The sequence below is a fragment of the Pestalotiopsis fici genome (assembly GCF_000516985.1).
Source record: "Pestalotiopsis fici W106-1 unplaced genomic scaffold PFICI_Scf_2, whole genome shotgun sequence".
Classification (NCBI taxonomy): domain Eukaryota; kingdom Fungi; phylum Ascomycota; class Sordariomycetes; order Amphisphaeriales; family Sporocadaceae; genus Pestalotiopsis; species Pestalotiopsis fici.
In genome coordinates this window covers 1-67449 of record NW_006917092.1, presented here as the reverse complement: position 1 = coordinate 67449, position 67449 = coordinate 1, and the positions used below count along the sequence as shown (strand labels likewise).

The 67449-nt window shown below is 47.0% G+C and overlaps 23 protein-coding genes across 23 annotated transcripts in view; 9 read left to right on the top strand and 14 right to left on the bottom strand.

Annotated features, from left to right (window-relative positions):
- The window catches only part of PFICI_02135 (uncharacterized protein), a gene marked incomplete at both ends in the record, with an annotated part of 2672 nt that extends 516 nt beyond the window's left edge, over positions 1-2156 (bottom strand). Inside the window, 4 exons of the mRNA XM_007830716.1 lie at positions 18-1058; positions 1159-1387; positions 1444-1607; positions 1674-2156. Of these exons, the coding sequence (XP_007828907.1) occupies positions 18-1058; positions 1159-1387; positions 1444-1607; positions 1674-2156 (1917 nt within the window). The remainder of the gene's footprint in view (positions 1-17; positions 1059-1158; positions 1388-1443; positions 1608-1673) is intronic.
- A 4648-nt stretch (positions 2157-6804) lies between these two features.
- PFICI_02134 (Trafficking protein particle complex subunit BET3) lies at positions 6805-7577 on the bottom strand (the record flags this gene model as incomplete). The annotated part of the gene is made up of 4 exons (XM_007830715.1): positions 6805-7116; positions 7195-7417; positions 7471-7479; positions 7543-7577. 4 exons carry the CDS (start codon positions 7575-7577, stop codon positions 6805-6807), a joined length of 579 nt encoding a protein of 192 aa, XP_007828906.1.
- A 639-nt stretch (positions 7578-8216) lies between these two features.
- PFICI_02133 (uncharacterized protein) lies at positions 8217-9401 on the top strand (the record flags this gene model as incomplete). The annotated part of the gene is made up of 3 exons (XM_007830714.1): positions 8217-8354; positions 8417-9299; positions 9352-9401. The coding sequence occupies 3 exons, from the start codon at positions 8217-8219 to the stop codon at positions 9399-9401; spliced, it is 1071 nt and encodes a 356-aa protein (XP_007828905.1).
- Positions 9402-11396: 1995 nt separating this feature from the next.
- Positions 11397-12773, top strand: PFICI_02132 (uncharacterized protein; the record flags this gene model as incomplete). The annotated part of the gene is made up of 3 exons (XM_007830713.1): positions 11397-12111; positions 12172-12479; positions 12531-12773. The coding sequence occupies 3 exons, from the start codon at positions 11397-11399 to the stop codon at positions 12771-12773; spliced, it is 1266 nt and encodes a 421-aa protein (XP_007828904.1).
- Positions 12774-17142: 4369 nt separating this feature from the next.
- Positions 17143-17855, top strand: PFICI_02131 (uncharacterized protein; the record flags this gene model as incomplete). The annotated part of the gene is made up of 2 exons (XM_007830712.1): positions 17143-17248; positions 17302-17855. The coding sequence occupies 2 exons, from the start codon at positions 17143-17145 to the stop codon at positions 17853-17855; spliced, it is 660 nt and encodes a 219-aa protein (XP_007828903.1).
- A 1473-nt stretch (positions 17856-19328) lies between these two features.
- PFICI_02130 (uncharacterized protein) lies at positions 19329-20548 on the bottom strand (the record flags this gene model as incomplete). The annotated part of the gene is made up of 2 exons (XM_007830711.1): positions 19329-20137; positions 20218-20548. The coding sequence occupies 2 exons, from the start codon at positions 20546-20548 to the stop codon at positions 19329-19331; spliced, it is 1140 nt and encodes a 379-aa protein (XP_007828902.1).
- Positions 20549-23417: 2869 nt separating this feature from the next.
- PFICI_02129 (uncharacterized protein) lies at positions 23418-25139 on the top strand (the record flags this gene model as incomplete). The annotated part of the gene is made up of 4 exons (XM_007830710.1): positions 23418-24099; positions 24180-24541; positions 24595-24725; positions 24782-25139. 4 exons carry the CDS (start codon positions 23418-23420, stop codon positions 25137-25139), a joined length of 1533 nt encoding a protein of 510 aa, XP_007828901.1.
- Positions 25140-25384: 245 nt separating this feature from the next.
- On the bottom strand, positions 25385-27027 carry PFICI_02128 (uncharacterized protein; the record flags this gene model as incomplete). The annotated part of the gene is made up of 5 exons (XM_007830709.1): positions 25385-26206; positions 26258-26322; positions 26379-26487; positions 26537-26817; positions 26868-27027. The coding sequence occupies 5 exons, from the start codon at positions 27025-27027 to the stop codon at positions 25385-25387; spliced, it is 1437 nt and encodes a 478-aa protein (XP_007828900.1).
- Positions 27028-27879: 852 nt separating this feature from the next.
- On the bottom strand, positions 27880-29887 carry PFICI_02127 (uncharacterized protein; the record flags this gene model as incomplete). The annotated part of the gene is made up of 7 exons (XM_007830708.1): positions 27880-28014; positions 28073-28132; positions 28210-28642; positions 28745-28817; positions 28869-29253; positions 29327-29717; positions 29829-29887. 7 exons carry the CDS (start codon positions 29885-29887, stop codon positions 27880-27882), a joined length of 1536 nt encoding a protein of 511 aa, XP_007828899.1.
- A 1870-nt stretch (positions 29888-31757) lies between these two features.
- Positions 31758-33106, top strand: PFICI_02126 (uncharacterized protein; the record flags this gene model as incomplete). The annotated part of the gene is made up of 2 exons (XM_007830707.1): positions 31758-32838; positions 32892-33106. The coding sequence occupies 2 exons, from the start codon at positions 31758-31760 to the stop codon at positions 33104-33106; spliced, it is 1296 nt and encodes a 431-aa protein (XP_007828898.1).
- Positions 33107-33160: 54 nt separating this feature from the next.
- On the bottom strand, positions 33161-35926 carry PFICI_02125 (uncharacterized protein; the record flags this gene model as incomplete). The annotated part of the gene is made up of 3 exons (XM_007830706.1): positions 33161-34290; positions 34345-35531; positions 35586-35926. The coding sequence occupies 3 exons, from the start codon at positions 35924-35926 to the stop codon at positions 33161-33163; spliced, it is 2658 nt and encodes an 885-aa protein (XP_007828897.1).
- Positions 35927-36532: 606 nt separating this feature from the next.
- PFICI_02124 (uncharacterized protein) lies at positions 36533-37738 on the bottom strand (the record flags this gene model as incomplete). Its single annotated transcript, XM_007830705.1, has 4 exons — positions 36533-36978; positions 37029-37202; positions 37258-37533; positions 37594-37738. 4 exons carry the CDS (start codon positions 37736-37738, stop codon positions 36533-36535), a joined length of 1041 nt encoding a protein of 346 aa, XP_007828896.1.
- Positions 37739-38476: 738 nt separating this feature from the next.
- PFICI_02123 (uncharacterized protein) lies at positions 38477-39915 on the bottom strand (the record flags this gene model as incomplete). Its single annotated transcript, XM_007830704.1, has 5 exons — positions 38477-39022; positions 39075-39459; positions 39516-39580; positions 39632-39726; positions 39777-39915. 5 exons carry the CDS (start codon positions 39913-39915, stop codon positions 38477-38479), a joined length of 1230 nt encoding a protein of 409 aa, XP_007828895.1.
- Positions 39916-40757: 842 nt separating this feature from the next.
- PFICI_02122 (uncharacterized protein) lies at positions 40758-41222 on the bottom strand (the record flags this gene model as incomplete). The annotated part of the gene is made up of 1 exon (XM_007830703.1): positions 40758-41222. The coding sequence occupies one exon, from the start codon at positions 41220-41222 to the stop codon at positions 40758-40760; it is 465 nt and encodes a 154-aa protein (XP_007828894.1).
- A 416-nt stretch (positions 41223-41638) lies between these two features.
- PFICI_02121 (uncharacterized protein) lies at positions 41639-42666 on the bottom strand (the record flags this gene model as incomplete). Its single annotated transcript, XM_007830702.1, has 3 exons — positions 41639-42240; positions 42309-42362; positions 42426-42666. The coding sequence occupies 3 exons, from the start codon at positions 42664-42666 to the stop codon at positions 41639-41641; spliced, it is 897 nt and encodes a 298-aa protein (XP_007828893.1).
- A 481-nt stretch (positions 42667-43147) lies between these two features.
- Positions 43148-44773, top strand: PFICI_02120 (uncharacterized protein; the record flags this gene model as incomplete). The annotated part of the gene is made up of 3 exons (XM_007830701.1): positions 43148-43578; positions 43631-44141; positions 44195-44773. The coding sequence occupies 3 exons, from the start codon at positions 43148-43150 to the stop codon at positions 44771-44773; spliced, it is 1521 nt and encodes a 506-aa protein (XP_007828892.1).
- Positions 44774-44956: 183 nt separating this feature from the next.
- Positions 44957-46446, bottom strand: PFICI_02119 (uncharacterized protein; the record flags this gene model as incomplete). Its single annotated transcript, XM_007830700.1, has 2 exons — positions 44957-46324; positions 46378-46446. The coding sequence occupies 2 exons, from the start codon at positions 46444-46446 to the stop codon at positions 44957-44959; spliced, it is 1437 nt and encodes a 478-aa protein (XP_007828891.1).
- Positions 46447-48954: 2508 nt separating this feature from the next.
- PFICI_02118 (uncharacterized protein) lies at positions 48955-49551 on the top strand (the record flags this gene model as incomplete). Its single annotated transcript, XM_007830699.1, has 3 exons — positions 48955-48981; positions 49052-49150; positions 49207-49551. The coding sequence occupies 3 exons, from the start codon at positions 48955-48957 to the stop codon at positions 49549-49551; spliced, it is 471 nt and encodes a 156-aa protein (XP_007828890.1).
- A 266-nt stretch (positions 49552-49817) lies between these two features.
- On the bottom strand, positions 49818-50549 carry PFICI_02117 (uncharacterized protein; the record flags this gene model as incomplete). Its single annotated transcript, XM_007830698.1, has 1 exon — positions 49818-50549. The coding sequence occupies one exon, from the start codon at positions 50547-50549 to the stop codon at positions 49818-49820; it is 732 nt and encodes a 243-aa protein (XP_007828889.1).
- A 2412-nt stretch (positions 50550-52961) lies between these two features.
- PFICI_02116 (uncharacterized protein) lies at positions 52962-53590 on the bottom strand (the record flags this gene model as incomplete). The annotated part of the gene is made up of 2 exons (XM_007830697.1): positions 52962-53313; positions 53376-53590. 2 exons carry the CDS (start codon positions 53588-53590, stop codon positions 52962-52964), a joined length of 567 nt encoding a protein of 188 aa, XP_007828888.1.
- Positions 53591-54117: 527 nt separating this feature from the next.
- PFICI_02115 (uncharacterized protein) lies at positions 54118-55604 on the bottom strand (the record flags this gene model as incomplete). The annotated part of the gene is made up of 2 exons (XM_007830696.1): positions 54118-54783; positions 54888-55604. 2 exons carry the CDS (start codon positions 55602-55604, stop codon positions 54118-54120), a joined length of 1383 nt encoding a protein of 460 aa, XP_007828887.1.
- A 1678-nt stretch (positions 55605-57282) lies between these two features.
- PFICI_02114 (uncharacterized protein) lies at positions 57283-57882 on the top strand (the record flags this gene model as incomplete). The annotated part of the gene is made up of 2 exons (XM_007830695.1): positions 57283-57677; positions 57729-57882. The coding sequence occupies 2 exons, from the start codon at positions 57283-57285 to the stop codon at positions 57880-57882; spliced, it is 549 nt and encodes a 182-aa protein (XP_007828886.1).
- Positions 57883-59153: 1271 nt separating this feature from the next.
- On the top strand, positions 59154-59978 carry PFICI_02113 (uncharacterized protein; the record flags this gene model as incomplete). The annotated part of the gene is made up of 1 exon (XM_007830694.1): positions 59154-59978. The coding sequence occupies one exon, from the start codon at positions 59154-59156 to the stop codon at positions 59976-59978; it is 825 nt and encodes a 274-aa protein (XP_007828885.1).
- Between the last annotated feature and the right edge of the window lie 7471 nt (positions 59979-67449).

The window sequence follows — 67449 nt, the reverse complement described above, 5'->3', positions numbered from 1 at the left end:
GCTGGTACTAAACTTACCTTCTTGGTATTCTTTGTGTCCTTCTTCTTGGGGTTTGCCTTGGTAGATTGTTGTGGCGTAGGGGGAGCCGCGTTGCTGGTTGCCGGCGACGAAGGCTGAGTGCGGCCATTGGCAGGATTACCACCTGGACCAGGTGCGGACGGCGGCGGCATCTGAGCAGCTCGCTGCTGAGGGGTGCCCTGGACAGGTCCCTGAGGCCCTTGAATCATGGCGCCGTTCGGACCGCCCTGCCATTGCATCTGGTTGGGGCCCGCCTGACCTCCCTGAACTTGTCTGGCTGCCATCATTTGTGGGTTGACTTGGCCATTGAAGGGTTGGTTCGGGTGGGAGCTTGGTGGTGGCCGCATGCCTCCGCCCATGTGGGCAGCGTTGACCATGTTCGGGTCCATACCATTCATGTTTTTGAAGAAGGCAGCCTGGTTTCCAGCCATGCTCGGGTCCATGTTGCCGCCCTGCATGAAATTCATGGGGTTGGGAGAGCCTCTGGATTGCGCTCCCTCGGGTAGTGGCGATGGAATGCCGGCGTGATTCATCTGCGGTGTGCCTCGCTTCATCTGCTCACTTGGATTGGGAGAGGCGCCTGCGCGGGCTCCCTGGGGAGACGTGTCCGGGAAGGCTTGGCCGTTAGGTCCAGGAGGTCCTCCAGGTCCTCCGGGGCCGGCTGGCCCATCGCCTCGAGGCATGCTGCCCATGCTGTCCTGTTCCTGCCGAGCCATCATGAGCCGCTTCTTGTTTTGCTGTTCCAGGAGCATCAGTTGCATCTGATAATCTTGCAGGGCGTGATTGCTGCCGCCGCCCTGCCCGTTACCAGGTGCGCCAGGTCTTATGCCGCCTGCTGGGAACTCGTTGGCGTTGTAAAGGCTGCTAATATCAGCTGCGTTGGGACCAGGCTGCATCATGGGAGAGCCCTGGCCTTGAGGGCCGGGGTTTGTCATGGCCTTGTTAGGCATCTGTTGACCATGGTGTTGCTGCAAGTTCTGAGAGTACGTGGCGATGGGGTTCTTTTGAGCGCCAGGCGGCTGGTTGGCGAAATTCTGGAACTGTTTCAAAGTTAGTAACTTTGGAGTGTTCTACGGGAGTAGCAACTTGACGGCGGCTTGCGCTCGCATCATTTGTGCAGGATGATTTCCAAAAACCTACCCCTGGTTGACCCGGCATTCCTTGCTGTTGAGGCCGTCCATTAGGCATCATGCCCGGTTGTGGTTGGTTGAAAGGGGCCTGACCTTCCAACCTTGGCCTCTTGCTGGGTGACGGTGCATTATCGTTTGACCCGGGGGATGCCGGTCGGCGGTTGCCATCCATATCCGAGGGATCGCGTTGCATGGGGTTCTGTTTGGCTTGCTGCTGCATCATGGCCATAGCTTGGGGGCTTTTTCATGGTATGTCAGTCAACATATCGGTCATATATATTCCATGCGAACTTACTTGTTTTGGTTGTTCGCCATGGCAGTCCTGGCAAGGTTGTTCTTATTCGCCATCTGCATGCCGTTGGGCATGTTGCGCATCATGGCAGGGTTGAATTGCATCTGATCGGGGCGCATCTGTCGGAGCATTTCCTGCTGCTGACTTTGCTTCAGCCGGTTCTGTTGCTAGAGTCGAAGTCAGTATCAAGAAGCGAATACTCGGTTTTGATTTGTAGAATCAAGAAAACTGACCTGAGTGTGCTGAATATATGTATTCACTTGGGTGTTGCCGCCAGGCTTTAACCGATGACCATTTAGCATCTCCCAAAACAGCCCAAACCACTCGTAAAGAAAACAAGATTCTGACGAGATCGGAATGTTAGCTACGGGCAAGTCAGCAGGGCGCTTCTCCATGTCGTCCTTGCTGTCGGTATCCATGGGATCGTCGCCAGCGTTATTGCCCAGGCCGTTCTCGCGACGGCCAGGGCTGTCCTTCTGTAGTTGGACTTGGATCGGCTGTTCGCTGTTGAGCATAGCACGAGCAACGTCGTAGAGCCCCTCCTTGAGAAAATAATCATAGATATATGTGTTGAGCATATTCCTGTGTGTTTGTGTCTGGGACTGCGGCATTTGCTGCGCTGCGGTGGGCATAATGCCATTATTCATGGGCATGGGCATAGCGCCGGCTACCTGGCCAGCCATGGCGTTCATGTTGGCCATGTTGACGTTGTTCATGGTTATGGTGGCGAGCAGACAAGGTCTGCGTAGGTTCGGATGGGATCAGTCGTCGAGGTTGATGGAGCTAGTTGTGAGAGGTCGACGACCGTTGCCGCGCGGACGCGAGTTTTGAAGCTGATGATGGGGCGCAAAAAAGCCAGCTCGGAGACGATGGCCGGTTGGCTGCTCTCGCGGTCACAACGCGACGTGTTGTAAAAAAAAAAAATATCCCGGTGGGTGGGCTTGTCTCGGTGAGCCACAGCGGGCGCCGACACAAACAAAAGGGGACGTGTAATCAGTTTTTCTCGGATAGTCGCTTGTCGCTCGAGGGGAAGGACTGAAACCAGGCGCGTTGTTTCCGATGAGGCGACGCTGGCAAAAGAGCTTTTGAAATAGATTGATCTAATCGCCAATGATGAGACGGCGCGACGAGTCTAGATGACCTCAAGCACGGTTGTATGAGACGAGAAGGACTGGTACGCCAGAGGCCTCAAGCGCGAATTGAGTCAATGCAAAGTGGCTGGTGGGACGGGATGGTACAGTTGCAATCGAAGGGCAACTAAGGGGTAACAGATGAAATCCCCAGACGAGCATACGCGACGCCGTGCGAGAATTTCTTCGTGATTATGATGCACCTGCACCTGAAATGAAGACGTGGTAAAAGAAAAGGAAATACGAGCGACTAGGGGAATGCAGAAGCAACAGCAGCCGTCGCGATTGTAGAGGAGGGAGACGCTGAACGGGTAGGATGTCGGGGATCGCGGCGAAAAGCGACCTGAGCAGCGAAAACGCCAAAAGTCGACAACCCAGCTGCTGAATCAAATCGAGATCCCAGTCCACCCCAGTTCGGTCCAGACAGAGAGACCCGACGACTAGTCCAACCTGGATTGCGCAGGAAGGGAGCGGCGCGATTACGAGAGGAGGAGAGGAATAAGAAAAGTGAGGAACAGCGACGACGTCTGTTAAACGTATGCGCGATGCAGCAGCTTTGATGCTGTGCTGAGTTGACGAATACCTAGGTAAGCGGCAAGTAGGTAGGTAAAATGGTCCAGGTTGTTCCAGAATCGCGTTGGAGCCGGACGATTTAGGTAATTTCCGACTTTAACAGGCACGGTAACGGGGAGATACGGAGGTGATGACCACAAGGATGAGGATAATGTGGTGAATTTATCACTCATGAGCTGGTCGACTGCGAGCAAGGTCGGAATCCGAAAGTTGAAAGTCGATATTTCAACTCAAAAGATTGTCGCAGTTTCATCGACAAGAGTGACGATGGCGGGAGGGTCTGTGGGAAGAGAGGAAGAGGGATGATCGCGATGGAACGAAGCGCCGGCAGTCTTTGGGGGAGGAAGAGAGAGCTTGTGTCCATGGGTGGGCTCCAGGAGCCATAGATCTCAGACCGGCGGGATACCATGAGTCCACGCAGCTGGCAACCAACACCTTTCGGTTGCAGCCTACAAGGCACAGAACTAATGTATGGTTGGGGGCAAAACTGGCCTACAAGGTAGGTACGAAAACCTAGAAACACCGACCTCACAAGCACTTGAGCGCTGCAGAAACCAGCTAGTGCCCCAAAGTACAGAGGGGTCTTACCTCCCTGCCTACCTATAGTACATTACCCATAGTACCTAGAAACCTCAACTTGGGTGCCTGAATGTAGGGACGAGTAGTAGCTATTGCCACAGAGGTTGGAGAAAAGAACTGTTAAATAACATTGACCACTCTGTACTTGCATGTGGATTGAAATTCACCTATTTACATGTATCATGTTTTCGTTTATACTTAATTGTCGTCCGTGATATAGTCAGGTACGTTGTTTTCTTGTAATATTTGTGCATGGTTTTTTTTGCATACCAGATGATCTTTGATTTGCAATTCCAGTTCATTTCAAGGCTAGAAAGGACAAAATCAAATTCAATGCAAAATGTAACTAGGTAAACATTCAATGAAGCCAGATTCAGGCCTGCGGGAATGGGCATTGACAATAAAGGACAAAGCCGCAGCATGAGACCAGCAGCAAATCATCAGTTTGTGGAATCATTTGCTTCTTCTAGAGGTCGAGTCACAATATAAGACATTTCCCCATGCTAGACACATAAAATTCCGCATGCTTGCGTATTCTTAATGATAATATTCACGCTTGTGATATATTTCAAGCTGGAACAACTTGAGAAAACATAGAAAATTAAACACTTATCAAGCTCCGTAGACTGGCACGAAATGGTGCTAGCAGTAAACACATCCATGGGTTAATCGAAGGCGGGTATTATTTTTAGTCGAGACAGCATTTTGCTTACTTAAGGCTGGAGAAAACAGTCTACAGAATCGAGGATAAAACACTGCCCAAATTTGCGGGAGCCGCGATGATTTTGCAAAATACGAATTAAATAAATCAATTCATAAAGGGGCAATTTATCAGCATTTTAGCACGCAAAGCATGCATCAAATGAGCACCTAGTTCAAATGGTTGCAGAGGCGGGACTATATCAATGTCAATATGTACCGAGTCCTGGCCATTTTATAGTAGTATCTAATTCTTAGTGTAGGTAGAAGAGGAATATGAATAGGCAGATCGATGGAGGGTGCTTGGGGACGTCAACGGGCTGGTGGTCGGTAGCTTTTCCTGAGACAGATGGGGTCGCTGCGGCGCGATGCCATGCAGCCCAAGAAATCGTCCAGATGGGCGGGTTTTCTTGAGCACGCGCATATTTCAGAACGGATTTTCGGGGGAAGTTGAAAGCTGTGGCGGCTCCTTTTCTTCCTTGAGCTTCGAGACAGCTGTGCGGGACGGCGGCTCTGCGTATCTTTGAGCACGATTTCTCCAAAAATAAGGCTGGTAAGGCCGCTAAGGCATCAACTTCCGGCTTGGCACGGCACCAAATTGAATGGTCAAGCTGACTATGGCTGACCAACTGACATCCGGACAACACAGCGCTGTGTCAGCAGTAGATGGATTTTTACGCTTGAATTTGTATTACTTGGAGTGAGTAGAGACTCGTAAATGGCCACAATTTGCAAGAGGTATTTTGTGTAGGAATAGAAAAGAAAAGAAAATGGCGAGTGAAGTCTGGTGCTTGTGTGGCCGCGTCTTGGCCATGTACAAAGTCCAGACGAAGTAAATTGAGCCGCCAAGGACTCCGTACTGTGCTGCGTCGTAAGTTGTCTGACCACCAACTTCTTGTTCTTCAAGCCTCTGGTAATATGAGAATACTAGAATATTTCAATATTATAAACCACAGCCATGTGATCAACAGTTATTGTCAAGCCTGTGTATAAATTATATAAATAAAATGGGTACCAGTTCCTAGATGATGGTTCTAGAGTGACCCAAAGCCTCAATGACAATACCTTTATGCCTATCTGTAGTTGCAGGCATTGTTCCCTCGCGGACCTGGGCATCTATGTAGGTATACCCTCTTTGAAGAATGGACAGAAAACGATTACTTGTGATGCGATGCCATTTTGAATTGGAATTCAGTCAATGGCGTAGAAAACCCGAGTTCTATAGATACCTAGATAACTTTGAGATACGATATTCCACTTTTTTCATAGCTGGCAGCTAGCTACTGCAACCCTGTCTGCCTGTTGCAGAAAAGCGACCCAAATATGGAGAGAAGATCAGCAACGAACTCGCGAGCTATCCACATGTCGAGCATGTCGCGTCAACCCTGCTTGACTACTATTCTTCAAGGGTCAGTATGCAATCCCGGGTTTTTGCATGACAAGGCACCATCTGGTACTTGACTACAACAGGTGGCTTTGTTTACATCCTTCCCCCCTCCAAATTATAAATCTACTTCATGTAGGATAATGAACATCCACGCATGATGGCTTCATACTTTATGGTCATCAATCATTAATCTCTACTTTAGAGAGATGGGCTATATTGAGTAATTAACGTCGCAGCGTTGCCACAAATGGACCAAGGGCTCCGATTTCTCTAGGAAGCATTTAGATGGAATTTTCGAAATCTGTTAATCATTTCAGCCGGGTGGACAGATGCACATCCTCAGTCAGTACATGTAAAATGGAGCAAGTCATTGGAATCTAGATATCAAAAGATCAGTTCTATAAACCAACACGAACCCGACACCAGCGCCGAGGCAAGTGTGCACAACATCTGGATGCTGCCGAGTCATGTCCCAAGGTATCCCACGTCATTTACTTACCCAGCCAGTACATGTTCAACAAGTTGGCCTATTTTGACAGGTCCCTTTTGGCTCTGATTGTCTATTCGATGATTGGGAATGATGGGTAATGTCCATCTTTTACGCTCTGGCAAGAGCATAGGTACGCTTGCGACGGGCGAAGCCGTGCGAAGATGCGACCTCGGAAGATATAAAATCAGATTCGTTGGAAATATCATATCTCACAGGTCTCGCGGTCATGAGTGCATACAAACAACAGCTAGTCTTCAAGGTCCTGAGATGCATCCCCAGACGTGATTGTAGAAGCGATTCAGGGCATGCGAGCTACATATTCAAGCAGTCATGCGATCGCATCTCCCCTCTTGACCCCGGTGCAGTGCCGGCAAGCCAAATGTTGTTCAGGGAATTGAATAGATTTCAAGGCCCGTCGGCGTTCACTCCTGGCTCAGTGTAGAGCCGACGTTGCCCTCATTGCCGTAACTAAGTCGTATACATCATCTACCCATAATATCGTGTTCTTAATCATCCTCGGGCGGCAGTTCATCATCGATATACCTGATCAAGCTGATCCGCATCTCGGTAGTATCATTGCCCCTCAATATGTCACTGATAAAATGTGCTTCGACCTGCATCTGGACCATCTCCAAAGCTCCACGAAGTACGCCACAAAAAATGTTTGAGTACCAGAGCTCATCTTGGGCTCTGCCGTCATCTGGTAACTCTACAAAGTCGGCCAGCGGGTTCTCCTCAAAGACTAGTGAGAATTGCTTGTTGTCGTTTGTCCAGTTCGTGATGGTGGGCGTAATGTTGAGAAAGATCTTGAAGCCAACCTAGGCGCCGTCAGTGTTAGCAGGACAGGTCCCTCCATTCGCAGTACAGCAGAAATATGGGCGCGGAAACATGCGCACCTTTGCTATCATCTCGGCGGTCTCGCGGAAATTCGAACATCGGCGCATCGTGTTTGACTTTGCAAGATAATCTTCAATCAAGCGCAGGCCAATATTGTAGCCCATTCGATCGAGTTGCTTGTTGACCTCGACGTAGTCGGATTCGAAGTCTTTGCATAACTGAGCGACAATGGTGCCGTACGTGAGGGTCACTAACTCGGCGTTGACCTTGTCGATTCGGCCTCTACGTATGTGGTCAGAACAAGCGATTCGTGGCAGTCCGTGAGTAATTCTTACTTCCAGATCCTGGTTGTTGTCATTGTGTCAGCTCTCCAGTCTCAAGTTCAGTCGGCCGATTGCTAGACGTACTCCTCGCCCACACGGGCAGCCTTGCTTGCTGACATGCTCGATAATCGAGCCCACGGACAGGACTGTTGATCAGACCATTAAGAAGAAGGTGATTTTTGCGTATCTTTGATGGCACTTCAACCAATCATGTATTATGTGCGTGCTGCCTGGTCGCGGGTTTGAAGGATTGTTGTGGAAAATGTAATTGAACCGAATGCTCCTTATGCGCAAGCTGGGCCTCCTTTGAGCGCTACACATGGATCTATGGAGCGCATGCCGATAGGGACGGCAGAATCATAGAGCTGAGAGGTAGACATTTGGCAAGGCGGTGAACTTCTGGTGGGGCTCTACAGTCTACGTGACATCCATGTATCTAGGGTCCACTCTGTCCGCAAGGTCCACGGGTCGGTGCTTTCAAGCTTCTAGCTCCGACGTCACTCCTTCGGCCCGGAACATTGCTAGCACCGACCCATTTTCTTGAGCTAGTCCCGAGGTCGTGAAATGGATCCAATTGGATGCAGTAGATGGCCTTGGTGATAGCTTCAGCATTGGCAACCCATTGGCTTGACACGCAGTTACCTAGTCATTGACTTCAACCTCCACCGGCCCTGACAATTCTAGCCGCCTCACCTTATCTAACCACCTCAGAGAGAATAATCGTACACACGACGCGACTTCTTCAACTAAAAAGTATCATGGCCGAGAAGCGCCCCCGCCGCCCGTCTGACGATACAGGCGCGGCTGGACAGATGATTGTCAAGAGACAGAATGTGGGAGTTAGTACTGCATTGGCTCGTCGCGACGCTTCTTCAAGTGGTGCTTTGATTCAATCTGTAGGTTTTTTTTCTTTGCACGGAGGGTGTCTACGTTCAAACTGACAGACTTGTGTAATTAGGCTCCCCGAACGAGTAGCCTCGACGCTCCGGTGATGGAACTCACTGGCCATGCTGGCGAAGTCTTTTCCGCACGATTTGATCCCACCGGCAACCTCGTTGCAACAGGGTCCATGGACCGCAGTATACTTTTGTGGCGGTCCCATCACGACTGTGAGAACTACGGTGTTTTGAATGGTCATCGTGGCGCGGTATTAGACCTTCAATGGTCCCGAGACTCCTCTATTCTCTTCTCCGCATCCGCCGATATGCACCTCGCAAGTTGGGATTTGACATCGGGCCAACGGATACGGCGGTACATCGGCCATGAGGAGATTATCAATGCAATGGACATCACAAAGCGAGGCGAAGAAATACTCTTTAGTGGTAGCGACGACGGCACCATTGGAATATGGGATCCACGGACGAAGAATGCCTCCGACTACATTGAGACAGAGTTCCCCATCACCGCTGTGGCAGTGTCTGAAGCTGGAAATGAGATCTACTCTGGAGGAATTGACAACGACATCAAAGTTTGGGACTTGCGGAAGAAGGCTGTCGTATACTCAATGCTGGGCCACAACGATACCATCACCAGTTTGCGTGTCTCTCCGGATGCTCAATCTTTGCTGTCATACTCGCACGACTCGACCGCCAAGACTTGGGACATTCGACCTTTTGCACCTACAGAAAGACACATTCGCACTTTCGATGGTGCACAAGCCGGGATTGAAAAGAATCTGATGCGGGCTAGCTGGGACAAGAACGGTAAACAGATCGCTGCCCCTGGTGGTGATGGAACCGTGGTCATCTGGTCCAGTGACAACGGCAAACTGCTGTACAAGCTCCCAGGTCATAAGGGCACGGTAAATTGCGCAGAGTTCGCGCCAAGCGAAGAGCCGATCAGTAAGTTGACCTTTCTCATAATCAGTACTTTTCATTTCTAACAAATCCACAGTCCTCTCTGCGTCGTCTGACCGCCGAATCTTGTTGGGCGAGCTGCGATGAGCTCGCTTTGTATGATTTCCTGCGCTTTTTGACCTCTCAAGATGTTTGGTGGCTGAGTCCACGAGGGCCGGCAATGAGCCTATTTCCACTCCAAGGGAGTCAGCTATGCCAAGATGGTGCTATTGACACCGAGCGACGTTAACGTCAAAGTGACAAGATCAATTCTGTGATGTAAGCGTCTTTTGATCGCGCCCGCTGTGCGCATCGCAATGGATTGGGACGACAGCGGTAGTGAGCAATCAAACTGCCAAACGTTCAAGAAGTCATTGATGTGAAGAACAGGCTTGTTTTTCCACCAATCTCCAGATACCAATAAATCGAGAGCTTCGTTCTCCACCAGCTAGAAGTAGGGTCTTCCTTAGCTGTTGTAGCGAGCCTGGGGTGGACCTGGGGAATTTCGGAAGACATTGACTTGGTTGACGGCACTGGTGACCGATTCGACAAGTCCAATGCTGAGATGACGGTTCAGTGCGTTCACCCCCTGGCATTGTACGGTATTCCGAGATGCACTGGCATGTTCCTCAGTATCGAGAATTGCCTTGTATCTGGACAGAAACACATCGTTGATCGCACAATGATAAGTAGCAAGTAACGACAAAAGATAGTTCGTGACAGTGCTTGTAAATGTATTCACATTTCAAAATTATGTGGTTTTCTCTATCATGCCCAGTGCATGGTTGGGGGTCCATTCTGCTCTCTGGGTCGTGAATCAACATCAAACTGGACCTTGACCCAAAGCACTTTGAGGCTTAGCCCACCCGCGCCCAGGTATTTCCCTATCTGGCAAAGCGGCGGCTACTAGTCCTCCAGGATAGTCCCTCGGTAGCCAATCCGAAACACTTGATCCCCTGCATCGCGTCTCATGCTCGAGTTTCCGCCGTCAGAGAAGCCATCACTTTCAGTATGAGTCCCGTCCTATTGGTCCCAAGATGATGTGGTTCTGTATCTTTTGCGAATTCAGGGGTTCCGGAACCCCCAGATATTGACTCCTGCCTCTCTCTGTCCCAGCTGAGATGATTGGATTCTGCAGCGCAAATGGGCATACTACCTCACTGTGTGTCTGTCTGGCTCTGGTGGCCGTTGGGATGCTAGAGGTGTGCGACAGGCAGCTCGTGCGGCAAAAGATCTGCCTCAAGAGGACCCAAGAATCCATCACAAGCCTTACTGTCCTCGCACTGGAAATTTAGCCCCTCTGCAGACGCAGTTACATGGGGCTCTGATGAGACGTCGAGCGCGACCCTGAAGATTCGTGGCTGCGTCTGTGTCGTCGTCGCAGAAGCCACTACCTTCCATTTATCAAGACGTCCAAACAACCTTCCATGGTGTCTCGTGCACTCCTTGGCCCCTCCTCCACTCACGACACTGCTCAGTCAGTAACATGTGAGCCATTGCCTTCTCGTCCTTTACGCATCATACCCTCCTAGTTATTTGTTTTCATTCCTCGTGCGATCTTATGCGAGTCCATAAGCTTTCTTATTCATGTCGTTAAGCGCTCCTTGCAAATAAATTTTTATTCTTCTATTCCCTCGCTCAGTATCCCAAACAGGCACGGGCTCAGGTAGCCCGTTACGCGGCCGATTCTCTCACCTTTTGACTGGCCAACGTACTCTATTCGTCTTAATATAAGCAACAATATCCGTGCCGGCCCGCCACTTGATTCGTCTGGCACCTCGACGGACGACCGACCAACTTACAATAAGTGCTACATTCCGACCCTAAGATATCTTGTTCAGCAACCACTTGGCAGAGGCCTGTTAGGCAAGGGCTCGACTCAGGCAGCCACAAACGCGATTTGTCGCGGTACCCATTAGGGTGTAGAGAGTGATCGGATTGGGCGACTGGGTGCATCATCCACATTGATTCCTTCAGCTTTCTTCAGGCGACAGCAACATTTCCGTGGTCCTTGTTGCTTTCCAGTTCCTTCGACTAGCTTGTGCCAGAATATGTCTGTGAATCGTTGGTGAAGCTAGGTAGAAAAGTGCAGGTTTTTCCAAGATGGACTTTCTTCGTTCAAGAATGAATCATCAAGGCGATTTGCCCGGGGAGCACAGAATAGATCTGGAGCAAGGCCGCACATCCGAAGTGCCACAGGGACGAGAGGCTGGCCACAATAATGGACAAGAGCAAGGGCAAACACGTTGGACTCGCCTCAGGCCTCGATTATCTTTCATCAGCCCAGCTAGGTCTCAAGAAGGTGCCCGTAGCGTCACCAGAACAAACGTGGACCTTCGCGCCGACGGGAGCCGGAAAACATCGAGGCTTCATCTTGGTCTCCCCTCTATCCCATCTGCTCGCCTTGCAATTCCCAACATTGCGCGCACCCGAACGCACAATGGATCAAGACAACCGCGTGCTCGCGAAAGCACGCCCGATGGCACCGAAGATGGATCGCGCGCCTCATTCCAGAGACCACGCACGGAACGGCCTACAGCAGATGTCGAGATGCGGTCGACAATTGAAGGGTCAGAGTCCAGCCATAGGCAGGGAAGACGTTTATTTAGGGGGCGGCAGCGCGCCGAAATGCACCTCACAGATGTCGCTGGATCCAGAGCCCCTGGAAGGCGTGGCGATGACCACGCGCGATCGGAGCGGGGAGCAAAGCCCCAGAGATTTTTATTCTGCTTTCCATGGATTCAAAGTCGCCGTATTCGGTCTCAGATCTTGAGATGTTTCGTGTCAGGCATGTTCTTACTCCTGATGCTAGCAATATGTAAGTCTTGAACTCTCAAAATTTCAGCTCGGAGGCGTATACTCATCTCGTTTGCCACAGATCTTGCACTCAGCGTGACGAAGAACATCAACAACAGCGAATTCACCATCTTGCTGATTTTGATCATCCTCTTCGTAACCATCTTTTTCTGCCACGGTCTGATCCGGCTCTGTATGCTGATCGTAAAGCCAAGATCTGATGACGATGAGAATAGAGCCCGTCTGCCGGAGATGTTCGGCCCCGGCGGTTACGCTGTGCCTAGACGACCAATTCGTGTTCTCCTGGCTCGAGACGAAGAAGCAGCAGGCCTGGAAAGTGAGACAACAAAGCTGCAACCGCCTGCATATGGTCTCTGGAGAGAAAGTGTGGTATGTTTGTCAAGTCAATGATCATCAGATGCGCATACTTACAGAATCTAGCGCGTCGACCCAAATCGTATCTATTGGCAGCGCAACGACGAGCCCCCTTCAAGTGCTGATACAACCGCTCGTCCAGCAACAGCAAATAGGCCACCATCGTATATTTCAGACGACGGCATAGAATATGTAGTCGAAGCCCGACCAAGATCAATGGCGCCTTTATCAGATATGCTAGTGAGCAATGTGTCACTTCCTCCTCATCCCTCGGAAGCAGGGAGACTACAGCATGCACCGGATGTCTGAGCCGAGTAGCCTTGACAAAAATGTACTTGGAAATGATATAAGCCAATTCGTGGCCTTATTTGTGTAGTTCTGTACTATTAGCGATGGTGTTATGGAGTAATTTGCTGACGGCGCAATATGACAACTTCTTTTTTTTTTTTTTTTTTTGGCATGCTTAAAGTATTAAACACGACATATATCAATGATAATAAAACTTTTCAATCTGCATAACACAGTAAGAGTCCGAGATAACGGACAGTTTTATTACAATGACGGTCATCGACTCTATTATACAAAAAAGCTGATTGCAATAGTTTACAGCCTAGCATAAACCTTTCCTCGTGTTATATCTTCTGCGAAAGTGAATGATTCCACAAGTAATATTGCAAAATTATTCATGAGACTTGAGATTGGTTCTTTGAATGGTTCGCTTTTTTCCTCCCCGATTCTCAGCTCCGATGTATAATTTCTCTTTATTTCTTTCTTAGTATTTCGAGATTGGAAGCTGCGATTATGTAACGACTGACGACACGAATCCATGATCTGTGCGTGTCGATGGAATGGACAGATGCACTTTTGTTTGCATCATTTTGTGAAGTTTCTGGCTTGGACATCATTTGTTGTCCCATGCTATTCTCTTTCTTTTCATTGACCTTAAACAAAAGAATTGATGAAAGGGCTCGAATTCAGCATTGTCATGGGGTGTAAAGGCCGCAACAACAAGAACATATCGAGCATTGTCTTGACGCCTTGACTGGCCTGATTGAAATAGGCCGCTTCCGCGATGCAATTGTCTCTTCACAATTTCGTTCAATCATATCAAACCACATCTTTCGGATCAAAAGCCGGCTGCACAATGCATTGTTCGAACTCCCTCAAGCACATGGGTTCCGGCGGAATATCGTATTGCCGGCTCCATGAATGCGGCATCGAGATGGAAGCTTGCAAAGGAGATTACTGTTCCAAGAAGTGCTCTCGACGCGAACAGATGAATTGTTTGGCCCCCGCCTTACTGGGTGTATCTCTGATACTTTCAACCAGCTGCTTGGGGCTTGGTGTAGGGGTGCCTTGCTGGGCCGTGTTCTGCGTGAGCTTGACAGTGCTTGCTAGGAAATGGGTTGAGTGGTAGCTGGCCAGTGGTGTGCCGCGCCGATATGATCTTGATTTAAATAGATGTTTAATGATTGCAATGCTACATTCACCATGACATTCCCCGTCTGAGCAAGAGCCAAGCCATGTAAACTTGCAATATCAATTTAGAAAGTCAAGCATATGTGAAGAGTGTGGTGCTCAGATAAATCAACAGTAATATTTGTATTTATCGCGATTATAGTTATATAGCGAGAACCAAGTATAGTGTGGAATTTTCAACAAAACTTCAATACCACATTCAAGGAAGGGGAATTGTCGTATTGATCCTTGGTTACAACTTGGTGGCATTCGAAAGTCAATGATTGACGTACCTTGATTCTACATGAATAATTTGCACTTGTAGATCATGTGGAGACTAAATCATGCCTGAAATGAAACCAGTCGGTGTTGCAATCATATTGTATCGATAATACCTGTGATATCCGATTCTCAAGCAATGTCAAAGGGACTAAATTCCACCCGAGAGCCCTTTTTTTCTTTTTTTTTTTTTTTCCAAGGCAGGGTTCAATCTTTTATCGTTCGTGGGCACGCTTATTTTTTTGCACTTCACGTGGCTTCCAGGATATATCCCACCAAAGCGCAATTTAGCTTCTATCGAATCATGTTGCTTTCTTTCTTGCGCCGAGGTTACCGATAGCCCTTACTGTGGAGGTGCGGACTGGACCAGAAACCTACCCCCAGCCGCAGGGTTTTGTGCCTTCGCGCATATGCATTTCTAGTACTATGTAATCACAGAGATGCGCACCTCAACAGATACGCAGTTGCGTCATACTAATCCACTCGCTCAATTATAATCATCAGTTCAAGTAGAAACCAAGTACTGTCTTTGACCTTGGTATGCAGTGTGTCAGCTGTTTAGTCGCCGCAAAAGGGTCTACTGTGTAAGTTGGCCAAGGGCTTCAAGAGGCAAGATGGCGACACTGACTGCGGCACATAGGGAGGGTAGAGTGCGAATAGATGAACACAGATCATCATGGTGTACGTAAGCGGGCCGCGATTACAAAAGGAATGTCTACTGCTTACAGATGTACATAGGTAGGCGCCGAAAAGACAAAGCATTATTGCATGGGTACCTACCTTTACAAGAGAAGGGAATCGGGACTAGTCCTTTGGGACGGGTTCGAACCGAGTCGTTGGCATGAGGGCATGCGAGGCACAAACACTGAGAAACGGCGGCGACTGGCTTGACTGGGAATCAGCATATGCGCCAATCTGTGAGCTGCGATAGTGACCACAACTTGCATTAAACAATGAGATGGTCTCGAGATATAAGCTGACAGAACAGGGTTGACAGGGGGCCGATTTCCTTTTCGTCTGCTCGTCCGTGATTAATATTGGCTCTGACCAAGGCAGGGCCCCTGACTGGCCCGTAACATCACAAATGGGATTGCACATCTGTCCGTGGTTGAATACCTAGATACCGGGGGCGCAAGATCAAAGTTTATCACACAATGATTATTGCTTTCAGGTAGGTACCTACCCATCTAGCTGTTTGTTGATTTGTACCTATATGACCATTTCCTTTTATATCGGCAGGGCATGTTCCATTACGGCAGCGTATATTGCAGAAGAAAAGCGTGATCAGCTCACTCCAAACCTAAACAACCCACAAAGCCTATCGAAACGCCCCCGGAATATACTATGGACAACAGTCTTGAATTCATTTACGGGTAGGTTGATATGCATGTCTCTCGTTAGCATAGATGCCGTCTAGACACTGCGAGATACATACCTCCCTGCGTTGGGCACTTGGAAAATAAAAACAAGAAGCCCTTTTTATTCTAGTAGCACATGCGGCTCCACTGAAATGTTGCTTTTTGGACTGGGAAGTAGATTTCTTCCGTTGCGCCCGCGTGCCCGCCGCACGCGCCCCCCATGCTTAGTATGTAGTGAACCTAGGTTAGGTATGCCATGCCAGCCATGAGCATGCCATGCCCAAATCTGACTGACGCTTCGTGCACATCCAAACTAATCCCGCCTTCCCTGCTGGCGTTGGCCGGCTCCATCGTTCGGGCGATCGTGGGTCTTTCTGCTTAGCCGTGTGCTCAAAGTTTTCCTCCCATTTTCCCTGGCCCTTTTCCATTTCTTTCCCCTCCTTCAATTTTTTACAAAAGTGTGCCATCTCCCCCTCTCCGGCCACTAGATAAATTCTTTTTTCTTCTTCAATCTCCTCCCTCGGTGATCGCAGAAGCGCAGACGTTGCTTGGAAGCCAAAAGGTTGCAGTCCGCATTTCGCAGTACAGGGTATCAAGCGAGCAGGAATCACATTTTTATAACCTAAAGGTATGTATGAATTCTTTTCCTCTTCGACTTTTTAAGCCTCCAAACCTTGTGTGTCTCCCTGATCAGATCTGGACAATCTGGTAGTCCACTTTGCAGTCTGAGTTTTTCATTCAGACTTTGTCCTCCAAAGGTTGATGGTCCTGGTTTGCCAAAGCGACTATATATATGCAACTTGGAATATCTACCCAGCAACGGCGTCCAACATCCATGAGTGGTGGTTCAGTTGTTACTATCCAGCTCGTGCCACCATGACCACCATGCTCGGACAGTCTACGCCAGGAACAGAGGCACGCGCCAGTGCGTGAACCCGCTCTGCACGGACGATTCCTAAGGTGCGGGATCTCTATCGTCGCAACCTTGTCCGATAGGACAGATGATTCCCTGTTCACGTCGTGTCGCACCACACTGTGCCAGCTCCGATCACGACGCCTCGCAACAACCCTAGCACAACGTCGAGACTACTTGCATAGGCCAGTATCACTAGCTGAATACTGTCCCAAGCATGGTCTCATTTTGTGCTACAAAGGTTGGAACTATCTCTGGGGACACGCAGCAATTATCGTTCTGGTAAAAGAGGCTGGACGACTTGCACGACGCGATGTTTCGAGCGAATGGTTGGTTGCACAGGTCATGCATGCTGCAGGCAGCTGGTAATCTAGCCCCACGGGCTTGTGTCACCGCACTCTACTCCACGTCAGCTGTGTGGGATGATTGCGAATTCGTCACAACGAAAGCCACATTCACGTGAAGCTCGAACTGCGTGTCGTCGACATCAACTCCAGACATGCGTTGTTGCGTAGTCGCACTCGAACCTGGCTTGCGACATGAGAGCTATCCTAGCAACGATCGTCAACTCATCTGCAAAGAGACTACCAGAACCTGACACATGAAAAAGAGGCTTTTGGGTGACGAGATCGCTAACAAAGGGTTTTCAGTTTTATCCAAATCGGTCAAAATGTCGTCGCTGTCGCGTCGGGCTTGCTACAAATGTGGCAATGTGGGCCACTATGCCGAGGTCTGCTCCTCGGCGGAACGTCTTTGCTACAACTGCAAACAGCCAGGTAAGAGGTGGTCGTCGTCTCTTCGTGACAATCAGCTAACCTCGATCAACTAGGCCACGAGTCCAACCAGTGCCCTCTCCCACGTACAACTGAGGCCAAGCAGTGTTATCACTGCCAGGGACTTGGCCACGTTCAAGCTGACTGTCCTACTCTGCGCCTCACTGGTGCCGGTGCCAGTGGCCGCTGCTACAACTGCGGTCAGCCTGGTCACCTAGCTCGTGCATGCCCAAACCCAGCCGCTGTTGGCATTCCCCGGGGTCCTCCGGTCGGCCGCGGTGGATATGGAGGCGGCTTTGGTCGCGGAGGATTTGCCGGAGGCGCTCGTCCTGCCACCTGTTACAAGTGTGGTGGTCCCAACCACTTTGCTCGGGACTGCCAGGCACAGGCCATGAAGTGCTATGCCTGCGGAAAGCTCGGTCACATCTCTCGCGACTGCACCGCACCCAACGGTGGCCCGCTCAATACTGCCGGCAAGACCTGTTACCAGTGTGGTGAGGCAGGCCACATTTCTCGCGACTGCCCGCAGAAGGCTGCAAGCGGAGAGATTGGCGTTCCGGCTCCTGTTGACGTGACCCCTGCTCCCCAGGCCATCCCTCCCGTTGCCTAAGCTGCCCGAGACCCGGAGGCATGAAATGCTGTGGCGATGCCGACACGGGGGGATGGTAGAGGAAGGAAACAAACTGACGACGTTATGAATCCACTCTCTGTTCGTGGACAAAGGACAGAGCTGACGGTCTTGAAATGAACGATACCACCCAACAGCTAATCTGCATGTTCTTCTCACTGCGTCCCGAATTTCGAGGCTCAGAAGGGATACATGATCGACTGCCGGACCCTGAGTCTCCGCATCACAATATTCTTTTTTTCTTTGTCTAAGCACCAATTATTTTTTTGGGTCGTCTTTTATACGACGCCTGTTCCTCGGCCTTTTCGTACACGACGCCGGTTTCGAAGCAAGACCGGCATGGTTGTTTACTTGACAGGTAACAATGTTCAAGTCGGTCAGCCTTTAGTCAATGAAACGTTTACAATGTTTCAATATGACGCCTTGTATCTTTGACGATACTTATTTACCAGAATATCGGCTACCCCCTTCCCCCTTTTTTTCTATTCATTTTATTTTCTCCTATTGTATTTTCTTTGCAACATCATCACCAGAGTACGAAGACCCCGACCCGACACGACACGATTGATGCGCAAACGACGCCACAACTCACGAGAGGAAGAAGCCACAGACTTGACAGTTGCAGCAGACGTGGTTGGACTCGCACTGTTAGCTACCGAGTGCGAGTGTTGGCGGATGCGGTCTATGAGAGTGTAGTGAGAGCGCGGTGTGAGGTAGCGAGAGTAGTGCGTAGCGAGAAGAACAAGACAGTGTGCTGCAGACGAGGTCCCCATCATCCTTGCTCATCGCGGTTCCTGTGGGCTGGTCTACATGTCGGCTGGTGTTACGCTGAAGGATGTTGCGGTACTAACGGCCGAGCTCAGTCCGATGCTGGCGACTTGACGACAAGCTATATTTCACAGTTAACGGACCTCCAACTGCTTCCCTCCAGGTAAGAGATCCTTCTCTTTTTTTCTTGACTACTCTTGATACCGCCCATCATACACCCATGGGTCTGCCCCTTTTCTTTATATGATGAGATATCATTAGCTCTAGACCTGAGTCCTTCATGATCGACAACATACCATGTTACACAGTCTCTGATTCCATAATTCATTTTCACAATGTTGTTTGATGAAAACTACCAAGATTCGAGGCTAACACGAATCACCGATAGGATCTACTACTGGCTTTCGACCTAGCGAGTCTTTCAGTATCACTCATTGATATTCATGGTAAGTCTGGACCATCACCGCCAAGTAAGTCACCACTGTTTGTACAGGCAAAGTACGCTGTGATTCTTAACCCGTCGCGAGTTGAAATGTACGTGTAATATGCACTTCCCATTGTAATTTGCACCGTCGCTTTCTCGTTGCCCGTGTTTTGTCACTACGCGCGAGATTTGAGGAAGCTTGCAGAGCTATCCCATTAGTGTAGAAGCGAGCCTCACCACTCTGTGGTGTGCTGTAATCGGAATTATTCCTCAACCAGAGTTTCTCCTAAGGTTCGACCCAGCCAAATTATTGTCTTCTCGTATACTTTGGCGACGCTCATATGTAATTCGTTATCTTCATCATCTGGCGCATGCTCTTGGAAATGTGAAAAGTCCAACGTCTGTGCCTCAGTCTCTGACCCCGAGGCGGGTGTCATTTGTTGGTTGGGCCTCTCAATCGTACCAGTCATTACGTCGTCACGTTCATTCTCATGCTCCTCATCAGAGTCATCTTCCACTGCCCAGTGAAATTGCCCGGCCCCAGCACCACTAGTCTCAGTAGAGATAAGAAGACTGCCACCTTGCGTCGGCGATATGTTGCCTTCTTGTTTGATTTCTGGTGTCTCGGTCGAAAACGAGTTCGGCGATGCAGCTTTTTGCCTCTTTGGCGACAGAGTTGACCGGTCAGAGTGCAAAATCTCACTCTCAGAATCATCTTCTGCCTTTCGCTTGTGTGCTGCGGATATTGGAGCGGGCACGTCGAGTTCGTCCGGAAATAAAAAGGTATCAACCTCGGACTCGCCACTCATCTTTATTGCGACCAGACTTCGCGTCTCATCTGCTAAGCTTCTACACCTCACCATGTCTGTGCGAGTCATGCCTTTGCTCGTGTCGCCTTCGAATCCTGGCAATGCCTTTCCGGTCCGTATGTCGTGTCCATACAAGAGACTAGCGAAGCAATGGTCTAGCTTTTTGAGGAGAGCAAAAGTCGGCCGGGGCGACGGTGGAAAAGCTGGAAGGTATTCGGTGATGGCGAGGGCAACGTTGAGGAGATATGGAACTTGAAGACTGGCTGGGAGGAACAAAGTCAGCGACAGCTAATTGGCAGAGGTCTTACCCAAAGACACGTGGTAAAAAGATGTATCTACTCACGGGTGCCCGAGAACCAGAGCACATCAACTACCTCGTCCAAATCCTTGCAGACCTCGTCGAAGCTTTCGTAAGCCGACACCAGGTCTTGCGGGTCTGGTATGCTATGCTTTTTGACGTAGCGCCTGGAAATGTGTAGCAGCCTTCGATAAACATATTCCCTCGCATAATCCTCCTTGCGTGATCCGGGTACCAGAGGCTTCGACCGAGGATGAGGCAATCCTGCTGCGGCGCGACTCGATGCTGTGCTTGGTGCAGGCGACGGGAGCGACGGGAGCGACGGAGGGAGGAAGCCGCCGGCATTGGCGAATGCTGTCGGAGTAGCTGCAGTCATATCTGTCATGTGCGCAGGTATTGAGCGAGCATTTGGATTCAGATTATCTGCGCAAGTACCAGTAGTCATGGAATAGAGGTGTTATGAGAGTCCAACAAAGGCAAAGGCCATTGGCAAGTGGATGCAACACCAATGGCCGAGGCCTAGGTAATGTATCAAATCAGCCTTGTGACGCCATTCCAGCAGTGCTAGAAAAGCTAGGTATGTTGGGTGGTATCATTTAGCGGGCCCCACTTCTTTTTCCAGAAGACAATGCCGCCCATCCATTAACATTTCAGCCTCGTTGCAACTTTTTTCGCGGCCGCATCCTACCTGTCCCACGGTTCAATATTGTATCGCTTTGCCATCTTAGCGACACCAAGCCAACACACCCTTGTGATTGATTCTATCTCTTTGCTACTCATAATTCACCGCTAAAATGCCTGCCCCCCGCCGTCAGCAAAAGGGTCTCCTCGGCTCGACCTACGATGCCGTCACATCCTCAGAGAATGCCGCCGTTGTCAGAAGCGTAGCCGTATTTGGTGTATGTGCACAGAAATCGAGATGCCGTCTTTCGATGCAGGAGCTAATATCGTCTCTTTAGGCTGCTGTCGCTTTCCTGGCCAGCTCTTGGGCCGAGCTCCTTCTTCCGCCGTATGTCCATTACGAGCCGACATGCGCAAATCTTCTTGTCCATTCGACTGACACCCTAGCAGGCAATAAACGGATACCAAGTGGTGGGCATCGACCATGTACACCAATACGACGAATGAAAGAGCCACAAGGGTGGATTGTACGATACTACATTGAAATGTAAAATTAGGCTGGTTGTGTACTGCGATGCCGCAGTCGCACGCTGCGGGCATCATCCGGTATTGGCAGCAGCCCACGTGGAGAGGATTCTCCCTACTACACTATGAGATCATGGAAGATGGAATTCAGCAATAATAGAGGCATAAGAAATATGCCATATCAAACTCCTCAACTGTCCACTTTATGCCGTTATCTGTTGCTCCAGCCTGGAAACCGAGCCGTTCATTGGCCAGATTCCTATGACTACCCGATCGACGTGGACAAACTTCTACGGATACATGTCACTCCTTGGTCTGTCGTTAGATGCCGCTTTGAATTTGCTATCGGGCTTCTGGCGCCTCGACGGCTTGTAGTTTGAGCACTCGACCGTGTGCTCCCAAGCGTGCGCCTCGGAACGTCTTCTGCTCCAGGATCACCTTGTTCAGAGATGTGTCACGGTGTCTGTTACTGCTCTTGATACTTGCTGATCGTACAATGGTCGTACTCGCAAAGATTCAATCATTCTGCCGACCACGTCAGTCCAGATTGTTCAATGCAGATGTTACGAGTAAACGATGGCCAGTATCTTGGGGAAAGCCACCGCTTTCCAGCATATGAGGTACATTTCAATGCCTCGCTGTCCCACGATTGCGTCTGAACAGCTCTGATCCTCGCGCGGCAGCCAATCAGTTTCTTATTCTTTGCAGTGACTGTACATTTACAAGCAATTATGCCCAGATCATTGAAGCAGAGGAACTCTCTGCCTTTTCGGTCTAGACTTTTGATGCCGGATGATAGCAATATAGTCCAGTGATTTGCCTAATTATTGTGTTAAAAGAAACGGCTTGCCTAATCAACCTCTATTGTTGGCAGAGACAATCAACAGTGCAATGATACAGCAAGCAATGTACAGCCAATTGTGATAAGACGGAATACTATGTATTTTCCGTGCTGCGTATTCCACAAGCTTCGGCTTTGCGCTGCCGCTTCATCCCTGCAAACACTTGGTCCGAGATATGGACAAGCAGGGATTTTTGTACTATGTGAGCGAACGGAAATACTTAGACTCGGTATTCAAGACGACAATACATCCCGTCCTGATGATACCGTCATGGACATTGATTAGATCACGGCCGAAAACCCTTGAATCTTATCAAGACGGCGTTAGTTTCGCTAGCTTTGAGCTCTGGATTTGTCCGGTTTTCGAGCCTCGGGCTTCTTGGGATCCTGTTCTTACTCAAATGCTCTTGGAATTGAACACTTGGCTAGACTCCAATTGATTCGACATTGGCGTTTGACTTGCACTCCCCTCGATTTCGGTAAACCCATGAGTCGAGGAGACGGGGTGTAGGCTAGGGATGCTTTTTTTATTTTCTGCACAAATAAAATACGTACTTTATTTGTAAAATATCGTATAATATGTTCAATTTTACCGTCTGTGCACGCAAATAGGTGTTGACCCATTATTCTTAGAGCACATCGGCTGCTGGTGATAGGACAATTCGGTGCCAGTCGGGATAGCAGAATTACATAAGCTAGAAACGACCCACTAATTTCTGTATTTGGTTGGAAACTGGGGCAGATCCGTGACGCCCTTACCCGGGGATATTTTATCGATTTTGTTAGGTAAAAAACGGGATTATATGTGACCGTAAAAAACCCGTATAATATATAAAATACGTGCAGAAAACGTCCCTAGTGTAGGCGACCACAGGACCACGGACTATACTTCCACAGCTGGCATAGCCTGTCTGCAATTACCGGGGAGAGCAGCTGAGGCGGGCTGGGGACAACCCCACAATCCCCAATTCATGGCGCTGCTATGATATCGTGACCATCATTGACAAGCATGATTTGCAGTCTAATTTCTCCGCAGCCGGGGTTGGATTGTTGTGCTACATGGCAACAAGATGCGCTGCGGTTCTGCTAAGGTTAGTTCCTTTGTGCAACGATGAAAGCCAGGGGAGGGGGCGATCCGAGCGGCGGGATAGGCTGCTTGAGAAGAATCGCCATGAAAATTCCCATATGAATAGAGCGGCTTGTCAACGCTGAGCTACAATGGTCCTTTTCAAAACTCATCTTGCAGTCAAGCCTCACGATGCGCGTATCTCTTGTCGCGTTCTTCAGTTCGGCGGTTGTGCTGGGAGCCACCCCGTCTCTTGGCTCACCGGCCAAGCGATCATGCTCCCAGGCTGACCTGACCGTCAAGCTGGACGCTGGAGTTGTTCACGGCACCGTCGAGGCAGCCAACCCCGACGTACGCCAGTTCCTGGGTATTCCTTATGCCAAACCGCCCCTTGGCGACCTCAGATTCGCACCTTCTGAGCGGCTGGAGTCTTTTGGCGAAATCACGGCCGACACCTTACCACCAAGTTGTATGCAGTACTTGACCAGTCTTGCCAGCATCTGGACGTATGATGTCCTCCAATTCAACGAAGATGGGCTCAATACTACTGGGCCACAGTCGGAGGATTGCTTGACCATAAGTGTTTGGGCGCCACGAGGCGCCAAGAAGAACCTCCCTGTTCTCCTTTGGATATACGGAGGCAGCTTCAAGACTGGAGGAGAAGATGTTCCCTATCAGATACCCACTCAATGGGTCCAACGGACACAAGACCACATTGTAGTCTCTTTCAACTACCGAGTCAATATCTTTGGCTTTCCCAATGCCGCTGGGCTAGACAACGACAAGCAGAATCTGGGTCTGCTAGACCAGCGTCTGGCTGTTGAGTGGGTGAGGGACAATATTGCCCAATTTGGAGGTGACGTGAACCGCATCGGTAAGTGCATCAAATGACCACGGCTGTGTTATGCGTCTTTCATTTGGCAACTCGGACTTGTGACTGATTTGTATGGGTAGGGCTCTGGGGTCAATCAGCAGGAGGCATCAGCGTGGCGTATTATAGTTACACCTATCCTGAAGACCCCATTGTTTCGGCACTACTGATGAACTCTGGAAACGAGTATCTTGATATCACTTCACCAGATACCACACACTCCAACTTCACATTCATGGCTACACAATTCGGCTGCGGCGACCTCGAGCCAGAGGAAGAATTGGCATGCATGAGGACGGTTGATGCTTCTGCCATTGAAGATTTCCTGCACGTTTACATTGATAACGGGACCGAGCCCACCGTGTCGTTTGCTCCCATTGTTGACGAGAAGACTGTGTTTTCCGACTTTTATGACCGCGCCTTGAATGGAAGCGTGGCGGCCTTGGTGAGTGTCAAGAGGCGGTGCTCGTGAAGTCAACGGTTGCTAACTGAAACCAGCCGACGATCATGGGTTCCAACTTGGACGATGGTATTCCGTTCGTCACATATAGTCCCGAAGGGGTCAACCAAACATTAGCATACGAGGTTACGACACAGTACTTTTTCTGCCCTACATTCAAGAGTGCCAAGTAAGTAGATTTGGTCTCCATAGATTTGGAATATGCACACTAATCTGTAGCTAAAGTAATCGCGTTGCTGCTGGAGCGCCAGTCTTCCGGTATGAGTATTCGGGCAATTTCAGCAACATCTCACCCAAGCCATGGATGGGTGCTTGGCACAACTCGGAGCTGCCGCTCTTGTTTGGCACTCATGCGAATTATCGTGGACCGTCCACGACATTGGAGATTGAAACCAGCATTGCTCTTCAAGATGCCTGGCTTTCTCTTGTTGCTGATGGAGCTGCAGGCCCCGTGGCGCTTGGTTGGCCGCTGTACAATAGGGATGCTGGCAGTCTGCTCAGAGAATTTGGCAAGGATGTGGCTGCGCAGACGACCAGTTTTGAGGATTGGGAGAGTACCTGTCCTGAAGCACTTCAGCCTTGAGTCTAGTGGCACAATGAATCCCAAATATGGTGGCTGCAGCAGCTGTGCTTCTAGGGAACCGTCACTTGAAACTGAGGCACGGCCGATTCTGTCAGCTTGCTTCAGTCGTGGTGAAAGTACTTGAAATTAATTCCCATCCCCTTGGCCTGAATGCTTTGTCGATATTCCCATTCTCGAAGAATCGACTTTGGTGAAGTGATCCGAGTGTATATTCTTGATTAATCCTTTAGTATCTATACTAGTACCTAATATGACCAAAGCACCAAAGTGGTAATTGCGCCGAGCCCAATCACACTCCAGAGGTTAAAGCTGGAGTGCAACTTTACATTACCCGCGTTCTCGGAAGTTTCATTGCTCGAAGAACTGCTGCCATTATTGTTGCTGAGACCTCTTTGGATGCCATTAGATGCCAGTGTTGCATCTACAAGAGCAGCGAAACTCCCATTGATGTGACCTGGGGATCGCCAGCTGGACCAATCGTGAGAAAGCAGACCCCAAGATTCATCGTAATCTTGGACACCTTCGCGTATATAGTAGCTTCCACCCAAAGACCAAATCATCCACCCAGCTTGCTGATCGGCTAGGAATTGCTCGATACACGAAGCAAATGTGCCTTGCCAGGTTGAGTCATCCTGCACAAATCCAAACTCTGTCATGACTACAGGGAATGGGTTTGGCGCATCGCTTTGCAAGGCTCGAAAGCCGTCTGTAAGAAGTTCTTCATTCAGCGCAGTACAGTTTTCGAGTCCGGGTCCCTTGTTGATATTATCGTAATTGTGTAGTTCTAGAACAATTTTGTTGGCCGTGGACTCATCAAGCTCGAATTTTCCAGATCCCGGACGGAGAGCCGTCTCATTCGTAACGGACTCAAGTGTGGTATCCGAATTTAATCCCGACAAAAAGATGAGGATGTCTGCGTTGGCCGTGTTGATCGCTTCTACGCCCTGTTTCACATACTTGTACCAGTCCTGCCAATTGTAGGACTCGGCGTACAGCGTGGAATTTCCAAACGGCGGGCGCAGCTCATTTCTGAGGGACATGGAAATGAAGTTGGGCCAAGCCGATGCCTTTACATGTTGTTAACATGGACGGAATCGAGTCAACCAAGAATCACCTACATGATCTGCCATGTATGAGAGGCCTCGCGTCCAGTTGGCGACGGGAAAGTCAGAGTCTCCCCACCCTGATGAGTGCCTGTTAGCACACCGTTCGAGTCTGTAGTCGGACATGTTCACCTACACCCATTGTGATCAAAGTAGGTGCAACACCAGCCGGCCTTGGAAAGATGGTTATCGAGGTGGATGTAAATTTCATTTTGCTGTGCCTCGGCCGCAATCGCGTCAAAGACCTTAAACTTTAGCTGACAAGCCATCATGGCAGACATCTAAAATACTCACTTCCAATCTAGTCGTGTCGTTCGAAAAGGAGGGGTTAAGAGAAAGCACCTTTTCAAAGATCGCGGTTCCGTTCTCCTGGCCCAACGCATCAACGAAAGCCGCTTGAAGAGGGATATCGTGACCAGCATTATCCTCAATTTGATCAATCATTTCAATTGCATATGTCAACCGAATAGAGTTGATGCCTATGCTTTTCAACAGGGCCATGATATCAGATATCGAGCGGTATTGAAGCCCTTCAGGAACCATGGCATCCAAGTGCCCTGGCCAATTTACACCCGCTATAAATATCAGTGCATTGTGTTACAGCCTCAATTCTCCGCAAGCTTACCGTATGTAAAAGACATGCCAGAGGCATCTACAACATATTGCTCATTGGTCGTGAACGGCCCATTGGGCCATGGATCCTCTCGTGGTGCCAGCAAAGTAGCATTGCAAGTGGCTATCCAAAGAACGAATGTCGCGCAGAGAGCACGCCATGTGCACAACATCATGACTGCATGCCTTGATCACGGTTGGGAAGTAATGAGCGATGATGCCAGAACAGGCTATGTCGATATGAAAAATAGTTAGGGGAAAACGATGCGCAGGTGATGAAGATTGGCAAAGAGGACGAGTCTGGAAATGGAATACGAGCTAGGGAAGCTCGATGATGAGGGATGCACTTTTCTTGCCCTGCTTCCAAAACGCTCGATCTGCGCCCAGTGGTTCCAGCGTTGTAATGTGTAGATCAGTGGCGAGGCCAATGCAAGGCTTGGCCGCAGGGGTCCGTATGACGTTGGGAGAAACAACATTGAACTAACTGACGAATACATCATCCTTTCCATTGCACAGCGACCAGGCACAACCAATCTACGAAGAAATTGAAGACCTGATCTCTCTATCAATTCTTGTGCGCATGGAGCCTAGGTATTCATAAGGTCTAAAAAGATGCTGACAACAGCGCCCGCTTGTAGTTCTGCTGTTCCGAATTTCGCCAACTGGGTACCCCTGTCGTCGGGATCAAGCTCGCCGCCCACGGGCTTTTGCGAGTGATGAGGATCAAGGGTGATAACGACTTGAAGCCTTAAGCTAATCAACACCTTCACATGGTCTTTTTCTTCTTCAAAGTTTGGCCAGTCAACGGGACCAAACTCCACGTTTCTTGTATGATTGCATTCCTCGTGCAAATGTGACACCCCCGGTGCCCTTGATGATTCATCGGTCTTGCTTGCTGACGGCTGGATACCAAAGCAGCGTTATAATCTTGAAGAATATCTAGACATTTTTCGGAAACAATTGCATGCTTCAGTATAGATTCTATGGACTCTGAAATCTCCATGAACCTTTCGCGGTAATACACATCAACCCGATTTTACTTCATTGAGTGGCAATAATTTTTCAACTCTTGTCCCCTGCAGGTTATTTTCGATATCCTGCTGGCGTTTACTCTCGTCGACCACTCCAAACAAGACATCCATCTGCTCTAATGACAGATCCTACGTTGATCACGTCAGACCAGACGACAAGTATTGGAGTAAAAGATGTATAACATACCTTGGTTTCAGGGAGTAGCCAGGCAAAGATCGCTGCAACAGCATTCAGGGTGCCAAATACCTGGAACATGTCAGCTTGGTTTGCTTTACTCTCAACCCGGCCACAAGCAGCATGGAATTTGCGGCAGTGGTACATACCATCCACGTTCTCCAGCCAATGTGTAGTATTGAGATGGGGGTGATTTTCGAAACCACAAAATTCCAAAGCCAAATGTTTGCTGCACCAATACCCATGCCGTAGTCGCGTATGCGGGTGGGAAAGATTTCGCCAATGTATATCCACTGCAGAGGCCCCCATGACACAGAATATGCCACGACGAATAGATAAATCAAGGCCATCATGCCCTGTGCGGATGGAGATCCGGCACCATTGCCTTCCGCAGTCGGAGGATGGGTTTTCAGTACCGCTCCGAGCCCAAAAAGAAATACACCCATAAAGAAGGCGCCAGCGACCATGAGAGTTTTTCTCTTGAATATGTGCACGCCGCCGACAATGAAAACAATTGTGCTAGCAAATTTGATGCATGTGAAGACTCCTGACGCCATGAGTGCAGCGTTCTGCCCAGTGTATCTGAAATAACGTTAGTTTGTGGCTCAGGTTTCCATCCTGTACAACATGCTGGCAAGTCTTGCTACAGCTGGTGCGCAAAAGAGGCATGTCAGGACTTCTTACCCGATCTGTGCAAAGACGGTCGGCCCATAATACAGGATAGCATTATGTCCACACCACCTAGATTTCTTATTAGCTTACCGCACAAGTTTCAAGAGTTGCTGGCAGACTTGCATGGCGAATAAACCAACTCCGAGCGCCCACATCAGTCTGGCTAGATTCCTTGACTCAAAGAGCTCTCGTATCGTGCGACCTTGTGTTTGAGCCATCTCTTCGTGTATCTGAGCACGAATCTCTGCCATTTCACCAATTATCTCACTACAATCAGGAGTCGCATTCCTTAGATAGCAGAGACTCTTTGTAGCCTCATCGTATCTGTCCTGCTTCGCCAACCAACGAGGCGATTCGGGGATAAAAAAGGTTGTAATCATGACAAGTGCTGCAAGAATGATCTGTAGCGACAATGGAGTCCGCCATTGAGTCGCATTCGAGTCGAGGTGTACGGAGCAGCCATAGGTCGTCCAATAGGCCAACATGCCCCCGCTGACGAGAAACATTTCGAAGAGCGACATCTGTTCTCCAGGTATCTGTGTAAGTTTCCACGATCTTGATGAAAGTCAAAGAAGTGATCAAAAGTCAACGCACCATTATCCCACGGAGATGTTTCGGGGCTGCTTCCGCAACAAAGACTGGCGCGACATTCGAAATCATGCCAACTCCAAGTCCAGCGACGATTCTTCCAGCGTAAATCAAGCCCAAGGTCGGGCCTGAAGCGGCAACTTGGAGGATGCCACCCACAAGAAAGAAAGCTCCGGCGATAGCAAGCATTATCTTTCGACCGAGGTACTTGTTCAGTATTGGCGGTATAAATGTTCCAAAGAAGGCGCCAGCGTTTAACAGGGCAATGATGTTGGAAGATGCTTCTGCATATACAGCTGTCGATGATGCCAAGTTGAACTCGTCTTTGAAGCTTTTTAGAGCTACGACGCCTCCGGCGACACCTGTGTCGAAACCAAAGAGGCATGAACCGACATTGCTAAAAAGGTATCAGCACGCAAGTACGCTGCAACTTGGACCTTGAAGCTCATCATTGTATCTTTTTGCGATTGACGTTTCTCCGACTGTTGCATGGCCATTTGGCACTTACACGGCTGCTGAGACGGCAATCGCCGCTCTATTCTTCTGGAGGCTCTCCATTATCGTCATTATGGCAACAAGGCACCACGGAAACCTGGCTATGACCTGTTCAGTTCAAAGCATTGGGCAAATTCAGAAATCATGGAGCAAGATGGGACACGGTGAAAAATTCATAGTATCCGTCAAACAGGCACGTAGCTAATAATCATTTGCATTGTTCACGTGTCTCACTCCACGCATATGCGGCTAATCATTGTTTTGATAGCGCCTGTATTTTGGCATCGATAAGATCAGAATCGGCAGTTTCCACCCGACGGGCAAGTTGAATGATATGGGGACAAAGCACCTATGCGATCATTCAATCTGGGCGAATGATAAGGACGAATACCATGAAAGGAGCGATATCATTCGCATTTTCATGAACTTTATTCCCAACAAAAGCGTGCCAGCAGCCACCTCTGCCGAAGGATTTGATCTAGACTTGGGATTGAAATGCACGTAGCAGATAAGGCGCTTGACCAGGGGCAGACATTTCCTGGGGTTTGGGAACGGGCCGAGATAACCTTTCCAGCTGGGTGGAACACCATGATAAAGCAAGCGAGTTCCAAAGAAGAGACGTGTTTCTGCTTGTTCTTTCGATTGATTGGTGGGTACTAGCCGGATATGCTTATTTGGATGAGACCGCTGCGAACCTACCATGTCGTCCTCGATGACTCCTGTTGCTGATCTTTAACACTGAAGCCTGACTGCGAGTGTACTCCCATTTTAGACCAGAGCTCTGTGTGGTGGAATCGCATTGGCGCTGCGTCAGCAATGCCAGCCCAGTGCCCAGCATCTAGAAGCGAAGCCGGCATGGATTTTGTACTACCACAAGACTTTCGGGCAATCCATATGTCCGTGCTGCATCAAATCAATTACTATACATTGTGGCTAAATGAAACACACTTGTGGGAATGCCACAAACATGTCGCTTGGTTTCTTCGCCTGCCAAAAGGGGTTGAGAGTATGGAAACGGTGATGACCTCTCACGTGATACAATGGGATTTTGCTACATGGTATTGTTTCTCCAATGTTGACAATCAGACTATGCCGAGGATCTATGATGGAACACAAGTTTGTCGTCAAGTAATACATCTATTTCAGGTGCGCTGTTTCCTCCAAGACAAAGTGACTTTGTTCATATCTCTTGCAAGTTTAGCTCAATGCTGGAGACGAGATGCCGGGGGAATAGCAAGCTTGGAAGCAATACTCTGAACGCCTCACTGCAGCACTGCAGCACTGCACTACTACCCTCAACCATTATGGTTAGTGCCCCGCTTCAGGGATTCACTGGACCTGGCATCCTTTTTGCTTCTCAAGCTCCTGCAAATGGCAACTAGATCGTAGTGAGCACACGGTCGCGTCTCCCAATTGGAGATGAGCTTATCCATAACAAACAAACGACAGTCGCTCAGCCACTGCGCAAACATTTATGTGTGCAATTACAAGATTTACCGATGATCCCTCAAACTTTGTGTGAACCACGCAATGTCGGACCAGACAATGATTGGGTGCACCAGTTTCGGATGTTCTGGCGGATGCGAGCCGGAGCGGAAGACGGATAGGGAGCGGACACTGTGCTTATTGGTCGGCAGTCACCTGGGAAGGTTTGACGACCCGAAGCTAGCAACGTCAGCGTACATCCCCGATTCTATCGTATATGGAAATTAGAGAGGCAGATGTCTTGTAGTGTGGGTTTACGGAGAATCTTTGCTTTCACGTCCATAATTCTTCTTACCCTTCTCGTGGAATTTATCCTCTGTTCCAAAGTGCGTTTACCCAAACTCTGAGGACTTGGATATACAGCCAAGTCATTTTCATCACTACAATTATCTACCTAGTCAATAATACCATTGATCGAGATTCTAGAGTCTAGGGCATTTTGTCTAGTGGGTTTCAGATGGCGCCTTCACGCATCGCAGATTCTAGCAGCGAGCCAAGTGATCATAGTGACCATGGAGATCACAGCGACTTGAGCGATGACTGCGGCTGCACTGCTGGTCTCTCGCACAGTTCCGTTCGCAATATTCCCGTCACAGACGGCTCATCTCTTTACCGCATCGACACACATACACACATTATGCCATCAGAGCTCCCGGATCTCTCTTCCTATCCAACAAACTCGAAATCTAGCCCGTGGTTGAACTTGCGCCCATCAAAGACAGGAGATGCCGACCAAATAGACATGTACGTCGGTGATGCCTTTTTTCGGACCGTGGAGCCCAATTGTATCCATGCCGAGACGAGGATAGCCGAAATGGATGCTGCTGGGGTTGATGTTCAGATCATCAGTACAGTGCCCATTTTGTTCTTCTACGACGAACCGGCAGAACCAGTCACAGTCCTTGCTAGGGCACTGAATGATCACATTGCGGGACTCTGCTCGCAGTATCCGGACCGATTTGTCGGACTCGCGACGGTTCCTCTCCAAGACGTCAGCGCGTCGGTAGAGGAGCTCAAACGGGCAAAATCTCTGGGACTGAATGGAGTCGAAATCGGCACAACAATTGGAGAGACGAACCTAGACGATCCCGTCCTTGACCCATTCTGGGCGGCTTGCGAGGATCTGAACATGCCCGTTTTCGTCCATCCCTTGGGATACTCATTATCAAAAGAGAACAGCAAGAGATGGGCAAAGTATTGGGGTTCCTGGCTCGTGGGCATGCCATCGGAGACAGCACTCTCCATCTTGGCTCTCACCTCATCCGGTACTTTGTTGCGGCACCCTCGATTGAAGCTCTGCTTTGCACATGCTGGTGGGGCTTTCCCAGCGCTTCTCGGCAGGATACAGCATGGTTATGACTGTCGACCAGATCTCCTCGCAGGCGATGCTGGCGGTGTGAGTCCCTCGGACCACATGTCAAGAGGCGGGTTCTGGGTCGACTCTCTGGTGCATGATCCAGATCTTCTTGAGTTTTTATGCAAGAAGATTGGCCCAGAGCGGATCGTCATGGGAAGCGATTACCCTTTTCCACTGGGAGGTGAGTTGCAAATCTTCAAGAGCTTGAGATGACATGAGCTGACAATTTTACAGAAGTACCAGTCGCAGGGAAAATGCTCTGTACCGAGGAAAAGCTGGACAGCTTTCTGACATGGAACCAAAGAGCAAACATGTTGGCGGGAAATGCCATCAAACTATTCAACTTGGGACCAAATTTTCAAAAGTCTTTCCAGCAGAGGCTGAGTGTTTTTGCAAAGAAGTCAAGTTCAGCGGGGAATGTCAAATTGGAGTCCATGATACCAAACTAAAATTATAGCATAGCAGTGATAATGAATTTGTATTCTTACACATACTTTTTGCTTTCAGAAGAATGAATTCTGCCCATGGTCCGGCGATGGAAACGCCATTCCAGAAGAGCTGAAACCAATATCTAACGGAAAGTCAAGCTGACTTGGTATATCCATACTCGAGTCCATGGCACCCAGAAAATTGTTGATAGTGTTATCGAAAAAGCAGGGCTCTTGAGATACGGTCTGCGGTATATTGGCTTGTTGCGAACCTGGCAAAGGTGGATTTTGGGAGCCAATCTCGTCTGTACAGTTCCCGGAGGGTGCTGGTGCGTGCGCCATTTCTGGTTGTTGCGATGAACCGTGGAAACAGGATTTCTTTTGTGCACTGCCGCTGCCTGAGCCGCCACTTGCCCGCCGCTTTGCCGGGACAGATTTCCTCGTATCATGAGACGGACACCCGAAATCATGGTCATCGAAATGGCAATTGCGATCGCCTCGGAGTACCTGAAAGGTAAACTCGAGATACTCTTCGACAGTGCCTTGGCATTTCTTGGCGCCTTTCCATGATGCCTCGAGATTCTGGAGCACTTGCATCGCATCTTCCACATCGCGGAGTGCTTGGTACACAAACCTAGGATCATCGCTCCAACGTGCGCACGAGAGAAGAACCAGCGCAGAAACAAAGACATATTGGCCGTGGAATACCATGAAATGAGTCTTGGAGACGCACTCGAAAAACTCGGTCGAACCTCTGATGCAATCTGTGGCAGCTTTGGCACTTTTCAATTGAGCCCAAGAGCCTGCCAATGGACTGGGTCGATGGGGGTTGCGAATAAAGGCCCGGTGTAGTAGTATGACTGCAGAGAAGAAGGATGATAGGGCCACATGTTTGAGAGCCAGAGACTTTCCAGACTTGGCTGTCTTGATGTGAGCAGGAACCATGTCCTTTGCCCAGATATGCAATGCATCGTTGGCATCTCGCACTCGCACCCGCAGTTCTTCTCTCTTCCCGTTGATAGCCGCATTGCACCAAGAGTTTGCATTCCTGACCGAGTTGACAACCTTGAGAATGTCACCAATAATCCGGTATAGATGAATCATGCTCGTGAAACCGGCTACATCCATGTTTCGCGAACCATCGCCACAGCTTGGCATGTCGGTATCGCAGTCCTCGTCGTTGATGGAGAGCGGCCTACCCAGGGCTTCATGACGTCGTCAGCATGTATAATGTGTGCTTTCAGAAGCGGTAGACTCACCAGTACACAGCTGCCTTTCCAGAATATATAGGCACCACCATGTATTACTACGCCTGTCCCATTCATCTCTGGGTAGTCGCAATTTCTCAGATGAGCGATGTAAGCCAATATCCTGAGCTATGCGAATTGCCCGACCTATTGAAATCCAGGCTTCGGCTTGGGAGCCAGTCTCTGCCAGATACACACTCAAAAGACCCAATGCTGTGACCATGTCTAGTCTTCTTCCTCTGCGTTGCGCCGTTTTGCTCGAAGGCATATTGACATGATGCATGGCACGATTGTAGAACATGGGCCCTGCTGACAACCAGTGCCTGCCAGCGGTGTCAAAGATGACGTTGTCGGCTGATATGAGCGGGATTGAAACAGCAAGCAGCGCATAAAAGACGGCGGCGTGGCCGGGATCCCAGGTATTTCCATTCATCAGTCTCTGATGGATTAGTCGAATTTCGTGTTCGGCCATGATGGGAAAGAGATATTCAAGATCCTTGACGTATGTACAGACCAAGGCATCAACCAGATCTTTTGGTGGTAAATCAAATGTTGCAGCTGACTGTGTTGCGAGTCCACCCGCAGTGTCGTCAAAGTGTGTCGCCTCGAGACTGGTAAAGAAACTCTCTTCGGCTTCGTATCCCTTTCTCTCCAAGCCTTTTGTGATGTATCTTCGAAGCCCGATGCAATTTTCCACCGCAACACTCACCGTAGAGCCAAGACCAATATAACGCAGCTGGCCGTGACTGTCCGTATCCAACTCACCAAAACCATCTGCATAACGGCGTCCGCTTCCATCGTGCCCAATCAGAGAGATTTGAGGTTCGGGTGGGGTCTTGTCTTTGGTGAGAGGGCCTTGAGTACAAATCTCAGGATCATGAATCTCTTCGTTGGTTCTCTGAGCGTCGAGAGCCTCCGCGTCCGCATTCGGCCTATCTAAACACTGCCGACTATCGCTGATGGGTGAAGAGACCTGGGCGACAGATGTATCGTGAGGAGGACAAGCTTCCTCAATCAGCGCAGTCTGACCTTGGCCGCCGCTGGTGCCCTCGGGACTTGTGATTTCTTGCAGGCCGAGAATCGTATCTCTGCGGGCTGGTGCAGTCCCGAGCTTATCCTCAATGCGTTGAAGCTGGTCGAGATATTGTCCAAACATTTGCTCCATTTGCGCTACACGTGATTCCAGTCTTTCCATCTTGCTAAGCGCGATAGTCAGCTCCAGAGGCAGAGATAGTCCGCGCTACTTTGCGCACCTCGTGTCCGTTGCATTTGTATTCCGAAATGCCGGGGCGTTGAACTCGACATATTCGCATTGTATTTGGTATGTAGCGCAACGGCTACAAGTTTCTGCGCCATCACACTTTACTTTCTTGGTCCGACATTCGAGGCAAGCCCGCCGCACTCTTTGTCTCATGTTGGCAGAGGGTGCATTCCGCTGCTGTGACTGAGAGACTGACGTCCGTGGAAGTAGAGCAACGTACTGCATCGAAGTTCTATCTTGCTGGCAGTGGCTTGGATCGACAGATGCTTGCTGATGGTCTGCTTGATCGTCTAGAGGTGTAGTGATCCCGCCGCGAGCTATAGTGGCCGCCATTGTTGTGGACCCGGTCTCCTGGAGCTGTAAAAGCACCAATCCGGGGTCCAAAGGGCGAAGCTGGACTTGACGTGCGATGCAAGATGTGGGAACAGTCTACCGTCCGTATTTGAAAGAGTGCCCAAAGCAATCGCAGCTACGCATGGTTGTATGGCACAGCTTGGCGGCCAGCATGAATTGACTTGGCAGGCTGTGGGCGGTAGCTGGCAGCGCAGGTGCAATGCCCGAGAGATAGCTAGGTACCTCTACTAATCGGATGGCCCGACCCGACGGACGGCGGGGAGCTGCACTGAAGTCAAATGCCACCAAGGCACCAGCGCAGATAAGGACAGCAAACATGAAGTGACCGAGAAACAATACTATTACAACCGCTTTGAGTCCTACTCGACTTCAATTCAACTCTACATTATTCAATTATTTACTTGAAATAAATTGGCTGGGGAACGTGGAAATACTGATTCGGCCAAGGACGTCAACGCGGGCTTGTTCATTTATTCATGTGTACAGAGTAACGCACTGGAAGGGATGCGCATCATGATCGGCTTTCATGTAACTTGAATGTATTCAAGCGTCCAAATACAACAGCATCCACACGTCAACCTCTCTTCAAGCCCGTGATCTCCAGAACCCGAGCGCCACTTGCATTGGCTTGTCCGAGAAACTAAACAAGTACACGTCTTCCTCTTCCGCAAATATCTGGAACCGATACCACGAAGGAATGCAGAAACTATCACTCTTGGTCCAACGTAGTGTATACTTTTCTCCGTCAGGAGCAAAGACCTCTGTATAGCCCCGACCAGCGTGTACTTGAAAGATGTAGCTGGCAGTCTCCTGGACTGGAGGCGATGCCTGACCAGCAGCCACGCGAGTCGCATATGCACCAATTGTCGTTGATACCGACTTTCCATTCGGCAAAAGATATTCCATGCTTGCAAAGCTTCCTCCGGAAGTATCAAGCTTGCTTTGCATACTTGTCCATGGAAATTTCATGTCTGTCGCTTCTGCATCTGGAACTACCTTGGATTCGTGAGTAGTCGCACCGTATTCTTCATCTTCGTTTCTGTTAGCCTCTGGGCCAAGTGCGTCTGGCCAATATGCTCACCGTAATGCTCCGTAAAATCAACGGGAATGTGCTTGAAGAGAGGAATGTTTAGGCCGTCTAGCCAGATGACATTATTCTGCCCCTCGTTGCCGTGATCATGCCAGTTCCAAACTGGAGTGATGATTAGGTCGCCAGGCTTCATGAACATTTTCTTTCCCGATATGGCAGTGTACCCTGATCATTATAAGCATATGCATTTGGGTATGCTTGACAGGGATTGAAATCTTACCCGAGTCACCTTCTATCAGGAATCGTACAGCAAACGGCGTGTGTCTGTGGCATATTGCCTGTTCGCCCGGGATAATGAGTTGGTGAGCCGCCAGCAAGGTATCCAAAGTGAATGGTGGTTGCTTTGGACCGGGGTTGATCATCAGGACAGCCCTTCTCTCAGCCTCGTTGGCATCTACCAGGTCTGCTGCCCTCAGTAGCAGACTCTTTGTCTCTTCATACTTCCACACAGCAGGAATATGCTTGCTATGGGGGATTGGAGCGCTAGGAGGTGCACCTTGGAAGATATGAGTATTGAACGATTGAACACATTTTCATCTTTTCACGGGAAACATACCAGTGTTCCAAAGGGGCACCAACTCATGATCACGGATCGTCTTCTCTAGTCCTTCCTTGGAATCGACAGTGGACTTGAGTTGACCATAAAATCCCCCCTTTGCCGAGATGGATTCCTCCGGGATTTGTGCGACAGAGGGAGCCATATTGCGAGATACGATGTGACTGACGTTGCGGATGTATTTCTTGAAGATTATTGTTCACGGCCTCGATATATACACTTTGGCCTGAGCATACAATCTGCGCAGGTAGGTTCGCTGATGACTTCTAATACGGATCTTATCAGGCTCGGCCTCTGAGACGCAGCAATTTGAAAATTGGAGAATTCTAGCGACCACAGTCAAATCCTCTGAAAATCCGACATATCGGCAATGGTCAAATCTTGGTGGGTTGCATGCTCAAACTGCCGGTTACCAGAGAGCGCCTCGAGTATAATTGGCCGATAGAGTCGGTCCGGCCTTCCGCCTATCAAGAATAAAGCTAGATAGGATGTGCTTTGCCGAGTCTCACTTGGAGAATATTGTCTGTAAGCAAGGGCAAATGAAGCAGGCGGTATCCCAAAGTAATGCATCGGCATGCGCACTTGGCTCTTCAATCAGACTCAATATTTGTCATGATTTAGTTGGACATTGTTCAATGCTTCGAGTCGTACTAGGATTGGAGGTCGCGCTGTATTGAGTGTACCCTTACGTAGCCCCAGTGCGCTATCACGAAATCTAGCCGTCCATGTGCTACATGGATAATTGTACCAGCTACGATGAATTCGTTTGGGACATTATGACTGTAATGCATTATATTCAAAGGGAGGGCCTCTAGACATTAAAATGAATGCTAGCTTTACTTGGAATCTATTCTAGGCCGTCTAAATTGACACGAAACTCGGCCTATTTGAAAGCAGATTGCGGTGCTGTACGTGCGCCAACAACGGGTGAATCAATTGTGAGCTGATCCCACTCATGAGCAACCAGAGCTGCCGCACGACTCTTCAAAACTGCCTCGTGAGATCTCGGTCTCATCTCGGCTTCGTAGGCATCGATAGCCTCCTTTTGATCAATGGTTCCCTTGTGTATCTTTTTCAGCTCATCCACTAGTAGAGCTGCGTCCAAGATGCCGTGATTCGCCCCCTCGCCTCTGTACATGGTCATTGCATGGGCTGCATCACCGGCCAGCGTGATGCGACCGTTCCGATTATCCCATTCTTGACATGGAAAATCGCCCAAACGAAGAGGCGTGGTGTAGTCCAGGTCATCAGGAATATCCATGACAATGCTGCGGAGTGGCTCAGCAAAATCTTTGGCTCGTTCCTTCATCATGGCAATACGCTCAAAATTTGTTTGAGGAATAGCATCGGCCACTGCGTCCTTCATGATCCAGGAGATAATCACCAAGCAGTCAAAAGACAGCTGACCATCGGGTTCTGTGAAGCATTCCTGTGATCCGTGTGAGTTTTGCCCGTCTTGATTTCCCGACAGTGCTTCATACCTGAACAGAATACCAAAGGTAGTTTTGTGTCTTTGGGTGCAGGGCCTGGAATAGGAGCGGGTCAAGCGCTCGCACAGGAGCAGCTTGTTCTGGCGTGAAATGTCGCACGACACCGACTAAGTGTACAGGCAGCTTCGTAAGTTCATAATGCTCCGGCATCAAGTGCCTGCGCACATTGCTGTTGTTGCCATCTGCTCCGACAAGGATCGTCCCATCTGCAAAGGTTCCATCCTGGAAATGGGCGCGCACTCCGCCTTCAATCTCTTCTACCCTCACAAGGTATTTTCCATCTTGGATATTCAAGCCATCAGTAAGCACATCACGGAACTTTTGACGATGCAAGCGAAGTCTTCTCTTGGAGGGAGGAATTCTGAATCGTGTCTCGCTGGAAGCGACGTTAGTAACAATTGGCTGCAGAGGAGATTGACTGAATGAACCCACCATGTTTCGGCATTGAGGAATAAAAAGTTGCCTTGATCCTTCCTGAGAGTTGAATCTACAACCGCCTTTGGAAGTATTAGCTACAAGTCATGACGACCACCATGGCTAGGGCGTACTTTTGGCAATTTCGCAGCTCTTTCTGGCCCAATGGTGCGTTCAAGGGCATCTAGCACCCAATGCAGTGTCAAGGCCCATCCGTGCCGGCGGCACTCTGGGAACTGTCAGCTTTGCACACGATGGAAGACTCGACTGGCCACTCACCATCCGTGTCGCGCTCAAAAACCGTGTATGGGATCCCATTTTCGCGGCATCCTTGAGCGACGGTCAGCCCTACAATCCCACCTCCAGCAATCAATACATGCATTGGTCGCTCGGGGTCGGGCGATATGTAAGAGCCCATGATGAAGCAATTGCTTGTAATGTATTTGGTAGACAATTATCTTTGCGAGACGCGCAAACGCGATAGAAACAGGTGAGCAAAGATATGAGAATTACTACGTGAGAATGATTCCAGAAACGATGCCTATACCAGAAAATCCCAACAAGGAGCAAACCGAGAGTTGATGGAGATATGTGCGACTCGTCAGATGATTCATCCTCGTTCTACATGCATGATTAATGTAGCTGATGCGCACCAGGAAACAGCCCTTGGTATTCGCTCGGATTCCCGGACCGGCCAGCGGGGCATTCGCTTAGAGCACTTCGATTGGGAGACCAAAAGATATGATGTGAAATTGGTTATCGGTCTCAATTGACAGTTGTTCTGTTTTATTTTGAGCTAGTCTGGAATGCATGAAATAATTTGGGCATAGAAATAGGTTGTATTTGTTGCAGAAGCAGTCGGCACATTTGCGCAGCGCCAGTGAACCGGAACATGATCAACCTGGGCGCGGACTGCTCGAAATCCTCTAAATATTCCACTTCAATCCTGGCCAGATCCAGAATCAGCAATTCTCGCGTCAAATGAAAATGGCTGTTGCAATGATTCAATTGAGGTCAAGCCTTGAGCCCAGACCTCGGAATATATCCAGACCAAGTTTCGCAGTGGGAGACTGCCCATTAATTGACCTGCACAAAACGGCCCTGTCCGAACACACCTGGGGCCAGACGGCATCCCCTGATCCAGGGTCTATTGCCTGCTAATTGATCGTGCTAAACCCCCGCAGCATGCTAACCCCAGCGACCAACCAGACTCTGTCGCGCTCCAACGGCTGCATTGTTCTTCTCTCCAGTCGACCCCTCTCAAGAAGCTTCATGATAGAGAGCTGTGCATTTGATCTCGACGTTTAGCTTGACATTGGGCAGTGCCGCTACCTGGACGCATGTTCTGGCTGGAGCCTTTGTCTTCTCGGGCCAGACCTTGTTCCACTCCTCGTTCATACCGGCGTAATCCTTCATATCAGTCAAGAAAACTGTGGCATCCACCACACTCTCCAAGCCTGCAGTGCCGTTGGTGGCTCCTTGAATGATTGACCCAATGTTTTCGAGTACAGCCTTTGTCTGCTCACGAATGTCAAGTGTGTGATTGCCGTCGGCGTCTGTAGTGCACCCCGCGTACGTGCCATCACCCCGCCGCGACGATGTACCCGAAACGTACAGCGTCTTTTGTGTGCCCGGCACAATGCGCGCGTGTGGATAATTGGCGAGTCCTTGAGCTCTTCCTGCTGGCAAGAAGAACGACTCGCCGTTTGGTGAGGTAGCTGACATTGTTGGCGAGTGATTTAGCAGTCAAATTTGACAGTGGTGTGATGGCTCAATGATTTGGTGAGAGATCTGGCTGCACTCAAATGCAAGATGTTTATCTCGGTAATCATTCATATGAGGTTCTTTTTGGGAGGAAAAACATATCGAGCTGCAGTGATTTCGTAATTGCATCGTCGTTCCGCTCCGATGGTTACTTTCGGATGTTGGTCTTTTCTTTCCGGCCACAGCGGATGTGCACTAACCTTATGGCCCCCGCATGCCGGCACAGTATTCAATGTTGCTAGTGCGTTCATCACCGGCTTCACCCGCCGTCTATCAGGTCTTGGAACAAATTGTAGCATTGTGCAGTCTGTGGAATTCAAAGCTACTCGCGCACTTTGGCGCATTGATAACAACCAGTCAAACTTACAAACAACCCCCTATTGATCCAAAAAGGCCAAGATTCTTTTTCCAATCTTATCATCTGGAAGCCCTATGGCTAGAATATTCGAAATGTGGTTGTGACCTGCCATCACCTCGAATAACGGCATTCTGTTGTACTTTTTTCTGTATGCTTCGACAAACCTCAAATTTCCGTCCACAATTTCATTGGAATCGAACTCGGCCACCATGAGCAATAGCCGTGGTTCATCGGCGATAGTGCTGTTTTGGAATACTGACGCGCCAGCTTTTCCAAGTATATCTTCTTCGTTTTCCGACTCATGATAAAGCATCATGTTCTCTCGTCTTCTCGCTTGCTTCAAGTCATACCATAAAGGTGGACTGAGGAGAATCAGTCCATCGAGTGCAACACCAGCATCGGCCAGGAATCCCGCCCAGGTAGCCGACGCTAAATGGGCGCCGCCAGCCGATTGACCCACGGCGATCATCTTTGCTGCGTTGCCTCCATACTTGGCTGCATGGTCTTGAACCCAGCGCAATGCTTGAGCCGTGTCTCTGCCGCCAGACGGATATCGTGCTTCAGGGAGGAGGCGGTATGTCGCAAGAATGCATAGACATTTATTGCTTGCGAAATAATTGCCTAGATACAGCACATGAGCATGTTTTCGCATGGCCAAGGAGTAGGATTGTCTAGAATGCAGCACTTACCAATGTGGCCATGCATGGACGGCGTTATATCATTGTCGCCAGAGGTGAATCCGCCTGTTCAAACATTTCCGTGAGTAGAACATTCAAAAGCCAGTGCTCATTCATGGCCAAGCATACCTCCGTGGAAGAAGACAACCACCGGCAATGAATCATCCGGGTCCAATACCGCTGGGCTGTAGATGTCTATCCTATGCCTCTCGTGATCCCCGTATTTGATGCCCTTTTGGACCTTCACGGCATGTGTAAAGTTCGCGGCTTGTCCGGCATGGAGGGGCTCGTACAACTCGTTCATTTCTGAATTTGTTTTGAGCGTCCATGTGTTGCCATGTCTGGCTATTGCTTCTTGAATCTTTTCCATTGTAACTTGAAATTTTGCGCTTTGGAAGGAGTTGTCTCTGTCCCAATCATAATTCCTTGAAGATAGAGTTGACTACCACCACTCATGTCTTGAGGCCGCTTTTCGGATATCCCGCTCATGGTACCATGAAGATTTTGGCGGGGTAGGAGGACGCGCTATAGAGCTGATAGAGTTGGTCGCTTACGGTTACGGTCCGTCATATCAGAACCAATCATGACCGTTTCCGCTTCCGACGAGATCTCCCACGTTGCCAGGGGTGTTTGGCTCTGGATGGTGCCGCCGCACAGTGCCGGCTCTAGGCGAATCTTGTACGGAATACAGTAGGCACACTAGAAGCAGTCGATGCAGGTGGGGTTGATGGATATTGAGATTCTACAGCTCTGGCCATGGTATCTGTCAAAACACATGCAGTACCTTTGCAAGTCTGACTTTGCCATTGCGACAAGATATCTGGCAGTAACACACATTTTTGTCCAAAATCATGGGATCATTATCTACGGAAGCAGGGTGCCAAGCCATCCGTGAAGCTTGGAATTGCACCTCGTTGGAAAAGGCAGAAAGCTTCTTGACTACTCAAGGTTCCAGTGCACCGCTAGAGCTGGAGAACTTTGTCTCCAACAAGTTCAATCCTTCCACGCAACATTTGGACGCGATCAACCCGAAAACAGGCAAAGTCTTTGCAAGAGTGCCCGTCAGCAGTGCGCAAGAAGTGGACGAGGCTGTCAAGAATGCTACCGATGCGTTCAAGTCATGGAGCAAGACAACTGTTGCAGTCAGATCAAAGTATCTACAAAAAATTGCGCAGCTTATCCAGGAAAACCATGAGCTGTTTGCAGTGTGGGAGAGCCTTGACCAAGGCAAGACTCTAGCACGTGCGAGGGTGGAAGTTGACCGCGCCATCTCAAACTTCAAGTAAGAGATCCTTTGCTTATCAGGTAACGGGAGACTAATGATGCGCGGCCAGCTACTTTTCTACCTTTATTTTGCATCAAGAAACTGCTGCGAGAATGATTGATGGCGTCGCATTGACCTATGAGCACCGTTCTCCTGCAGGAGTCTTTGCCCTCATTTCGCCATGGAATATGCCCTTGTACCTATTGACGTGGAAGATTGCACCATGCCTGGCTTTTGGATGCACTGCCGTGGCAAAGCCGTCCGAAGTCACATCCATGTCGGCTTTTCTTCTATGTGAGGTGTTTCGCCAATCCGGGTTGCCGTCAGGCGTCATGAATGTTGTGTTTGGCGATGGTCCGACTACGGGATCAGCATTGGTGCGGTCTCCGTTGGTCAAGGGCGTGAGCTTTACAGGTGGAACCGCCACCGGTATACAGATCAGGAAAGACACTGCGGACCAGATATACAAGCATTTGTCACTTGAACTTGGTGGCAAGAACCCGACACTTGTGTTTGACGACGTTGATCTTACAAAAGCAGTCGAGACGGCAGCCATGGCGGCCTTTGAGAATCAGGGCGAGGTATGTGTCGAGCAGCTCAACAGGAACCGCGGCGTTATTCTAATCCATTCCAGATCTGCCTGTGTGGCTCCCGCATCTATGTACAATCAAGCATCTATGACCGGTTTGTCTCGACGTTTACTTCCTACGTACAAGACAATTATAAAAGAGGAGGCAGGATGGGAGCGGTGGTATCATTGCCCCATTATCGAAAGATTCGATCGTATCTCGAGCTTGCTGCTTCAGAGGAAGCGCAGTTTGTGATTGGAGAAATTCCAGCTGCTGATCCTCAAGATGGCCTCTGGATTGACCCAGTCATACTTACTGGCGTCTCCACGTCTTCTAGAGTCATGAGAGAAGAAATCTTTGGACCCGTGGTGACTATTGCCAAGTTTGAAACCGAAGAGGAAGCCGTCGAGCTTGCCAACGACAATCCAAACGGACTGGCAGCTGTATTGCTGACAAAAGATGGTGCCAGGATAAGGAGAGTGGGTGAACAGATCGAGGCAGGCTTGGTGTGGGTCAATTGCTGGCTCGTCAGAGAACTTGGAACCCCTTTCGGTGGCATGAAGAACTCGGGCACGGGAAGAGAAGGTGGCGAATATAGCCGTGATGTCTTCACAGTGGTCAGGACATTGCATATTCCGATGTAAAACAGCGTCAATTGCCATTCATTGACATGGCTAATGTCGACTAAAAAAACAAAATATAAGGACGTGAGCGAATTGCTGGAAAGGATGTATTGAGCCAAGGCCAAGCCAAAGATCCTGTGCGCCAACCCCAAGAACTACTGCAATATATTGCCATTATACAAACCGCGAGGTCCTACTTCACAATCAATTATGCTCAACTCCCAATGGAATGCCAAAATATTTCTTGCATCCGATGAGACTTTCCTTTTGGAGTTTTTCGTATGTTTGAATTTCGTCTAGGATTGGCATGCCCAATGACGCTTGCAATGCATCCCGGCTAGCACCACTCATATCTTCCTGGCCGGAGCTATCGTCTTGCGACGATGTCTTGCGAAGATTGCTGCGAAAAATGCCCGCAGCGCTGAGTGGCAGAAAGTCTTCATATGTCATGGGCTCATAGCATATCGATCCTTGCTGGATCAGGTCGTCCACCGTCATGTTGAACCTGTCATCATTCAAGTCGGCCTTGTCTGTCGACACGTAATATCTGAACCACGCTAGACCGTATTGCCGTAGCTCCTCCCAAGTATCAGGAAATGCGCGAAAGAGGTCGGTGTATGCTTCGGGATCTTGTGGCGTCACGCCATTCTTCCAAGCCTCATTCACAAGGTGGTCATAGAGCGCTCGGCCCTTTTCAGTCAGGGCGACTCCACGCTGTTCAATCTCGCCAAAACGGGCTGTATGACTTCCAAGGACCATGCCGTTCTGTGATCCGCTTTGATCTAGGCTGACGGGAAAGAAGACGCCCTCTTTTAGAGCTTTGAAGCTGGTCTGTCTCAGGAGGATGGGACAGTTCCTGGCTGGAGGTCCTTCGATGATTTCTTTTAGTGGTATTCCTTGCTTTTCCATTTGAAGTTGAACCTCATCGATATCTAGTGTCCGGGGAGTCAAGTGATTGATGTGAGGACCTGGAAAAGCCACAATGTCTGCTAGCAACGGATTCTCTTCCTGGAGTTCTTGATATTCAGAGAGGGACACGGTAGCTGAGCCTCGCCACTTGAACGTCTCGATTCCTTCGGCAATGAACTGATCCGCTTGATTGGCAGTAAGACCGCCCGTGCTTTCGGCGAGAGAGACGAGCTCGAGACATTGGTCGGAAAATATTTGACGTCGGGACAGGATCTCGAGAGCCTTGGACCGGAGTTTCACGGATATACACTCTGGACGCAAGACAGAAACAAATAGTCTGAATGGATTGACTGACAAGGACTCGAGATCGGTGCATCGGAAACATGTCGCATGTATCGGCAAATGTGCTGGCGGTTGTGCGAGATCGTAGTAGCCCACTGGTTGCATACCCATCACGGCCAGGAATCGTGCCATTGCCTTCATCTCCTCGGCGGTACCGAGTCTGATTGCACCGTGCCTTTCGTATTGTAGCCTCTCAAGTTGCTTCGTTTGTCGCATGGTCTCGCGGAGGGCGGGATGAGAATCAAGAAAGGCTTCATTGACATTTGTCACAAGCTCGAGGAGATCGGAATACAAGGGCACCTCGTTTCTGTAGACTTTGGACTAGTCGTGCGATCAGGTCATCTTCTCGCTATACGAACCACTCAACTACTTACCATTTCAATCGAAAACTTGTGTCGGATAACTGTCGGCGACAGTTTCTCGCTGCCCATATTCACATCCATTGTTTAGATATCACTCGGAATGCTTCAACTTGTTTGGCAATGTGCTGCAATGTCGTACATTCAAGCGTATAGTGATAATGTAAATAGTTCTGGAATCAATGCCAGGGGTTCAATTCTGGGATATTGAGATCTGGTCAACTGAGTCTGAGGATACACTTCCGAGCTTTCCCGGCTTATAAAACAACCCATCACATACTAAGGCGAGACGCCAATACCATCATATGGTCAGGAGGCATGCTCAAAGCGGATAGTTGATCTAAAGGTTAGGCGAGACACGGTGCGGATACCGGATACAGGCTTCTCATTGATTGGCGGATAGCGGGCGGCCCGCTAGCAGATACCCAGGTGTTCGTGGCTACAGGCTACTGGACTGCCACTTGTGGAAGCTCAGTCAGTGCTCACATCACATGTGTCTTATAATCTACACCTTTATTAGCAAAGATACTGCCAGCAGCACAGGTGTATCGGGTTTTATCGGCTTTGGAGAAGAGGTTGATCCATTCACAAGTCAATAGGATTCAATACTATGGATGTGTGGGTCCTATTACACAATACGGACTGTCTCCAATGATTGCTTGTCTGGCGGTAGAAAACATTAGCATACGCGTTCAAAGCAAGAAAGAGCTGGGTTCAAGTCTTTGACAAAAGCAGTAAGCCATTATAATCGGACGGCTGTGATAAGACCATCGTGAATATGCGGTCTCTCCTGACCTGTCCCGAGTGCCAGAAAACTGGAATTAAACGCAGCTTGGAACAAATATGAAGCTTCGGTAGTGGGCACAATATATATGACGCTGGCTTGTAAAAGGACTTGGACAAGTATCATCAATGTTGGATGGCTTGGGTCAGTGTGTATCAACGGTGTCCATGCTACTTGGGGGTTTTGGCTTCCAAGGTTGTTAGCAAGTTTGTACTTGATGGACTGAGGCTTTGAGTTGTATTTGGGAACTGTGTCAGCGGTCTGGATCGCAACGAATTTCCCGTCGCTGGCAGTGTCTGCTGCGCAAAGAATTCTGATTTTTTTTGTCTGGAGCTATGATATTGCACGAAAAAAGTAAAATTAGAATAGAGAATCCGATTTATGATCAAGCCTGTTCTTGTACATAAGGTACACACCTAGGTACCTATTCAGCCACTAAATGTAAACTCACCAGTCAAAGACTAAAACTACCTAGGCTGCCAGGTAGAGCTAGAAACCTGGGGACCTAAGGGCCCATTTAGGCGTGAGGGGTACTGTAGCGTAGGGTGCACTAGGCCCTTGGATGTGTGGTAGTACCTAATTGTAGCCCATTAGCACCCAAGCTGGTGGGTAGCACAAGCACTATACTTTGTAGGTCCCTGTGCAGTGCCTATAAGGCCCTCTGCGTGGTGCTAGGTGGTGCTGGAGGCCTAAGCCTGAACACCTCAACCACTGGACCGCTTAAACTTCTTATAAAAACGGCAGGGTCCACAACACCACTCGAGATTCATTCCTCTTCAACATGGACCGGAATGGCCCAGGGTTGGCATTGCTGTTCGGACTTCTCGAGACTGTCAACAAGACGAATCGAGTCATACAAATACGGCTGAACGCAGACCTTGTTGGTCACCAGCCATACGAAGATACAAAGCTCGGTTGAATGGGATTGGGTGACGGAATTCGCCGCAAGGAGCAGATTCGCCAGTTTGTCGACTATCTTTCGATGTTGCAGATTACAGATTGGCTATTGGATGCAGGCGACAACTCTCTTTGCCCTGACTCGACGTTTACATCTGTCGACGCTCCCATTACACTCGGTCAATGTCATCGACAAAAAAGGTCTAGAAGGGTCATGGCTGGAGTTTGTCAAGGAAAGCCCCAGAGGAGGGCAAAGCCTTGTATGTCGTCCAGTGCTCGGTGCCTCGTGTTTCCACCTCCATGAGTGGTCCTAGGGAGGTTGAGACAACATCGGCCAGTCTTTCCCATTCGAGCTGGGACATCAACTCACATGGAAACCCTTGGGTCAGTAGTATTTGCTGACTGTTGCCCATCAGGATGTCCAGGAATCGTGGATGAAGATCCCTTTGCTTCAACGCGGGACAGGATAGACGCAAAGAATGACTCAATGCAGCATGGGATGGAGGCAATTATTTTGGCCACAGACCTTGTGCCATCAAGGTATCGTCAACGGAACTACGAAGACTGGCACTGTCATCTATGGAGTGGCTTCAATCAACACTATCAGCGGTTTCAACACAGTGTGACCTCCCACGAGTTGCGCCAGGAAAGCAACGGCAGTCCGTGTTAACATGCGTATTCAAAGCCTAGGTAGGTTCCAGGCTGTCTGGCAATATTTGCTCGTACAAAGAGGCCTATGCCCCCAACCACCATTGTTTGATCCCAAATGCCCAAGATCAACAGAGTTCTCGGCCAGCCAAGACATCTGTGATGGAAGTTGACCGTGTAAATGATCACCAAAGCTCCATCTACAACGATAGGAAAACACCAGTGATGGGAAGTGCACAGGATAGACACGGGAGAAGCCAAATATGATGCACCGCCGTGACTTGGCCATGGTCAGAGTCAGCAAAAACAAGCCAACAAACCCAACAATACGGAACATATGGCGATGATATTATATGCCAGTTCGAGCTTGCAACCTACGACCACAGCGCTAGACTTGACCTCAACCGCCACGCCGTCATTTGCCCCAATAATGAGAGCATCACCACTATTTACGAGAATGTATGTTCACTTGAAAATCTTGTTTAATGCTATGGGCCTTCTAACGTTTGACGCAGTGGTCCACAATGCAGAACTCGTTCAGACGTATGTTGAAGGCTCAACAACTTCGGGATGCGCTCCAGGAATACCACTCGGGCTCGCCATTCATTCGTGAGAGATGTCAGAATTTACTGTTCCGCTTAAAAGACGACATTGAGTTCTATTACCAACTGGAGCATCGCAACGAGAAGATGATGGCCCAAAAGGCCGCGCATGACATTTTGGACGACAACCTGGTCCCCGCCGAGTACGTCGACGAGTACCTCGAGTTCCTCCGCACGAGATCCGAAGGCGAAGGTGAATGGATGACAAAGCTCCTGGACTTCGTCTTGGTGGTCCGCGTCTCTGGCAAAAGACGGTAAAATTTCTTTCAATAAGAAACTTGAGAAAAAATAGAGCAAGGGAAAATAAGTAGAATTCAAAGGAGAATAAGAAAATAATATAAGAGAGAACTTGAAAGAAGAAAAAAACAGATAAATTAGTATTTCTTTTATATTTCTCTCTCTTTTATCATTTTTTCCACAAATGAGTGTATCCTACTAGAAGATACAAAACTATGCCATTATTGCAATAAAATCACTTTGTTCCATCACGTCGTTATTGTGGTATAAGAACGGAGGCGCTGAGCTTACATGCAAACCATGGCGCCAATCGTAGATGCTGGCATTGCGGGTCGCATTTTGAGCTCAGTCCAATCTGTTATGGTGTTAGGGATCAGGATCAAAATGTCTCTGTCGTGGCAGGCGTCGTAGTTGGGCGGTGTTCCAGCCATCCGAACATGCATCTCTAGATGCTCGAGCATCCTGTGGATTTCAGTTCGATGAGCCTCGCCGCAGAATGTTCTAGCACCACACAACAGATGCGACCTCCACCCGGCAGAGTCTACCTCCTCAGGCTCGTCAGGTCTATCCTCGATTCTTGCATCTAGTGTATGGACTTTGGTTCGGATCTTTGGGATGACTTGCTGGCATTCTTCCCACGTCATGTACCGTGGATGCCGATATGTGCCATTTGTAGTATCGATCCTGTCGTAGGATTTATTCTCGATCTGCAGATACGCGACGAGGTCGTATATTTGACTACTTCGATGGTCTTCAAGCGGTACTGGCGTCACATCCATCACTTCCTCGCCTTCATCATTGACAAGATAGCCGTGTTGAACTTTGACCCGAAAACGATCAATCTGTGCTTTGACCGTGGGCCAGATGGGGCGGGCCCATCTCTCGGAGAGGTCGTCTGGTCTCTCGAGTTCCCCATGACGGTCGTGACACTGATCTGGAAAGACTAGCCACAAGAACATGTCCTTGAGTGGCTCGTAGTCGACGTCAAACTCCCGGATGCGTGCAATCAGCTGCTTCATGGCCGACCCATTATTGGAGATTTTGGGAATCTCTAGAGACTGATGGATACAATCGCCAGTCCAGTTGAACTGTTGTAGTACACGGCCTCAATTGACTTTACGGTCAGGGTCGTAGAGGAAGATTCTCGCCAGGTCGGTGTCATCGGCCGCATTGTAGTTGCTGGGAAATCCATGGTGATGCTGGAATTTGACGTAAAGATACCAAAGAGTGTCTCGAATAATGTCTTAAGAGACAGGTGTCGTCAGAATGGTGGGCGTTGTCGGATTGGAACCTTTGCTACGCCTCTTGTCATTCGTGGTGCTGATACGACGGGCACGATCGAGTGGGCCATGGTAATCTGGATGGTGCAGGTTGTTGAACGTGCCCGACAAGTTGCGCCCTTGGCTCCAAGGACTGCGAGATGGCTTCATAGTTTTGTGGCCATGGAAAACAGAGGTTAGTATATGCTGAACGGATTAACATACTCACTATTGCAGTATACCATTGAAACCGTATCCTCAATAACTAATATTTTGTAAAGAAAGTACCAGAAAAAGTTGCAAGGAAAACCAGTAAGCATAAAAGAAAAGAAAGAAAATATAAACTTCTTTCTTTCTCTCTCTCTCTCTCTCTCTCTCTCTCTCTCTTTTTCTTTTCTTTTTTTTTTTTTTTTTTGTAAAAAAAATATTAGATAGAAAGAAAAAGTGATCCGTCAAGAAGATCGTTGTGAGTTTCAATTTTCGGCGCCATGACATTGGTATTGACTGCTTTGCTCTAATTGCAGAAGGTGAGCCCAGCCATACCATGGGGACGAGTACAATGCCAACGAAAGGAACCCAACGGGAGGGACAAATTGAGACAAACGCCAGGAGAGACATACAGCAAACTCCCGTCGGCTTTCAATACCTCTGAGTTGAGTTTGTTATAAGGACTGTCTCACAATAGGACGACATACCACTAAGAAAATCAGCACATATATGCAGAAAAGCCCTGGTCAGCTGCATCTGGGATGGCATTACCACATTGCGCAAAGATTGGAAGAGGTTATACGTTAAATACCGCGCCGCAGTCATGGAAGGACAAAACACTTGCGTTGCAACACTGCCATTGCAGGTCTCGCTGATTCTGCTGTCATTCTGCTTGGCTCGTGGTCGTAGGCTCTGGTATGGCAAGTCATCCAAGCGCATGGTCAAGCTGCGAAGTATGGGATGGCTTGAATATGCCGCTGGGATCAATATTCTTACTTTGCTCGAGCACAAGACGCATGATCAGTTCCAAGGGTACTTGTCCCAAGTAGGAGGCTGCTGTTGGTTATTACTTATTCCAAGGTTAATACCAAGAATTCAGTTGGAATCACGATTATAATTTACCAGCATTTAATAAAAGAGAATTGTCAAGCTCATGGGTGCAGCTCATCGTGTTTACTAAAGTGAGGCCTAAGCAGATTCACATAGCATTTCGGATAGTCCTTGATTGCAACATGACGCCCACTCCCACAATGCCACTCTTGTAAGTATTGTCACCATTGTTGACTCGAGGCGATGAAACCTGCTGCTGATATCCGCGGGCTCCAAAAATTTAATGCACTCAGGATGCATATGAGTGCAGATTAATAATCGACATTTATTTGTGTTCCAGCTGTAAGCATTGCTCACATCTATCTGGATTCTCAATTCATGTGAATGCACGGTAATGTTTTGATGTTGCAGGGAAGTGGCCGATGCCTAGAGCTTAGAAGCTTAGGCCTCGAAGTGGTGCCTAAAGCGGTCCCCTAGAAGCTGTGCTCCAGCAGCTGTGCTCCAGCAGCTGTGCCCTAGAAGCTGCCCTGAAGGTTGGCCACCCCCGCAATACTGCAACCATACCTAGGTATAATTTTCCATCCATATTGCATGAATCCAACGAGATTGCTCGCATATAATTCCCAATTCTTACTAATTCATATCTTGAGAATATTTATTGCACTTATCAGCCATGATACCAGGGATTTTCACGGGATCATAATATTGCATTGGGAAGAAGGCACAACGCACCACAAGCGTCTTTACCCTCCTTACGCGCCACTTCAGAATAAAACCATGGTGCTGCAAATTTGTGAACGTCTGTTGTACTACAGCAAGCGTCAGAGTCCGGGTTATCAGCATCAAATCTTGTCATGCTACTGGTGCGAATGAGTCCAAGACGGTCAGGCTTAATGGGTTTCTCGATTACAATGCTACCTGATGCTTGTGAAGTAGACTGGCCGGGCCCAGACGTGGACGGATTGGTTTCGGGTACACTTATGCTCACTTCAGTTTCCATGTCAATATGTTTAAACGTCTGAATTACATGGACTGAGATGCGGAAGACGAGGTGATCTTATTTGATGCAGTAAGATTTGAGTCCTTTACGCCAACTACGCCACGTGCGTTGGCATGCGTAGCATCTGCACCGCCCTAACCCTCTTCATCATCATTATTCCCAAATTGAGGAGGGTCAATGAAATCAAGAAGGAGATAAAACATGGCGCCACGCTTTTCCTGGCTCATGTCTCTATCCTTCCACTCCAAAAGCAAGTCAAATGCTTCCTCGTCAGAAAGATCCCTGCAATAAGATTTGAAGGCCGCGTATCGTGCATGGTTCGAATGATAGAGCATGAGGTTATCAAAGACCTGTTCGCGTGTCTTCTTCAAGTTATCGCTTGGGTTTTCCACGACGATGTGGGACGCGTCAGTCTCGGATGCCTTGTCTGGTTGAAGCCTCGTCTTTGGCTCCAAGAATTCTTTGATGGCGTCGCGGTTGTCGCTGCTGTCGAACACCAATGGTCAGTACAAGCTGCAAAAGTATCGGTACTAGCGACTTCAACCTACCTCTCTCGCATGGCAACCTCGTCTCGCGTCATGTCCTGTATGCCGTTCTCGTCTTGCATTGAAACGTCGTTGTCGGGCTGCACGTGTTCACTGGCGCCATCTTGGTTGGACTCGTGTACCTCGTTCTCTGAATCCGCCCTCAGCGTCATGAAGAAAATTATCTTGCGCAACTCCTCCAATTCCTCCTCCGACATGCTGCTGATCTCTGCATCCATGGTGACAGAGAGAGGATTGCTTAGGCACGGACAACTTGGAAGAAGGCGCAAGGAGCCGGTGATGAAGAGTTGACACGTCTGATTCGCAAATGAGGAGTCTGTGGTTGGGAAAACCAGCTGGACGGGTTACAGCTGGACGTTGGATGGTGACTTGGCAGGTACGGGGGGACCCGAGGGATACCGGGATTCTGTAGCGTGCGTGCGTGCGACAACCAAATGAATCTCAAATAAGCTTGAAGAGATACACCCGATGGATGCTGAAGATGAATCTGGACACAAGGGTGAATAAGTAACTGCTTGATTGTTGTGGTTGTGGTTGTGGTTGTGACTGTGGGTGGAATTTTTGAATTGGGGACTTTTGGTTGTGCAAGTACACACTTCACATACAAGGAGAAGGAATATGCTCAAGTGTGGGGTCTTGACTCGAGGAATAGTTTTATTACGCGGCGTACGTGCCAATGTAACAATAAAGACAAAGAGCATAGAAAGATAATAATATTGTATAATGTATATAATTGAGTTTGTATTTAGGTATTATCCCTTTTGACCTTTTTGAAGATTATCCAGTCTCTTCGATTCCTATATTCCTCTAAAGCTTTCTGGGCAAGACCTTCGATGATACGGACTTTATCATCATTACCACGTGCCATGTTGACTGCATGTATAACGTCTGAACCAATGATAATGTCCTCATTATTCAGGACTTTATCTTCCAACGTACGGGCGTCAGGCGCATCTTGATGTTCTGCTCCACTCTCATTTATTCCAAGAACAGCAGCCAGCCGGAACCGCACTGCAATATCCAGAAAACTGTTTTCGGAGACTGCTTCCGCAAGTGCGTAGACCCATTCGTCTTCAGATGTTGATAGGCTGTTGAACTGGCGTGGAAACTTGATTGCCAGAGACACAAGCATAAGACTTTGCCAAGTCTCATGGCACTTAGCCAGCGAATTGTTGAATTTGATGATAACATTATCTTTGGACATTTCCGTCCAACGTGCTTCATTGATCGAGAGTTGACGTAGAACGCACTCTAGTAACGTTCCGTGATTCTGTTCGTTTGCACGCTTGCGTGTCGTATTTAACTCCATTGCTTCGTATGCGCTTGTGTTGCCACCAGATTTTGGCCCATGGATTATAGAAGAGGGACGACGATTTTCGCGGCTGGGAGATTCGTTTAATGTAGGATCCGACTATAACGAACAATGTCAGCCACGCGGATGGAGGGCCAGAGACGGGAGGAGCTGAAAGAAAAGACTGCGCGGATACGCGTGGAAAGAGTAGTAGCAGAACTCACGATTGCTTCTTGTTGCGGTCCAGATGTGTTGTTTCTGGCTTCGGGCTGCGTGATAGTCATGCTTGGGAGTTGATTGAATGTGTGAGATTGATTCTGTGTGCTGCTGAGGTCAATGAAGTGCGAACGCGGGCGCAAGAGTCCACGTCTTTGTACTTTTATCTGCTCAATCGCACGCAATTCGGAAGGAACGGCGGCGCGGATTTTGATTTGTGTTGGTATGTGCAAGTTTACTTTGATCGTCTTGGGTGATGTCAAGAGAAGACGTGGGATCAGGATCCACGCTGCGTGGTCTTGGAGCACGTTATAGTGTTTTTCGAAATGATCGCACATGATCGACTGCCACGCGTTGGCTAATTGCGGCACAGTACCGGCTCTAAAGCCGTAGTCGATTGTTTGTGAAGCCGTCGTGTCAAACACAGCATCTTTATCTCTTTGCTGCCACTCATAATCACGAGCATTGTCGGGCGTCTCGTTGACACCGGTCAAATCGCTCATGATGTCCGGAAAGAGAGTCCACAATCCCAGATCATTCGCTACGACATAACCTTTTGGCACCTCGGAAACGCGAATGTGGTAGGACAACCATAGAATGAGGTCGCGGAGCCCTTCATTGTTTTGCAGAGTTGGCATCGTATTGGAGCTCGTGGTGACCTGAAGGTTCTGGAAAGAATCAACGGCATCGTTTATGCCTTCAGAGGGTTCGCCCGATGATTCCATGTTGGCGGTGATCCTTTGTACAGAGTGTTGCAATGAAATCTTGCGACTGGAACGATGAAAAGTCTTTGTTAGCACCTGGGCATGATCTCAAGAAAATGAAAATGTCCAAGGAAATGGAAAACACCGCACCTGTTCGCGTTGCTACTTGTGCTAGAGACTTAGTGGCAGGCAGTCGAGCTGTGACAAGTCACAGAGAGTGACAAGCGAATGACCCCGCGATTGCCCCGGTGTTGCGTTGCTGTGATGTCGTTGCTGGTCAGATGCGTGGATGCGTGGATGCGCAACGCGCCGCCAAAGGCTCTTCAACAGGCGCTCGTGATGATGAGATTGATTGGAATGAAAGATTTGATGCACAGGTTCCAACCGTTGGGTTGAGGTTGAAGGAAGTTTGATTGTCCCGCGATAGCGCACAAACGCGGTAAATTTGTTGCTGTCCAGGAAGCACACTGCCAACATAAAGAGGGAATGCGCAGAAGTTGGATTATGTGTTCTCGGCAAGGGCGCAAAATATGCCCAAGGTTGTCAGATTTGCAGGAGGCAAAGTGTTTGGGATGCTCAATCACAGACCGCGACCAACTTGGAATGATTGATGCTCGAAATTGGCAGGAGATTCTGGCATCTATTGTTGTTGTTGAAGGGATGTCCCGCGATTGATCTCATCTTTGAGCAGCCGCAACAATCCAATGACAGCTCTGCTGCATTTTGTCTCGACCACGCACGGGTATTTCTCAAGTTGATGCCATCCACGCCCATCCATTACTACGAGGCACCGATTCGACTCCAGGCAAATGACACTTGCCACAATTTACTGTGGCGAAGATTCCCAAAGTCATGCCGCTATTTGTCGCACATGATTCTACGTCTTCCCTCCTCACCGTTTGCATATCTCTGGTCCGCCCTACTTGACGCCATTCGGCTGTTCTACAACAATACAGATTGCAAGTTGAATGTTGTTGCGTACTTGCCATTCTCCCATTGTTAAGATTGTCGTCAAGACACATCGCTGCAATTTCACGGCATCCTTTCAACACCGCAGTTCCCTTACATTCCCGATTTGACCACTGATGATTAATTTCATCGACATTGAGCATCTTTCTTTCTTTGTTTCTCGGACGCCTCATCACGCGTGCTTCCCTGGAATCTTTGCGCACCTTACGTACGCAACGTCTACTCTCCAGTCCCGATCTCTTCTTTCTGCGCATTACTTCCGCGACTTTCGAAGAGGTACAATCGTCACTTGACTACCTTCCCTAACACAAACACTCTTACTTCAACTCAACTTCTCGAAGGCAGCTATCTTCCAAAAGCCTGTTAAGGCAATTACCGGTTCTTCCAATCGCCTCCGTTTCTGGTGAGTTCAGATTCCTTTCTTGTATGCCTTGATATTTTCATTCATCACCATATTACATGCCACTTGGAACAACGCATCTCACAAGAAAACAAGGTGTCAAGAGATTTCCATACCTTGCCCATCACTCCTTGCCAAACTTTCAATCACAATTTACCAAGTGAGTCTCCCTTGAGATTTGTGCCTGCCATTACCGCTCCATTAACAACCAATATCAACTCTATCATCCTCCCCACGCCTCCTGTCCATCACATCACTGCATACTAACATCCAAATCAGCCTTTCTAAAAAAGCATCAAGTCTTTTATGATCGCGTAACCAAACATCATCATGGGCGACTCCAGCAACCACATGGAGTGGTTGCGTGAACGCTTCTTCCAACAGCTTCACCTTTACCCCTCAAATGACGGGCGATACAGCCGATTCAAATCCATTTGCGCCGACCTATCCATTTATGAGCGGAATCTTTTGCTCGAGGAGTGGGGAGCAAGACTGTCCGACCAGCAGAACCAATCAGATTCCGATCATTCTAGATGGGCTCACGTGAATGATCTCGGCTGGTATCAGATCTTTGATGATGAGGGTGATGAGGACTTTAGTCGTTTCAAGCGTGATGAAGAAGAAGAAGAAGAAGAAGAAGATTTCAGCCACCCTGAAGCGGATTCCGACATGCCAGAGGTTGATACCGAGAATGGAGCCAACTTGACATCGGTGTCTGAACCCATGTAAGTCGGACGTCTGGATACAGCAATTTGGAAAACTGACACGAGCAACAGTGTGCCTGGAGATACTGCTCAAGATGAGTCCAAAACGTTAACTGAAGCTGGAGCGGGCAACAACTCGGAACATCAGCGTCAGAGTCCCGGATTACCTGTTGAACTAACACGGCCCACTCGAAGCGACTCCCAGCGAGCTAAAGGATCTTCCTAAAGACTCGTTGTCTTTTTTACACATCGCGACTTGGAGAACTTGACTCGACAGTTGCTCATCGATTTGGACGGCATATTAGACAAAAGTATCGGCTCCAAGATCTCATCAACTCTTCCACTGCGACACAATATGGACAACGCCAACGCAGATAAAAAAAAAAGCACGTGAATCAGACGTCTGGCTGGATGTTTGAGGCCAACACAGTCAAGTGTCCTCTGTTTCAACAGCAAAACCAGTCGAAGACGTTAGGTGAAGCTCGCTGCTTTTCTTACTAGGGAGATCTCGAGATAATTAATACGAGTATCATTGTGACTGCACAGGCGTTCCAGGCGTGAAGTGAAAGATGCCGTGTGAAAATATGCTGATTTGACTTAGGTGCTATAATGCCATTATGCCTGGATGATCTCGATTGATTGACCAAATGTATTGATATTGCACTAACGTCTATATTAAATAGCTCTTCAGCACCTCTTTTTTATACAACGTAAATGGAGTCAAACATCTTCAATGCTTTCTCGATTGCATCTTTTCCATCATATGAACTCATTAACTAATCCCCGGCCACCGACTTCCAATCTCCAGAATTCCAAGTCCTGAACTCATGCCTGTAATTGTCAATTGCATCACATTTCCTCGCCAAAGCTATTGACGCAAACACGTTATCTCTTCTTCTTGTCTTTACGCTCGGACAATCCTTGCGCGGAAACTCGTCATTTGTCGCTAGGTCATCGCACCCCCCCACCTTCCAACTTTCTCTTTTCCTCTTCCCATCATCATTGCAAAGTCTGCAACCTAAATCATTGGCCATTAATTATTCCATTGAGTTTAATTAAGGCTTCTTTTTTTCTGTGGTGAGTTTATCCTCTTCAATTAAAATTGCACTCTTTAATTACTCCGACGTTTACGCAGCGGCTCTTCAAGCCTTCCAGCCATTTGTTTTTGGCTCGTGAGTGGGCCGGACGGCGTGATTGCAGATATTTTCGACACTTCTTTAAGTCAAAGTCAACCTGCCGCCAACGGCCAGTCACAGCTATAAGAACTAGCCGGTCGACTTCGCGTTTCTGCGCTGTTACACTTAGGTTGAGGCAATTGTCAATTAGTAAGCAATAATCCCCCTTCACCGGTCGGCTCCTTTTTTTACTGCATTTTTCCATTTAGCAGTGCTTTCAGGTTCTTGGTATTTATCACAACGTCTAATTCCTCCTGTCTTTAAGCGTTAACAAGCGCTATACTCGCCTCATCCTACTCGCCGGTTGCCGCAGCTCGAGACCATGGCAGACAACGACCTCCAAAAAGAATCTCAGAGTAATCATTCAGCCGACAAGCATTCGTACCATACCGATCTGTTGGGCAACACGGCCATGTTTAAGCAGAATTTGGTCCCTAGACTGGCGCATGATACAGAGTCACAGTCTCCTGATCTCTCAGCCAATCAGAAGCCCGAGCATCTCCCCAATGTACCTGGCCAGCACGACACCTATGCTGCACCTGATGAGATGATGGGCAGAGACAAGCTGAGCAGACTTGTGCATTCAACAGACCAGGCTGAGGGAAACCTTCGCGAGCCTAGTGCTCCGGGAATCAATAGCTACTCCGAGGAAACACCTCCGGCTCAATCTGACCTTGATCAGCCTCAGCAAAAGGACATGATGAATTCTTCTACGCCTGGCCACGTCGGACCCGACGTCACGCAGACTGTGCGAACTCCCTCACGCGATTCATTCCAGAAGACCCGCCAGGACCAGAAGTCGTCCGAAGCGCACGTAGCACGCAAGAGACAAATTGAGGAGTTGGACAGTATCATCTCGTCAAGTCGCAAGAAGTTCAAGGACGCCAAGGACAGCGCCATGCAACGCCTTGAGGACGAGTTGAATTTGGTCACGGGGTCATGTAAAGACGATGAGTGCTACAATCGAATGCTTCAGTCGGACCAGCCAGCTCAGCAGCAATTGGCCAACGATTTCAGAGATTCATTTATAATGCTCGATGACGTTAAAGCTGGACTCATGGTGATGCGTGAAGCCCGGGGGGGCCACGGCCAGCCACTCACGTGGCTAGTTCGTGCCCCACCCAGCTTGCAGTCAAGCCACACATAAGTAATTGTTGATCAAGGTGGTGCTTTCCTATTGGAGTTTAAACTGGTCTGATATGGGTGTCAATTGTGTAATCTATTAATCTATATTCTGCGCCTCTTAGTTTTAATGAGGTGTACGCTTATTTGGGTGGCCCCGGCTAATCCCCGGGAGGTCCCGTACATCTATCTGGACACCATGGTATTGATCCGTGTGCTCAAGCACACCCCAGTGTATGGGAACCATAATCCACCATCTGACACACCCCCTTAAATCTACGGTCTATCGTGGATCTGGCCATACTTAAATCAGAGTTGCTAATTAGCAAGATATGGCTTTTTTTGGGGTTATTCGTCTTAATCACGATAGGCAACTTTAAATCCCATCTATTGCAGAAAGTTCTGCCATTTGCTAATTGGCAAGCTTTTCGTTAATCCATCTGCTATTATCTTATTTAAGGGTCTATAAATAACTTTAATCCTTCCTCTCTAGGCTTCTTATCGTAGCCAATAGTTATAGATATCTATATAACGGAGCTTTATTTTCAATAACGCGATCTCGGCGTTAATTAAATTAATAATCTACTTATTATTATATTTAATAATAATAGTGCTATTATCTAATTATATCAATAATTCCTTTAATAATCGATTAACGAATAGTGTCTTTTTAGCAGCTTATGCTAATACAAATAACTTAGCTTCTATGGTGGAAGTAGTAACTATATCTTATTTATTTAATCGCCAATTAATTAGTTTTCCGAATAGCTTTATAACGAATATTTGGGTACTTTTGCGATCGATGCTATTATCGGCAAATAATGCGTTACTAGCAACTACCAAATCAAAGGATCCTCCGATTTTAAATAAAAATTCCTTAATATTAATTAAGTAGATCAAAGCTCGATTAGCAGCATTTTAATAGGCTTAATTTAGGTTATTAAGGAAACGGGCCAATCTAGCTGTTGCAAATGCGATATCTAATTTCGTAAATATAGCCGCGAATAACAGTAATCCGATCTTTTTCTAATATTTCTATATTTCGTATGGGAGCGCTATAATTAATCGAAGCATAAGTTTTTCGTAGCTTATTAGCGTTGCATAAATTTTTTTTTTATTTGCTAATTTAGCGATTTTTTTAAAATAAGCCCTTTAGGACAGCCAGATTATTCTAGATACACGATTTCTAATCACTTCTATCCCAAGGAACCACTATATTGGCTCGCCACTACTAATCTTATACTTCTCTATAAGGTGCTATATCAACTAATTAATAGCCTTTTTATCTTTATTCTTATATGCGATAATTACGTCGTTAACATAAAAAAAAACTAGCACTCCCTTTTTAATAAATGCGCAAAACTTATATAATATCTAGGTATAGCCGATTTCGGCCAGAGTTTTTATAAATTCTTTTTATTATAACAGCGGTAATATCCGTAATTTATAAAGTGCTTTATTTAATAATAATATAGTGTTTTTTTTTCGGTATTTATCCGGTATTTTTATAAATATATCTTGATTAATAGGAGCGTATATAAACGCGTTTATTACGTCGTATTGGATTAGTTTAAAATCGAATTTTGCTACGATCGCGATTAAGGTACAAAATAATTTTTTAGCCAGTATAGCCGCGTAAGTTTCCTGGTTTTAGGACTTCGCTTATTGATTACCGCGAACGACGAGTCTTATTTTGCATTTTTAAAATCTCCCGTACTTATCGAATTTATATACATATACCTATATATAATTAAAAATCTATTTGCCTTTTATTCGTAAATCCTTCCTATTAATCTCGGTCCAAAATCGCATATTTTTATAACTCTATAAATAATTAGCTTTTACTTAAAAAAATAATTTGCTAAACGGATAATAATACAACTTATAATACCATTTAGGGAGAGCTGGAATTTCCGCTTTATGAATTTTCACCCTTTAACGAAAAGAGCGTTCTAGCTTCGCCTTATCGTTTTAATTATTGCCTTATCCTACTTTAGGAACGGCTTTATAACCAATTAAGAAAGCTGTTTGCTATAGGATTATTTTAGGTCCTTTTTCTAATAGCGCCGTATCCTTAATCGTAATCGCCTTTATACTATATATTAATAGGGCTAATAAAGGTGTTTATAATAAAGTCTAAAAGGCAAATTTCGCAGTAGTAAAAAAATATTATTTATCTTTTTTATTTAGCGCTGCTTCCTTACTTTTTTAGTTATTATTTTCCTTTTAATCGTTTTAATTATCGCCTAGCAAAATATTTTTTACGGCGGTATTTTTATTTTTTAGTTTTTATAAGATCTCCTCCTTAAATATTGCGTAGTTAGTTACGAAATCGGCGATAAGCTAGGTATTAATACTTAAGAGCTCGTTTTTAAATATGTCCTATTTTCCGTCGTATAGTTTTTTTTCGTTTATAATTATATTTTTTGTATTAATTAATTTATTCTAATTAGGAATTTAGATTTTATAGATATTAGATGATTTATATCTAATTAGGTATCCCACTTATGCCTTAGGTGCTAATCGCTATAAACGGCCGAATTTTTATTATACCGTTAGCGTTATTGCGTACGCTTTATATCCGAATGCTTTAAAATAGGTTTAGTTAGGCTTATAATTTGGATTTAGGACTTTTTTTGCTTTTGTAACTGCTTTATAAAATTTTATATATAGTATACGCTATCGGGAACTATAATTCGGCGTGCGATTATATAAGTATACCGCGGTTTTACCGATTTTAGGCTAGAATTGGTAAGGGAGTTTTGCGCTAATACGCATTATACGTTTTTTCTCTTTAATTATACTTTTTGAGCGTTTAGCAGCTCCGTTTTAGGCTTATATATATAATACTAAAGGCTCGAATTTAATATATTTATTTTTAAAGTATCTTCCGATTACTTATTTAATATTTATAATTTCGTTATCGTATTCGATAATTTTAACTTTAATATTATATTGGGTTTTTATTATGCCTAGGAACGATCGGAAAGCGTTAATTAATATAATAATAGTTTTTTCCGTAAAATAATAATCTTATATATATCCCGTTTGCCGATAAGTAATTAGCATTTAGGACGTATAGTCCTTAATTCCTTTAATGTAATTATAGAAGTTAATAGCTAATCGCTTATTATAATTTTTATTAATTAGTCGCGGCGCTCGCCGTGGTTAGCGCGTGATTTTTGCAAATACGCAGGCTTTATATTTTATTATAATTAGTCCTTTAATTTTTACCCCCTAAAATAAATAAATAAGGTATTCGAGAGCTGCCGGGCCTGGATATCCCATTTTATAGTATTATCGTATAGCTTTTCTAATTAATAATAGCCTTTTTATCTATATTATATATTTTTTCTGATAAATAGCAAATAACGCCAAAGGTAATTCGTAAGGTTTATATTCGAAAACATATTATCCGTATCGGTTTTAGAGTATGCTGATTAAAAATCTATTTTTTCGGCGTAGCGTTATAAGGTCGTTTTTATTATCCTAATAATATCCTTGTCCTTATAATTAACGGAGTGATATTAGTATGGTTAGCAACCTGGGATAATAGGCTATATTATTTAATAATAATATTCTAGATCCGAGCTGCATAATTATTATACCGTACCTATAAATAGGTAATTTCCGGTCGCCTAATTAAATAAAATCGTAATTAAGAGCTTGCCTATAATTAATAAGCTTTGCTTTTATATTTATAATTAAAATCGTTATCGCTAAATTTAAGATAACTAAATAGCGCAAAAGGTAATCTTCCGCGGATGCTACAAAACTGCTTTATACGTCTGCCACCAATCGTCCGTTCCGTTAATCTATATTAATCGAAAGCGATTTTTTTTTAGTTATTTATAGTGTGCTGGTTCGGCTAGTTTTAATTTTTTTTATACTGCGAACCTGCTTTTATAAATTAAAGTTTTTTTTAAGGGCCTTATTTATTTATATTTGCATTTTATCTTTAGGGACGAAACCTGGATAGGCTTTCTCTAGGAATACGTAAAAATACAAATTAAAAGTATAAAAAAAATAGCAAGCAGGGCATCCAGTATCCTTTTGCCTTTTATTATAGATAGTTCGTCCACCCCTTTTTTTACGTAAACCAGCCGCATTTAATTAAGGAGGCATTTAATCTTTAACAGGGTAAGCGTTTTTATTTTATCCGTTTTAGGGTTATTTATTAGCTTTACTAACGTAAATTACAAAAGCGCCTTTCCTAATTTTTAGCCTAATCGGCTATTAAATGCTTAAGCCTTTACGGAAGTCATTATTTATTACCCGATATTCCAAATTCCTATCTAAAATGCTTTATTTTTTATAAATTTAATAAAAGGCGGCCTATTATAGCATAATTAAGGTAACTACATTTAAAAAATCTATAGCCTAAGCCGAATTATCCTATACTTTAATTATTTGCTTTACCTAGGCTTTCGCTATAACCATCTCTTATTTATTAACCTAATTAGCAGCTTTTTTTAATATTCTCGGAGGCTTGAGAGCTTTTAAATATTATTTCTTTGCTTTTTTTTTATCATTTATAGCTAATTTGCCATAGCGAGCCCTTAAATTTTCGTATTATTTATATAAAGGCTCGTTAATTAAATAATACGTGGAGAAGAAATCTAAAAAAATCGTTATAATCATCCATTTCGTAATCTCCTTAATCGCCGTATATTATTTAGCGTATATAGCCTCTTTTATTTTATAATAATTATAATCGAGGTTAAACAACTTTTAACCTCCTTTAATAAAATCCGTAATCGTTTATTCCCCGTCTTTTTTATCTTATATAATCGGATCGTCGCCTACATCTGCAGCTTCGAGGGTAGCAGCCGCGGTTTTTATATATTTAGTTTTTTTGATATCCGGTTCGACTGGAGTTCTAATTAGAGTCGTTTTATTTTTAAGGTAATTAGTTAATCCGGTAATCTATGCCTAAATCCAAAACATATATTCCTAATTAATCCAATCGGAAATTATCTTCAACAATACCGTCAAGCCGATTCCGGCTTCTTTCGTAGTTATCATTTTCGTAGCTTCGGCGGAGGCATTAAAATTTTTAATTATTAATTAAGGTGGTGCTTTCCTATTGGAGTTTAAACTGGTTTAATATAGGTGTTAATTATGTAATTTATTAATCTATATTCTGCGCCTTTTAGTTTTAATAAGGTATACGCTTATTTAGGTGGCCCCGGCTAATCCCCGGGAGGTCCCGTATATCTATCTAGACACCATAATGTTGATCCGTGTGCTCAAGCACACCCCAGTGTATAGGAACCATAATCCACCATCTGACAGTAATCCTCCCGTAAAGAGGACTTAATTAATACATCCATCTTTACACCATTAAACAAACCTTATAAGGCATTATACCACATGGCTAAATATAAAGAATCCTTTAAGGAGATTTCGATAAAATATAACAAAGCTATTAAGGGATTTAAAGGATATATTAAAAGACTATTTAATAATAAGTTTAATATTAACCCTTAGCTAAAAGGCATTAAATAAAGCGAGAATAATTTATAATTAAATAAAACTCGAAATGTTTAATTTAAATGGCACCGCTACGATATTTTAAATTAATATGCGAGGTAAATAAATTAAATTTATAAACTTTTTATTATAATTAAAACTTTAAATAAAATTAAACGCGTATTATATAGCTCGATATAATATAAATATATAACGATGGTGCCTTCCCGGACCACGTTGCCGGCTATCACCATTATATAACCGGTCCGTACGTACATAGCTTAATTAATTAGCTTTTAACTTAAATATTAACCCCCCGTATATTATTGCACCTTATTTGTATAATTACTTTATCGCTAATATATCGTTATTTATTTAATTATATTATTTTGTATTATTATAATTTTAAAAACTCTTTTATAAATGGCTTGCGGTATCGTTTTTTCCCGTTTATATCGTTATCCCCGTCCTTATTCCCGTCGTCCTTTAACATATAAAAATAGCGCATTTACAAAATTCGCGTATTACGCATAATGCTATTACAGTTATATTTAACCCAGCCGGTACCGATACCGATACGGTTGCAATCGAATAGCAATTTGCCGGAGGGTAATAGCCCGATAACGACCCTTTCGTCGTTATAAAGTAATATATAGCAGTTAGTTAGACCTTGAGGGTCCTCAAGATACCAGATACAGGGAGCATATGGATGTCCCTGTCAAAAGCAAGGAGCTTACGGATGAGGTCCGTACGCTCCAGGGAAGTTGACAAATCTTTCTGATGAATAAGTGTATAAATGGGACTGTATGCTCCCTTTTTGATTAGAACTTAGACAGATATAATACACCTTGTAACTATACCTATACCTTTTAACGCTTTTAGCTTACTTTAATATTATGACTCTCTCAAACCTACTTCACATGCTCCTTTAACTGTATCACATAATAGCTAAAGGAACTTTAAAAATAAATCGAAAGGGCCGAATAGCTAGCTACGTTAAAAAAGAAATTTTATTAGCTTTAATAATAAAATATAATAATTAAAGGAGCTTATAATCTAGGGTTTCGATATTATTTAATAAAAGCGGTATATAAGCATAAATAAATAATTAAAAATAGTCCGATTTTATATAAATAAAATAAAGGGTAAGTCGTATTTATATACTTATTTAAAAGCTTTTATAAAGCTTAATTAATTTAATTTAAAAATCCTTTTAAAAATTATAAATATATAAAGTAAATATTCCGTTATATACCTTTTAAGCTAATTTAGCGTTTTAAAAAAGCTTAAAAGTTATATATTTAAAATATATATTCTTAGTTTTTAATATTTAATTTCGGTTTTTAACTTCTTTTTAGGCGATTAAATAATTATTTAACTAAAAACCTATCCCACAGCCTGGACGAACTCTACGTACAGTTCGTCCATTTTGTATGGGCACTTTTGTCTCCACCGAAAAGGCCGGGGGTAGAATTCGTTCGATTGGGAACGTAGAGTTCATTCGATACGAATCCAGCCATAACTCCACTAAATTATATCCGATCGATAAAATCAGACCAGCGTTAAAAAGCCCGAAAAATAAGGATTCTAACGGTATATTTTTTATTTCGATGCACCGTAAAATAACGTAGTTATAAATAAAAATAAAATTTTATTAGCAAAAAAAGATTATCGCCGACGGAGTTAAAAATCGTGGGGAAAAGCTCTTCCCCACACTAGCCCACCCGACCCCCGCCACACCCACCGCCACACCCACCGCCACACCCACCGCCACACCCACCGCCACACCCACCGCCACACCCACCGCCACACCCACCGCCACACCCACCGCCACACCCACCGCCATATTTACCGCTATATTAAAAAAGAAAAAAAAACGCTAACCGCTAAAAAAGCTAAAAAGAAACTAAAGACGACTAAAGCTGGAGTTTTTTTTAAAAAAGATAGAAAGTAAAGTTGGAAAGAAAAAGCTAAGCGCTAAGCTGGATTGCAAATATAGCATGTTAGGGTTAGGGTTAGGGTTA